We start from the raw sequence: 70874 nt of genomic DNA, 5'->3' as shown, positions 1-70874 counted from the left end.
CAATAAAACAGCCATTAACTGCTGGAAATCTAAGCAGATGCGTTTGTCCTTTTAACGTTGTCTGAGTAAGGACACAATGTTCCTGGTGCTCCATGCAGTCTGCCTTCTTCGATCTTGCTCACTGAACTGTGCAGTATAAATGGCTTTGGTTGAAGATGGACACAGGAAATGACTGTGTGTTGTAAGGACGCATACAAACAGGTAACCATATTTGTATCTATCCAGACCACATAAATGTCACGAAAACTTATCTGACTTCTTAAAGAAATGTGCTTAGTCATGGGTGAATGTATTAGGCATAGTGATATTTAGTCAGACAAAGTGTTTTATTATTGGGTCCTTGGATAAAGTGGATTTACTTGTCATCACAGCAGTTTAATGTCTTTGGTTCAAGGAAATAAGGATCCACTATCCACCTGCAGTCATTGTATAAAACATTTTACTAGCAATATAGCTGCATTAACTATAACTTCTTATTCGTGAGGATGTTGCCGAGTCATGGCAGGATTTTGTATTGATTTTCTTCTCTCTCGTCTGTGTTTGAGACAGACTGTGTGATGACGTGGCCGTAACATAGTCTCTATTGGCCAATAGTGGAACATCACCATAGAGATGCTTTAGACGTGATGGCTAGGCCAAGATTGGGACAGTTTTATTATTCATTTATGGGTTGATGTGTGGATGTGGGGGACGGAGAGAAAGAGAGGCATCAATCACCCAGTAATGTAAAAGCCAAAGTAGTCAGTGTCAGTTACAGACAGTGCATCTTTTGCAAAGAGTTATTTCAGACACTTATTTAAATATTTTATTTAAAAGGAATTATTTGGATTGTGTGGGTATGTTTCTCATTTAAACACAACACTAGTATTTCTTGTTTAGCATGAGAATAACCAGCCATTAAAATATAATCAACACCATCAGTATTGTCCAAGTAATAAAGAAAAGATGTCCCTAAATTATAACATTTTGTTTCTAAAGAGTAAAACATGTTGGAGCATGCAGTTGTAGAAAAATAATTTGCTACAGGGGTATGTGTTGTGGCCTGACACAAAGTGGAGTTTCTGTTACCATCTTGATGTGGATTATCATCCCATAACAGAACCCCCTTGAAGTGTTTTATTCCTTTTATTACAGTTACAGTTATTGATTTTTTTTTTTTTATTTTCTCCCTAATTTGATCATTTGCTAATTGCCACCCACCTGCCAACTCTTCTCTGTCATGTGACAGCTACGAGCCAGGTGGGTGAAGGCTAACACGAGCTTCCTCAGAGACACCTGAAGTCAGACACTAGGGGTGTATATTGCAAGTTTCATGACAATGTGATATAACATCGATTCTTGAAGCCAGCGATTCGATATTTGCCAATACCTCAATGATAGTCACAATGCGATATCGATTTAGGGGCCTGCAATCAATATTACACAATCAGTAACATTTCTATTAATTCACACATGCAACCAAAATATATTTTGAAAAAAAAAATTATTGAGCTTTTTTTTTCACTATGCTACATATTTTGGTGCAAATAAGGACCTGTGATGAACTTAAACTTTGACTTTTGAAATATAAAGCTTTGACATTTTCACACTCAACATGACAAAGCTGAAGAAAAATCTTTCCTGCCCCATGATGTCCAGGCATCTGTTGTGCTTTCGACTCGACCTGCATCCATTAGCTCACGATGAGCATCATCTTTAACTTGACTGTACAGATTTGGGATGCAAGTTTCATTGAAGTAATCTCTCGATAATATAGTGTATTTTGGCTCGAATACATGTATTAGCTCACGAAACCCTTTGTTTTCCACGACACTGTAGGGCCTAAGATCTTTTCAAATAAAATAAGAAATGGCAGGTGTTATATTAATTGCTCTTTTGGAGTTATTGCCTAATTTTAGTGTAAAAAGGTTGGTCAAGGTGGGCGAGGGGGTCTCTTTCACGCTAGCAGTAGAAGTGGTGTCAGTACCATGTCTCCTTTTGAGGTGTTCTGACAAGTTGGTTGTATTCCCGGAGTATTTTATCTCATGCTGGCATTCTTTACAAGTTAGGTGGCTTTTGACTGTCGGTCCGTCTTTTCTGGCGAGTCCAAAATATTTCCACATCCATGATTTGTTTCTAACTAAAGAGAAAATGTTTTTTCTTGATCGTTCATGGTGCCGTGCTGTGGCGCTGGCACTTGCAAAACCTGAAAATGATGCGAGACAAAAATGCGTACATACGTCACGTGCGGGACGTGGCTGGAATTAATATCCTAAATAAATGTTTGACTTAATAATTATACGTTTCGATGTTTACGCATTGCATCGATACATCGGATCGTTCGTTATTTGAGCAATACATGGGTCCATATCAGTGGATTGTTACACACCTACCAGACACTGCATCTTTTCGAACTGTTGCTCCTGCTGCTTCACAGGACCGGAGGCTAGTGTTGATGTGATTGAAGGACGAGGGAGAGTAAGCCATCCCTCCCACCCAGAGAGCACGGGCAGTTTTGCTCTCTATGACCCCTGGCCACAGATGGCTGTGGCATCATTGGTATATAAACTCATGAACTCCTGACGACAGGGTGAATGCTGTTTCTGTAGCCCTTTGCAATTTTTAATTTATTAATGAATGACACGTTGTGCTGTTTAACTATTTATAGTTACGTTTAATGTTTTGGGATGTGTCTGCAAGATTATGTAGATCGTCCATTATTCATTTAATATAAACCTGTGATTTGAGTTACAGCCAGCACTGCTGTATATAAAAACAATGAAGCTTTTCCCTTTAAAAGAAGAACGTTCTGATCCCTTTTTGTTTCTATTCGTTTTTCTATCAAAAGGTCACAAGAGTAATGGTGACTTGCTTTAAGAAATTTTGTGTCTTATGTTCTTGAGCATGATCTGCGTTATTTTAAAGTATTTTAAATCTGATCCAGTCTTTATCCAGTGTGTCTGCCTCTGATGCTCATGCTCATCTCTGACTAATAATACTGTTATAAGCAGTTAGATTGAGAAATGTATGTCGATAAAGCAATTCTCTTTCTCTTAAATTAGTTACATTATTACATATTAAGCAGTGTAAGGCTGTAAATGTACACTGTAAGCTAATGTTAATTACACAGACACTTTGTTGTTAGTCATCATGACTCCCAGCTTTTGTCAAATTTGTAAAATTTAAATAGCAAACACCTATATTTTAATTATAACTCATTTTGAGTGTTTATAATTAAACCAAGAAATGTACCAGTGGTAGTCTGCACATTTTGAAAAGAAATATCTGAAAACAGAATAGCTAATTTATCATGATTGCTCAACATGTATTCTTTGTTATAGCTATAAAGCAGCAAATTTTATGTTAACAATAGATCAGAGGTCACAGATAGTGTTGAATCATGGACTTGACATCGAATAGTATGTCTGTAGGATGAGTAATAGGCTTCTAATTGTTCTTTTTCCCCTCTTCCCAGCGGTCAGGCACGCGGCGACGTTACCATGACGATGGGATCTCTGATGATGAGATCGAGGGGAAAAGGACCTTTGACCTGGAGGAGAAAGTATACAGTGATCGCTTTGGTTCTGACAGAATCAAACGCATGGAAGGAAAAGGTACGTCTCACCTTCACAGCTTTGCATTTGCCTTGAGCTCTGTGTACCTGAGTTATCTGGACTTGCAGGGTAGTGCTGGGCGATTGTCATAGTTAATTCTTTTAATTCAAATTAATGTTTTAACACGATTTTCAAAATGCTCTAATCGAGATTGTGCATGGTATTATGTATGCATATTTAAATTTTTAATTAAAAGATCCGTAAATGCTATTTATAAGTTTTAACCAGTACAAATGAAAAACACAACTTTCTTAACTTGATAAACACCTCCTTACGTCACTCCGTAAATGGGGAAGGAACTCGGACTTGAGAAGAATACCCCAAGTCGACTTCTCAGTTGCGGTGGCATTTCATGTCACAAAAGACGTGGTCCCCATTTACTCTGTCGAGAAAGAAAGTTCTCAAAAATAGTGCAAAAATAGTATAATATTTATATATTTTTTAAAATAATCCTTTCTTTAAATGTTTGATTAATCTTTATTTAAAAGAACCATTGTTTGCACTATTTGCTATAGGTGGTGTCTTTTTTTTTTTTTTTTTTGGCAATATCGCCCAGCGCTATTGCAGGATACCGGTAGAAATAAGACACAAATTTTCAGATACTTCTAATGTTAGAGTATGTGTCACATCTTGAAAAAAAAATAAAAATTTTCTTTACATCACCTAACACCAATAATCTATAGGTTCTCAAATTAGAATAAGATGTTTCTATAGGAAAAGGAAGAGCTAACAGAAACTATTAGTGTATGCATTATACTGATTGTAATAAAAAAATTTTAAATGAATGCATTCCTTTGTTTAATCACATTTTACACATACCAACTGCTGTGTTTGAGCCATGTGGAGTGATTCATTTTTCTTATGTCTGTCTGAAATCTACTAACCACACTGAAATCTACTAACCACAGAGATTTGTATGTGAGAGCTGGTGAAGTAGCCTGTTGGAGTTTACTGCAAAAGAAAAGTAGATCAGGATCTATAATGTAACGTGTAATTTTCCCTTATTAACGTATTATTTTAATGATTCTCACTAAAACTGCTATAAATGTATTTTATGGCAGTGTTCTTGATATGGAAGGATTGACTGTAGTTTGTGCCTTAAATGATTAAATAATACCATTTTGTGTCGTAACCATAACGAGTGCCTCACACTTGCAAGTTTAATTGTACAGATCAGGAAAACAATCATGATTATGAATTTCTGGATACTCCACTACCAGAACAGCACACAATGTTCTTCTGAATTGTTTTTAGATGCGAGTGTAACCTATATCAAGCACAGCACACAGGTGTTGAATTTAACCAGCGTTATATAGCTGAACGCTTTATTGTTCTTTATTTTTGCCACAGCATGGCAGTCCAGATTTTGCCACGTCAGCAGTCATGCACCTTGTGGTTGCAAAAGTGATCTTTTTAAAAAAAATAATAGGATGCCGGGCCGTGAACTTAGAGTTTGACATTGCCATTAGTAATAGCCAGTTCCCAGTGTTGCAGCTCTCTTTTGTATCACTAAGCTGTTTTCCTCTGAGGTTCAGGCACATTTTGAGGAACTGCAGTTATCCAAAAGAGGAACTAATAAGTTGAGAATATTCATGGTCTTTTTTCCCATATTCAGTATGATACAGATGAGATACTGATAAATATACATCACAGTAAACAAGCCTGCTGTCTGCAAGATTCTGTTGCCAAGTTATGCAAAAATAAGAATATTGTCATAAGCGTTAAGACAATTTGTGGCATAAGATAAGACAAAGCTTATCTTGCCAACTTGCTCAAGTCAATAGAAGGTAAGATCAATAGATTTGGCTAAGAAAACTGATAAAAACCTGTATTGGGTAATAAAAATATAAATATTTTTTAACTGTCCAAGACAACTGACTCAACAGTAAGCAGCATTTAGCTTTTTCGAGAACCCCTTCATTTCTGATTACCTTTCTAGTGCTTATTTCTACTGTCAGTCAGTAGATAGATTATGTTTTCTTCTGTTTTGCATGGTTTTGGAAACATAATTACAAAGGGTAAGGATTTTTGTAGCAAATTATGTTTGTTGCCTTTTTGACAGTCTGCAGATTAAGTAGCTTTGCTTCCTTAGTGTATTTACTGTTGTAAACAAATTGCATGTTATGTTTTTCCCCCCCAGATTTCACATTTGAGTTCATCCAGAGAGGCGGGCTGAGGGATCCAATTATCTTTGAACGACCAGATGGACTTGGAATCAAGTAATGCATCTTGTCCCATATTCATAATATATAATACAATTCTTACACCCCATAAGGATACTTCAGTGTTTTTGAAGCTAATCTCTGGCTTCCACATTTGTAGCCTTTGGGGGATTTTGGGGGAAACATTTTCCTGTACTGAGAAAAAGTATAGAAATTGGTGGGGAAGTCAAAAAGATGTAAGCCTATTTTTGTAAACTAAATGTGTTTAACATATGATGAGATTTGGAAGTACCTTTTTAGGCAGAAGCATTTGCCATTATTTGTTACTATTTTCGGTTCTGATTGTACATAGGTACTACATAATTTTAGAGAAAGCTAAATAACTGCTTTGTGAAGACATTCTGTAATATCTTTCATTCTGAAGCCTCTGTTAGTGTAATTTGTCATGAATCTTTAACACTGATCGATGGTTTCTTATTACACCATGCCAAAACATGTTGAAATTATTGTTTTTGATAATCTCCAGCTAAGTGCTACAAATGCAGTGAAAAGATAATAATTTTTGTTCAACCACAATACAAAGATTTATGCCAATTTCTTTTATATTTTGTGCGACACATCTTTGTTCATCTATCCTTTACTACAGTGACAGAGATGCACAACACTGCAAAATTATCACAACAAAAAACAAAATCAGACAATGTAAAAACAAATCCCACAACATTATAACAATACAAAAAACAAAACCTGACGACAACGACAAAATTTAGGAAAACAACAATGGGAATCTTTATAGAAGGTAGCAATCCTCTTTCTACCACTATAGAGGAAAAACTACAAATATGACCGAGGTATTTTTCCTTTTAAAAACAATTTACGTTTGTTCATTAAGCACTTAATTTAGGATATTTTTCGATGCATGAATCACTTGCAGTATTAATTTAAAAATAAATAAATAAATAAATAAAAATAATAAAATTTCCAAACCCCACAGCTGGATGTACTGCAGCAAGACATTTTAAGACATTTACGTTTCTCAAAATTTTGTGTTGTTGAATTTAGTTTTTGTGTTAATGTTATGTTGTCTGCTTTGTTTTGTGTTCCCCACCGTCTTTTTCTATATTCCTATGACAGAAGCTGCAGTATTCTATCATTTATCCAGAATGTTTTTTCTACTGTTTTTCTTTAGAATGCCAGGTTCAGACTTCAGTGTGAATGATGTGAAGATGTTTGTGGGTAAGGAATTTACACATTTATTAAACTCTGTACCTTTTGTCTTACAGTGGTAATACGTTATAAAGTGGTAAAGTTGTGTTTCATAAATACCAATACTGTTACTAATAAATGAAAAATAGTAGGAAGCCAGTTGGTGTTAAATTAATGTTAAGATAATGCTCAACAGCTTTAACTCATTGTGCCAGTATGAGAATGCCAAACCCTCTCTATGGTAGGCAGTCGGCGAATGATTGACGTGATGGATGTGGCGACTCAGAAGGGCACAGAGATGTCTATGGCTCAGTGGAGGCGATACTATGAGACTCCACCTTCCCAGAGAGAGAAGCTGTACAATGTCATCAGCTTGGAGTTTAGCCACACCAAACTGGAGAATTTAGTCAAACGACCTGCAACGGTTAGAGCAAGCAGACACACAGGAAACTCTCGATTCACTTTCAGGTTATTTTCCTTTCTCCCAATTAGTATGTTTTGTCTCTTGTTGTCTCCCAGGTGGACATGATAGATTGGGTGGATAATATGTGGCCACGGCACTTAAAGGAAAGGCAAAGAGACTCCACCAACTCCATCCTTGACATGCAGTACCCGAAAGTGCAGAAGTAAGCTAAAATTATGTCTGGTTTTTGAATTCATGTTATACCATGGCACGGCTGAATTCTTGAATCTGATTGGTCAGGAGGCGTGCATTATTTCTGTATATTCGCACGGCTCAGACAGTAGTTCCGGCTGTTACATTAACTGTAGGTTTATATTAATGCGCTCATTCTACTACCTTATTACCTTATTTATAGTAACAGCTCATACACATACACACATGGTATAAGTGGAATAACACACTCCAGACTGTGCTGGTATATGAAAATAATGCACTCCTGTTCACGTTGTGTCACCACCCCAGCATATAACCACACAGTCTGTCTTGTCTTATTCCTCACTTATTTTATTGCTTATATGTATGTAAGCTTTGCCAATGGCAAGAATTACTGTTTACTCCATGAACTGGAGGATTACTTTTCCCTTACCCCATCCTTTCCTTGTTTATCCTCCCTCAGTTACCCTTTTCCTGTTGGTATTTTCTCTCCTTCTCTTTATTGATCTCATGTTTTCATCATATTCTTGTGTGCAAAGATACTGTCTGATGAGCGTGCAGGGCTGTTACACAGACTTCCACATAGACTTTGGAGGCACGTCTGTGTGGTACCACATACTGCGAGGATGCAAGGTATGCGTGAATGTGTCAAACTCTACAAGTTATTATTAAAGTTTCCCTGAACTAAAAAATATGGAATTTTAGTGATACTTTGCTAATACTTCCATTAAAAACTGGTATGAAGATTTTTACGACTTAACAAACTGAGCCCATATGTAAATATGAGCTCAGTTTGTTAAGTCGTAAAAATCTTCGTGGCTTGAGCGTATCAGTTCCTTAAAATATGTTCACTTGGCAGCCATATTTAAAAAGCATCCTGGCAGTTATTTTCTGTCATACAAGCCTGGCTCTTATCTGCGTGAATGGCGCAAACCTATATTCCAGAAACAGGTCGAGTAGAGACTGGTCAGTCACTGATTTAGGGATCAATTTATAAATTTAAAATTTATATCCGTAATTTATATATTTCTGTAATACTGCTAAAGCTGACAATGTCCACTGTTAAAACCGCTATACAAATAAATGAATTCAATGAATTGAATTGAAAATTGCTTTCCAGAATCAGGCAAAAATTATGTAAGTAATGTGTGGCTGGCTGGCTCGGATATAGCCACCATACTGGGCATTACTTGCTACCTTATTCAATTTCAAGCAGTGGTCTGTTTCTACTCATACAGTCTCTGGCTATACCTGGAGACATTTAGCAACCTGTATACATGAGCTCTCAGTTACCCTAATTGACAGGGGTGAGAATATAAGTGTAAACAAGGTTCAAGGTCATTTTTGGTAGTTTACTGAGCACCAGAAATATGAAGCTATTTATTATTCTGTATAATTTATTTTTGATTGTTGAGTAGTTTAAATCAACCACTCTTTACTTAGTACATTTGATGAAATCAAGATATTAGTAATTGAAAAGCTCCAAAAGGTGTCATTGTTTCTATAAAAGCCATTGTAACTGAGTGAGATGAGCCAGTGGCTGACTTTTTGTGCCACAGGTATTTTGGTTGATTCCTCCGACACCACAGAACCTGGAGCTCTATGAGAACTGGGTGTTGTCTGGAAAACAAGGAGACATCTTCCTTGGAGACAAGGCTACAGAGTGCCAACGGATTGAGCTCAAGCAGGGCTACACATTTATTATCCCCTCAGGTGAGTACCTGAAATTTTTACAGACAGTGATAATTAGTAATTTCACCAAAGTTGTTTAATTTGAAGTTACATCAGTGTCGCATCCTGAAAATGTTTTGTATTAAGATTCGTGTTTATGTGGATATTTGCTTGTGTCCACAGGTTGGATTCATGCTGTGTACACGACAGTGGACACACTTGTATTTGGTGGAAATTTCCTACACAGTTTTAACATCCCCATGCAGCTCAATATCTCCAACATTGAGGACAGGACACGGGTGCGCAACAAATTACATAGTCTGAGTTAAAAATAAGCATGCTCCAGATGTGTAATTAAAGCCTTTTTTTTGTTTGTTTGTTTGTTTTTTTATTTATTTATTTATTTTTTTTGTTTGTGCACTATTAAAAGTTCTTATCTCATTCTCAGTAACATTTCAGTTCTCCTATATTTCCACTATTTTAATTTTTAACTGCTTTTTTTACTTTTCATACAATGTTAACATGTTTCTTATTTCTCTTCCCACTAATCAGGTGCCAGCTAAATTTCGCTACCCATTTTATTATGAGATGTGTTGGTATGTGCTGGAACGGTATGTGTACAGTCTGACCAACACCTCCTACCTCATCCCTGAGTTTCAGAAACACTCTCTAGGCATCGGTTGGTATCTCAGCAAGAACACTTTATCTAAAATTGCTAATTTGGCTATTGGTGAATAAAAAGTACTTTGAATCAGTAGGCATAAAACAAACTGTACACACCATTAACTCAGTCGTTGTTAGCAGAATTAGCTGTTTTGTTTGATCTTGGATTGGTGTCATCGTTTCAGGACTTAAGCGAGAATCCTCCAGTTCTGAAGCCTTGAATGGTCATGTAAAGGACGAAGATGATCCTCCCTCTCCTCCAACTCGGCCAGGGATGAAAGTTCACATGACACCTTTTGAGCTGGAGGGTTTATGGAATTTGCTAGGAAAGCTAGAATCTCTTCCCTCACACAAAAAGTGTGTTCCTGCAGGAATACATAATGCACCTGCCTTGCTCCATGACATGCGGGTAAGCCTAAGGAAATAATGCTGACCAAACCATTAACAAATATATTAAATATAAAGTTGATGGCTTATAATCATTTATTTGCCGTGAATACCTGCGATATGATGAAGAGTGCTTACGAGCAATGTTATGTTCAGCATGTTTAATCAGCCTACATTAGCAGTTTTTGTGAAAGCTATCAAGGATTTCTGGAAAAGAAATTTAGTTTAAAACATTTATCACTCACTTGATTTTCACTTCTGCGCACTGAATAAATCTAGTCATCTCATTAACCAGTGATCAGGAAATACTTCGTAGGTGCTGCAGTAGATTGGTGTTATTTAACAAGATAGAATGCAAATTAATTCTCATGTATTAAAATGTGTGTGTGAAAATGCCAGTTGTCTTAGTTGAAATTGTGTGATACTGTGTTGATTAACTCATTCCTCTTTTCCTCAAGGTTAATAGTCAATGTGTTTTCCCCCCAGGCATTACTTAAAGAACATGCTAATGATAACCCTAAACTTTCATACACTGGAAGACCCATTGTTAAATGGCCAAAGAGGGTAAGATAACTCTAAACTTTAAAATGTAATAACTCAACCAATGCTATTTCTTGGTCTCTCTTTTCTTTTTTTTTTTCTTCTTTTTTCTTTTTTCTTCAAATATACATTTCATGATTTGTAGTGCTTGCAGATTTATAGTCAATTAGTGATTTTACGTTGGTTCTTTAATGTGTAATCATAAATACTTAGTATTTGTCTTTTAATCTTTTATAGGTAACACACTTTGAAGTTCTGAACTTAAAGAAAAAGTGCAATAAAAAACAAAGATTATCGTATTGTTACCTTATTAGCATTTCTATCTGTTTCTCAATCTCTCCTACTTTGTTCCATCCAGCCATCCTGGTACCAGCCTCCCCCACCCCCTGCCCCAGTAGGTCGTCCCAAATTAGCCACCACTCCAATCATCCCTCGTCCAACAAAGCCAGCCTCCTCAATGTCAGCGCTGCGGCGGAGGCGTGTGCGCTGTAAGCGTTGTGAGGCATGTCTGCGGCCAGAATGTGGCGAGTGCAATTTCTGCAGAGATATGAAGAAGTTTGGTGGCCCTGGCAAACTGAAACAGACATGTGTCCTTCGCCAGTGTCTTGCTGTGAGTGTACAGTGGGGTGTGGATGTGTGTGTCTGCATGTTTTGTTGAGCCGTTTGTCTTTGACTACTTTGTAAATCCTATACTACATTACAAATATTATGATTTTATTAGGATTACAAGTTATTACTAGAAATGGTTTGTTTGGATGTAATGTTCATGCTAATTTCTGACATTATACTCCAGATTGACTTTAATTGCAGAAGAGACTGCTGTTTTTACAGTTGTGTATGTGTGTGTGTGTGCATATATATCTATGTGTGTGGTCTTTTTTTTTTTTTTTTTTGCGCTTGTGATTTGTGTAAAAAAGTGAGAGAAGGGAAGTGTGTCTGCATTCATGTCCTAATTGCTAATTATTTCAATAGAAATTTATTTTAGATTCACTGGCAATTTCTGTGTTTGTGCCACATGAGTGTATATTACTGAATACTTAGAATGGGTGATTGGGATGAATAGTGTAATTGATGAAGTCAGTGTAAAATTAAAAATTCACATCCCCACACAAGTTAAAACAGTAGGAGAAAGAAAGACTAAGCAGTAACTCGCAACCAGTAACCTTAAAATGTAAAATTCCATCTACATTTGTTTCTTCTCTCACATGTAGCCTGGCTTGCCTCTCTCTGCGGTGTGTGAAATTTGTGAAGAAGGGAACCAGGATACTGGAGAAGAACTCATGGAATGCTCCAATTGCGCGCAGATTGCCCATCCTGGCTGCCTAAAGGCATGTGCTCATGTTAAGCAGTATTTTCCGTGTTTTGGTACTTAGGTGCATAATACTAAAATATGGAGACCTCTTGAATGCCTCTCATCATAGTTTATCCATGTATGCCAGGGGTCATCAGGTAGATTTGACCTTTGCGCCAAATTATCACAGATCTACTATTTGGGGTAGAGATCATACTACATCTACATGTAGTGCACTATGTAGTGTATGAAAACAAGTCTAATATTGTTGCACTACATATGCATGTGTATAGTGTATGGCATATGATAATTGTGGAAGACTAGTAAATTAATCTCCTTTAAAACTATTCTTACAAGTAGGCTGCAGTTTATTTGTAAAAAACTGCTGCTTGACAGGTTTTGCACAAAACCTAGGACTGAGATGGATCTTATTTTAAAACTGAAGTACTAATTGAGTGCCTTCGCTACCAATTTTTTTAATGCCTTTAGTACCAATTGGTAGTGCCTTCAGTACCAATTTCTCCTAGCTTATATTTTCATTTCTCACTAGTTTTCCTGGACTTGGCCTAACAGCACTCATCTTTGTCAGTCTAATAGCTAGTAATAGCAGTGTTTTTGGCTGTTTATACAGTATTGTGCAAAAGTCTTAGGCAACTAATGTGACTGATGTTTATTTTATACAATACAAAACAAAAGTCAATACAAAAACATTTTAGAATTACAGACATTAATTTTTTAACAAAAAATTGAATGTCACAGAAAAATGTGTGTATGTCAGTAAAGAAAGTAACATTATATAATACACATATTTTTAAGACAAAAAAACTATAAAGTTTTACTTGCACAAACGGAAGCAAATGAGACAGTCAAAGCCTCCAGAAGAACTGTGGCAGATTCTATGGGCTGCTCAGTAAAACCTACCAGCTAATTACTTTATAAAACTTTTTTATAAAGTAATTTTTTTTATAAAGCTTTAAATTATTAAAGCAAAGGGTCGTCACATCAAATACTGACTTTATCACTGATTACTACTCTTTATAGAATTTTTTTAATGTTGAAATGTTTAATGTTCATTATCTTGGAAGGCCTCTTTGCATTACTGCATTTCTTTGCATGTGCCTAAGAGTTTTGAACAAAATGGTATGTGAATGTTTTTTTGTTTTTTGTTTTTTTCTCTTTCTCCGCGGTACTACTCTAATGATGTATTCATGCATCTACAGTGTGAGAGATTCACCTATATGTAGATATTTTGTAGTTATTTCAATAGTTCTTGATAGCAGGACAGTATTCAGTACTTCATCCTTTTTATACATTCTGCATAGTTTTATTGTAACTGTAAAATTTGTTTTCTTTCATTGTGCTTGTATTAAAAAATTCTTTCCTGTAGGTGCCAGGTGAGGGTGTAGTAAACAAAGATCTGCCCAGTTGCTGGGAATGTCCCAAATGTGTCTTGGGCAAAGACACAGACTCTGAGGTAAAAACATTATGAAACGATGCTCTGTGTTTATCCTGTTTTGAATGGGATGATATGAATAGAATTTATACTGTCTTCTCTCATATGGCACATTTAAGGCAGTACCATTGGATGTATACATATAAGTATACAAGCACACAGCTCTGAGTGTTTAACAGTGCTGCTTCTTCCCCTGTGTGTCAGTCGTCGGGCAGCGGTGATGACCTCACGACTCAGGAGGGGTCGGGGGGGCTGAGGGGCGAGGGCGGGGCGTGGCACGGGGTCGGGCGGCCCCCTTCCTCTCTATCACATGGGTCGCTACGGAAACAAGTGGCGGCCCCAGAGCAGCGGCTCAGGAAGAGGGTGAGAGGCTCCGCCTTCCTCACGCCACGGCTGCCGCACATATACCCGAACTCCTGCTATTCCTTTTTCTCTGTATCCCTTTCTTTTGACTCCCTGCTACCATTTTCCTGTCTCTATTTGTCCTTTTCTATCTATCTCGCCCTTCCTGCCCCTTTTCATCATCATCCCGTTGCCCCATCGCTGCTCGGACTGACTGGTGGGGGGAGAGGACCTCAGAATCAGCTCTGTCTGCTGCCTGTTTGATTTTTCATTCACTTTGATCATGACATGAATCCTGTGTGCTTGCATTTGTAAGGGCCTGCATTAAACACCTTTTTTTTTTTTTCCTTAACAGATCAAATTGGAAGGAGCCAAAATGCATGTAAGTAATAAAATAGGGCCTTTTTAAGTACCAGAATTTGTGGCACCAAAAAACTAGAATTGTTTTGGTAGCAAACAAGAAGTAATGGCAGTTGAGTTGAGGCCGTCAACACTGTTGCTTGTTTATGCATGTCATGATACAATGTGAGCCAATATGTACATAGACAGGACAAAACACAAAAACAGATTAGTCTGCTTGTTGGTGCTGTTTGTTTTGTCAGATACAAAACTGGACATTTTATTTTTCAACCTGTGTGATTGTCAAAAACTATATCGACACAATGATTTAATGAAACGTGCAGCACTTTTTTCTTACTTTTTTGGCATCAATAACATACCTGCAGTTCTATTTTCAAAATGACACAATTTAGAAACTCTTCGTCAGTTATCTTTTTGTCAGTTATTTTGTTGAAGTTAACCCTCAAGTTTCACCCTCATAGCTGATGTTTTGTTATTGTAGAAGGGAGAACATAACAATTTTGCCTGAATCCCCTGTATTCTGTCGTTAGAAACGCAAGTCATCCTCGCTAGATCCTCGTGTGGCTAAAATCTACCGCCGACATGGAATGGATTCAGGCAGTGATGACGAGGATGGAGAAGGAAGGAGAAAGATCTCACTTCACTCAAGGGGTGCAATATCTGCTCGCCGTGGATTTGGGTCTGGTAGGCGGGGCCTGTTAAGAGGCTCATCACATCAAGGGGGCAGAGGGAGTGGTGGCATGACCACAAATTCCTCCTCCATGAAAATGAGGCGTGGACTTGGTGTAAGGGGTGAGCGCGGAGGTCGCGTTCGCTTACGAGGTGGGTCCAAAATGCAGCGAAGGCGTTATGAAACAGAGGATGATGACGATGACGACGACGATGATGATGAGGATGATGATGATGAGGAGGAGGAAGAGGATGAAAGTGAAGAAGAAAGGCATATGAGCAGGTCTGAAAAAGTTCACCGTTTACGGCGTCGGCGGCGCAGAGGTGAAGAGGACGACGAAGACGATGATGAGGAGGATGAAAGTGAAGAACAAGACTTTGATGGAGAGGATGAGGAGATGGAGGACCTGGATGATGGAGGGGAGGAAGATGAGGATGATGAAGGTGACAACCATTCAGACTCGGAACCTGACCCTCCTGTTCTGCTTGTCTCAGACTTAAATGACGAACTTTTAAATGGTTCTTACCTGACTGTCACGTTGCAGCGCCCATCAAAGGCTAAACGTGATCCTGGGTCTATTGTACCCAAACTGGAGGCAGCCATGTCTCCTCGCACTCCTGGTAATGCTGATTTACTCCAGCGCAGATCCCTTCACAAGTATCGCCAGAAAAATGGCAGCTCTCTCTCCACTGGAAATGGTCTTTCACAACCCAAAGCCAGTCTAGCATCAGGCCGTCATACACGCCACAGGAGTTTGAACCTTGATGGTAGAGCCTCACCTTCCTCCACTTCCTCTCGCTCTTCCATTTCTCCTCCTCCTCCTCCCCTGACATCCACCACCGGCTCCTCCCCTCCTTCCCTCCTCACTCATCCCTCGTTCCGGGATGTGGGGAACGAACCAGGCTGTGAGAAGGAGGTGTGGGTGTCAGTGTTTCGCTACCTGAGCCGAACAGAACTGGCTGTGTGCATGCGGGTTTGCAAGGCCTGGTACAAATGGTGAGTAGAGGTGCTAATTGTTGTAATATTTTCTTTCTCCATGTAGAAAATGTATTCTCTGAATAGAAAATTTTTTCTCTGAATATTAAGTTGCTTTGTGGTGGTGTTACAAAAAGAGATGACGGAAAAAGACAGAAAAATATATAATAAGTATATCTTATATAAATATGTCAACAACAGAGAATTCACCCACCCCTTCCATAAAGCAGTGTTGATCTGCATGTGCGCATAATTATGATGCAATACAATTGCCAGTATGTGTATACTATACTGTATTCCAATGCAATTTCCCAAGTTTTCAGCCCCGTGGAGTTTCTTAAACACATGTGATGACAATTTGACCAGTTTGTGGACTCTAATTAAATTACCCCCCCACCAAATGTGTGTGTATGTATGTGTGTGTGTGTGTATATATGTGTGTGTGTGTAATATATATATATATATATATATATATATATATATATATATATATATATATATGTGTGTGTGTGTGTGTATATATATATATATATATATATATATATATATATATATATATATATATATATATATATATATATATATACACACACATATATATATCTTGACAGCTCTCAAGTTCCCTTTTCATTGTCAGATCACAAATTCAGGTCCTAATAATGCCACAGACCTCTGTAACCGAGAGTCCAAAAGATTGTCCAAATTGGGTAGCAATTGGGAAGGTTGTCAGTTAGACCAACACTAGCCAATTGTGGGCATCTATTACCTCATGTAGAAGGTAAGGGGGGTATTGAGCGCTTTCTCCCAGTGTGTTCACCTTCCATTTTAAGTACCAAAATTTTCTCTCTTTCTTTAGGTGTTACGATAAACGCTTGTGGACTCGGATAGATCTCAGTAGATGTCGCTCCCTCAGTGCTCAGGCTCTGTCAGCTATTATTAAACGCCAGCCTGTCACACTTGACCTGTCCTGGACACCCGTGTCCAAGAAACAGATCACCTGGCTTACCCATCATCTTCCAGGTATTAACACCAGGCTCATAGCTTCTCCATAAACAACTCATTATTATAATAATAATAATAAATATTTTATCAAAAAAAGATTTAACAGTTTACAAAGTTGAAACATATTTGTATGCATACATCATGAATGTATATTAAGTTGCAGAATCCAATTAGCATTCATGTAGCTAATATATTTTTTGTTTTTGTCAGGACTGAAGGATCTGATCATGTCAGGCTGTTCATCATCATCTTTTTCGGGCTTGAGTTCTCAGAGCATACCTTGTCTCCGCACACTGGACCTGTGCTGGGCCGAGAACATTAAAGACTCTCAGCTCAAAGACCTCATCACTCCATCAGGTCAACTGCATGCACCCCCCTTAGTAGCCCATGTTAAAACCCAAATCTTCTGTAGTCCCATCATTCAAGATGAGCCAGCTTGAAATAAAGGGAATAGGCTGAAAGTAAGATTGTGATGTTTCTTTCTGAATTTTACCTGAAACTAACTACTCTCTTATTCTCTCTGCTTTAAACCATCTAGGTAGTGAAAATCGCAGCAGGCTGAAAGGCTTGTTAACTTTGCGGTTAGCTGGTCTGGATGTGAGTGACTCGACACTGAAGCTGATAATCAAACACATGCCGTTGCTGAGGAGGTTAGACCTGTCACATTGCCCTGTCCTTACAGATCAGTCCATCAGCCTGCTTACAGCCATTGGCTCGAACACACGCAGCACTCTCAGAGAGGTCAACCTTGCAGGTATACATATTTCTTACATGTAACCCTGCCAGTATTGTGCTAAAGTGGGCTTGACTTTATAGTCCTGAATTTTGAGGGCAGGTTTCAGCATTAGTCAGAAAGAGGAAGTTAAATGAATATTGTTTTCAAGTTAAGTCTTCATCTGTAGCATGGTGCATCTGTTGTGTAGTTTACCAATACTTATAATTTGCAGCATTTTTGCATAGAAGTGAGTTTTGAGTAAACATGGATTCTGTTCTTTTATCTCTAGGTTGTAATAAGCTAACAGATGTCTGCCTGAATTATATGAAGCGCCTCTCAGCTCTAACACTACTGGACTTGCGGGGCTGTAAGGGTATCACGCGACATGGCTGTGAAAACTTCATTTCTGACCTTTCCTACTGCACCTTCTTCTGTCTGACTGAGGATAAACTCATCCAGAGGATATCTTAACACAGACACACACATACAGCACACAAGCTCTTACACCGGTGTGCTCTACGGGCTGCATCATAATGCTCCGACAAGATTCTGAGCTCCCTCACAGAGTCTGGATGGGCAGGTGGATGGAGGGATAGAGGCTGCGCCCCTGGGGAGAGGAAGAACGCACAGAATCTGAGGAGAGTTATGTTCTTTTGTGCCAGGCATTTGGGCTCATTCAAAGCGACTTTGTAAAGAAGATACCAAGGCTCATGTGGTCAAATTGGAAATCAAAATATATTGATCCAAACTACCTGGGTGACTGAGAGGAGCCCAATCTTAGGAGTATAGTGAGGAGAGGTTATAAAGAATGTTGGCTACATATGGCAGTGTAAGGTATGGGTCTTACTATGATACTGTAAACCAGCATTACCATGAGTGAGGGGAAAGGAACCAACCATGGTACAACATGTGACATTCTGCCAACAAACAGGAGGCAATGACATGCACTTAAATTTGAGTGCCACGAAATGTAACTGACCTTGACCTGACATCTCACATAGTCGCAATTACAAACGCACATGCAGAATTTGTGTTTCTTTTCTTTTCTGTTCTGTGTGCTCAGATATGTCAAGCTTTGATGTCTGACGTCTGTTTAACCTTTTCTGTCTGGACGGCTTTATCAACATATTCTGCTACACTTAGTAAAATGCATCAAGTTCTACTTAGGCCTCTTTCCTTCCAGTTTTTCTCCCTGAGTTTTCTTTGCTTTTATCTTTGTGATCTTTATCCTCATGTATCTTTACCACTTTACCTGTGTCTGTCAGTTTTCTCCCATATCACCATCTTCCTCTGTACATTTGCTGGGTTGTTTATAGTGTACATGTATTTTTATTTTTCTTCTGAAGCAATGTCTTAAGTGCAGCCAGTAGCAACACAACCTTTTTTTTTTTTCTTCAATTTTTTTCAAGAAAAGGGGAAAAAAAAATAAAAAAGTCACAATTCCTGTGAGATTTGTGGCAATATGTAACTGCTTTGTTCTTATGGTTATTGATTTCCTGTTCCACAGTTAATATGACAGTATTCAGAACTACAAATCACTCATTCCAGCAATGTGAGACCAAATTTTTAGGGAGAAAAACACTTTATTGGCATTTCGAAATGGACCTCATACATTTCCAGAAACTTAAATTTGTATTTTAAAAAAATAATAATGTTTTAATGTATCAGGTTTGTTTGAGTCTAAGGTGAACATGTGTGTGTAAGCCAGAGGTAAGAAACGGTGTTGAAATTGTACTCCATACTGTAAATTGCCCAATGTATAGATTTCAGTGGTCATACTCCAGCAGTTTGAAAAAAGAGGAGTAAGTAGTTAGTTACCAAACAGCATTCCTCTAATTCCTCAGTTCCACATTTCTCACTTTATTTCGCCTTCCCCTAATTTCTCCAGAGCTTCTTATTGAGCATTAAGTTACAATCAGGCACTAGAGGGCGCAGCTCTTCCAGCTGTAAACAGTCATGCTACATTCAGATAAATGCCACTACATTCAGATTTATAGTGCCACAAAGGTATTTCTATACTGCACAAATGTGTGTTTGTACATCCTTACCATGACCTTGCTTTCTCTGTTTGTCAAGTAGGTGAAGTGGTTTCGTCAGTAACTGCACAAATGGCTGATTTCATCAGCACCTACTGCACAGTGAGAGATAGTATTAATGAATGAACGAAGTCTATCCTCCAAGCAATTAGTTCGTGACAGAGATTCTCCAGGACAGATGCTGAACTACAGTAATGACTTGCCATGAATAATTCCACTGCTTTTGTGAAAAAGTGCTGACATTATAATTGAAGGGCATGGATTTATCAGAGATAATCTGCAGTCCATTCACTGTATACTTCTCAAAAAGTATCCCAAGAAAACACTGATGCGCTGGAATTGAAATTCTTGACTGAAACTAGAGTTCCTTCTCCAACTGTCCAATGAGATATTTTGTGGAAACGCTGAGTCAAGTAATCTAGAGAAGAATTTGCTGCTTCAAAATAATATACAATATTGTTGTATTAAATATATTTAAAATTTGAGTTGTATAGATTAGGGGTTCTCAAAATTTTTACAGCCAGGGGACCCCCTTTAATTGTTAAAAAAAAAAAAAAAAAAAAGAATTCCATGTACCCCCTTAGTATAAATTTTGTATTTCACATCATAATCCAACTCTTCAAATATTAGGCTCATTATTTAAATGTGTACAATAATATTTGGATATTTATTGGAGTCATAAAGTGTTTTCCTGAACTTTCCTCGCACAGAACGTCGCTATTACAATTGTCATAAAATTTTAAATTGACAATATTTATAAGCCTAATTGTTTTTGAGTTACTGAGGTTTGAATTAAACTCCTTTAATTCAAATGACCAGTAAAACCATCTAATAAGAACTCAGTAATATGTGTATATATAAATTTGATGATGGTAAGTTGTGGGTTTCCATCATCGTAACCCTCTGACAATGCTTCACAGACCCCACATTTCCCTGGGCATAGATGATGAAATGCTGGTTTTATATATCTATATACATACAGTATATGCATCAAAAAGTATTAATTGTAAGGGTACCAATTATTTTAAAACCATGGTTTTATAGAAAAAAAAAATGCAGTACTTAAAAAAAATCTCAGTTGAATTTGAGATCTCTCTCTTCCAGTAACATCCAGAGATGCCTCCAGCGTAATAAGCAAACTGAAGGCCATCATCACTGCAGACAGGAAGGGAAACATGATGGTGGTGTACACCACTAGACTAAGAGCATACACATGGCTTCAATTATTCTCCACCACCTTCTCAACATTCCACTAAGTGCAGTGGCTTCCAAGGGGGTAATAGAGATGTTTTTTTTAATGTCCACTTTAAGCAGGATTAAGTCACATTTATTTATTGCTATTAATGTCAATACACTTGCAGTCGCATGTTTGATTGGATTCAGTTAAAGTCTTGTGGAAATGAAGATACACAAAGTACTCACATGCTATTCCTAAAATACACATATCTTAAAATATAAATGTCTAGTGATTACCTTTACTGAATTCTAGCATTTTAAAATTCTAAAATTAACTAGAAACTATTAATTTCATACAGTGTTCCTGAGGTTCTACTTGTCAATGATGCTACACTGAAATGGTTTTACAGCAGGATCTTTTGTCATCCATGTTAACATTTTCATTCAGATTCTTTGGGGGAGAGTGCACCCTCATTGTTCTTCTACTGTAGTTAAACACCTACCCAACATCCTTTCACAATTGACAATTAAGAATTTTTGAATAAACGTTGGAACTTGCCAGGTTTCTTCAGTTCCTGCATTCATATCAGTGCATGTAGTGTGCAGTTAGTGCTACAAGTCATTAAAGAGGAAATTGGGAAACTAAAATATGAACCATTATGTATATGTATTAAATATCACTTCAATTATATTAGCAATGCAAAATATCATAAACTGCTCTGAACATTCATGACACTCCAGTCTTTCAGATGGGATTATGTGGTGGTGTGCAAAATTACAAACTACGGCACTGTATTGTTTTACAGATAAAAGAAGCTACTTAAAGGGCTGCATGATGATTAAGTGATTATTTCAGGGTGGAGCACTATATGAATATTTCCCACATGGGGATGTTTAAGGACTGGTCTAATGACATTGCCACTTGAAATGTCTGTGTGTCTGAACAAGTGCGATCTCTGAGGAACTATGTGCGTGTGTGTGCTTGCGTTCATGCGTGTATCCTGGGTTTCCTTTCCCCACCCTATGCATTCACAGCCCACAAAAAGTGGCACGTTAGGCATGTTCTGTAAGAATATAACAATATAACAATAAGAATATATTAGGGCTGTGAATGGACAGTGACATTTCAGTGCAAATGCAATGCAGTGCGGAATTACAATCACTTTTGATGTAAAGGCAGCATTTAATTCTTAAAAAGCAATCTCCTGTTGATTGTTTTTCATTAAAGAGAACAAGTAATGTAAGAGCAAAGCAATGAAGGATTTGTTTTTTCAGTGCAATATTTTTTCTGCATGTTACTAACAAAAAACAATACAGTTTGGTACTTTATTTCACATCATTTGTGTGATTGCATTTGGCTCTGGCACAGAATATAACTGTCCTTTTTCTACCCTCTACCATCCCTGTCTGATCGCAGAGGTATATTAGCTGACGAGTTGAAAAAGGTTTGTTAGAGCAGGGACAAACTGCACTGGCCTCCATTATACTCCATGAGCTAACTGGTCTCCTATGGCTTAGGCTCTTTAGCTCTTCTGAGTGGTTCAAAATTACCCATTTTTCATTTTATCTAAATCAGCAAGAGTATAAATTTATTTTTCCAGAAAGGTCATTTTAGTCACTTCTCTTATTTACACTTTCACACACATATCATCAAGAGGATCACAAGCATGTGAAAAACATTTGTGCCACTGAGATAAACACTGGGTGTTTTAAAATACAATTTACTGTTGTGTTGTAAAACCGAAGGAGATTCACTGAGACAACCATTTCTGCATAGTGAACAGAAAACGACGGTTAAATTCATATCGAAACTGCAATGAAGATGTCATTTCAGGGCCGTATACACTTTTTATACTTCTGCACTTGCCACCTCCAGCTGGGCAGCACAAACACACACACACACACACACACACACCTTGGTTCAAAACTGAGAGATGCAGTGAACACAAAAGAGTAAGTGAGGTTTACCTTACTATCTAAAAATAACATGCCTGCTATAATAAGCAACAGTTTTAGTCTAATTTCTAACAAATATGTAGAGTATGTGTGATTACAACAGACAATCATTTCAATGTTTCCCTGTACTGAGGAAAAAAACTAAGTCTGTTTACTTGAAACTCATGTATAAATGAAGCCTACACTTATATACAAAGGGTTCTTTGTATATTAAGGGTCCTTCAGCTTCTAAATGGTTTCTAGTTTGTAACTCTTTACAGCCCTCATAAAGGGGAACCACAGTTATAGGGTGCTACATAGAACCTTTAAGAGTTCCCCCAAAGGGGCCACCAAAGATCCCTTCCAGATTTTTCCCCCTATGAGTGTAAAGAGCGTTAATCAACTGATCAATATTAATGTAAAAAACATGTACGGTTGTAAAACTGTGTCTTGAATTTCTAACACAAAGTGTGTTTTGTGCTCTAAATCTGTACAGCTTGTCCTTTCAGAGACCAGACTACTTTTCCAGAGGGAAAGACTTGTGGTTATGTGTTAAAGAACATAGACTCGGAAGTGTTCTGGTTTCTGCCTGATTGCTGGTTAATCCCACAATACTTTAGGGCGTGTTTTAAGTAACCGGAATGACTAATAAAACGCTGACATTTTCTTTTAATTCTCTCTTCCTCTCTCTCTCACTCTCTCTCTCTCTCATCTCTATAGACAGTCTCTTGCCCTCTTCCTTGACTGTCAGCAGTTCTCTTGGTTGAGAATCCACAGGCAGAGGGATGGGAGGAGGAGCGACTGATTTCCTGTTTCAAGGATGCTGCCCAGAGAATAAAAGGAAGCAGTAAGAGAAAAGAAAAGGAAAAAAGCACGAGAAGAAGGTGAAAAACACATTTTTATGAGTTCTAATGTATTCCCGTAAGTACTATAAATGGAACCAATACTCTGAAACTTTCTCAGAGGAAACAAACTTCCTGAAGGTTTTATGTCTCTTCACATCTGAGACAGTGTGGCAAAGTGAAGATCAGATGGTTGAACTGAAAATAAAGAAAAAAAGGGAACCAGCAGGGAGAAAGTGTAAAGAGTGTAAATAGTGAGTGCCACAAAATATAATTAAAAATGTGTAAATGTGTATTGATACAACCAGTTGGTGTTATTTAACTCATATTTCTGAATTTGAAAACCCCAGCTCTCCCAGTACACTGACACAATTGTGGGCAGCTTTAGACTAGAGGAAGAGCTGGAGAAGACAATACCTCTATACCTTGCAGTGGCATAGTGATCCCATAGTAATCTGAAATTGTAATCTGAAAGTCCAATTATGCTTCAGTCTAGGGGTAGGCACTATGGCAAAAAAAAAAAAAAATGGCAGCAAAACATTTGAAATACATAAAACAATTAAATATTTGTAAAAATAATAATAATAATAATAATAACTTGTTTCCATCAATAATAATAGTTGGTCAGTTTTGTAGAAGTGCTAAAACCAATACTCTCAGAAAGTCTACTCTTGTCTAACTTATTTCCAGATGTAAACAAGTTGTAAAGAGTGGTTATTTGAGTTACTGTGGGATTCCTGTTATCTTGAACCAGTCTGGCCATTTTCCTCTGATCTAACTCATCAACAAGGCTTTTCCACCCACAGAACTGCTGCTCACTGGACTTTTTTTTTTTTTTTTTTTTGCACCATTCTGTGTAAACTCTAGAGTGTGTAAATCCCAGGACATGAGCAGCACTATTTCTACTCACCAATTCTGTGACCTCAGTACACACTTATCCCTGTGTTGCATAGGCTCCATTCTAAATTGCACAAAGGCTTAACTAGATCTGTATTTTGTTAATCAAAATAGTATGCAATGTCACCAGCTGCAGCTTGTGGGTGGTCATGGCTGTCTCCTTATACACTCTAAATAGTATAAGAATGTGAGTTTCAAAACAATGCAAATAATAATAATAAAAAATGGAAATTCAATGAATACAATTTAGTTAAACTGAACAGTTAAGCCTGTCTGTATTGGTACTTGTCACTGTTGACTGTGTAGGCCTATTGTATAATAAATATTCTGTAATAGTTCTTTGTTGTTGCAGCACAAGTTTGAAATTATAGACTGACCTAGTCCTGGATAAACTAACAACTTTTTTTTGAACATTTAAAGGTAGCTGTGGGTTTTTATTTTATTATTATTATGATTATTATTATGATTATTATTATTATTATTATTATTATTTTAATATCAGATAATTTTTTTAACAATTATTTATTTGATTTCAGCAATAAGCAAAAAGACAAAAAAAAGAAAAAGAAAAGAAAAAACAAGCATAGATATGAACAATAAACAATTACACCCCACTTGCTTCCCCTCAACCCACCCATCCTCAGTAACACATATGTATTCATACAGAACATACGTGTAATATCCTACCCTAGTGTATATTACAGTGCAGTATATAGTGTGCATCTCTTATATGTAGATTTACCATTAGTTTCTTTATCATTACTTTTCATGAATTTTAAAGGCAGTTCTTATCCTTGTGCAATGGAGAGCTCCATCATGACTATATCATGAAAATAAAATAAGCACTTTCTATTACGCAATTCATGTGGGGGAAACCAGCACTGTACTATCATCATTTTTCACTGCTGTTACACCAGCAAGTAGAATCTTAGGTTGTTTCCTATTAAGCTGTGTATGCATCAGAGAATTGTTGATAATTTAATGACTCTGATTGTTTAGCCCACATAATTACGAAATGTTTCTAGCTTATGAAATATTACAGAATAGTTTATTTATATTAAACAATTATGTTTACATATCTATTTTAGGTGACAATTGGGGACAGAAAAGCTTATAAAACTCAAGTACATGCATTGATATGAAGCTTTACAATACAACGCAATAGTGGCATGTTTTCCTTGTTCTTTCTTAGAGCAACTATCAACCTTCATATGAGAGATGTAAGTGAGAGTTGCTCATAAGTTCTCTTATGACCTTAGAATATACGCAATTCAAAAGTAACCGTTTTCATCTTATTACACATGATTCCGTACCATTTACAGAGGCGTGGATAAAAGACGTTCAATGCAGGCAGTTGTCTGAGGCCCCTCGAAGATTTTGGCACATATAGCCTAATTTATTGTTCATGTACATACAGCATGACCGAGCTACTGGATCTCTGTCAAACAAGCAGAATGTAAGAGGTTTTTTTTTTTTGAATGTAAGAGTTTTTTTTTTTTTAATTATTGTTTTAAAGTTATTTGAAGTATTATTTGGGGAAATTATTATTTTCATCTGAAAAAGCATTAGCATTGACTAGAGACAAAACATGAGTATGGTATATTATTGGTATAAATAACTCTGCAAATTCAGTGTGTTCTCCAAAAACAAAAGAAACAAACCAAAAAAAGCTATTAAGACAATAGATTTGTGCAACATATTCACTGTATTCTTGTAAGTGTATCAACTGGTTTCTTTTGTTAGAATTATCCTTTAACCCCTTTAACAGGTTTATCATGCCACTTTCCTGTGTGATGTGTGGCACTAATGTAATGCATCTTAACATTTATTATTATTATTATTATTATTATTATTATTATTATTAGGCTATTATTATCCTTATTACTGTACATGTAAATTGTTATTTATTCATTTTCATATTTATTTATTTAAATGACGGGATATCAGTTACCTCCTTCAATTATTTTTACATCACACTATAAAAATAAATGTACACTCTTACACATGTAGCCTCCTCAAAAATTAACCTCTCATTAGTTCTTAAACCAGATAGAACACTACTATAATACTAAGGTTTTTTTTATGTTAAGGGTTATTTTTTTATTTGTTTATAATATATGGTAAAATAGCCTTTAGGACATGATGGTATAGTGTACATGGTGAATTGACAGCTTTTATCCTCCTTAAGCTCGTACCCTGATTGTAACCGGATACTCTTGCTGGCTGTTAAAGGCATGACATCAGTATCATCACACGTACATTCACAATCACGAAGACAACACACTGCACTAAATTAATACACACAATAATAATTTCAACACAATACACAGGTTGAACACTTACACATGCATACTCAAAAGAGAAGGTTTTGCCTATTGCTTCCAACAGAATTCCCATTTAACAGTTTGGCTAAACGCCTCTAGTGAGTTGTATCGGTTATTCTGAAGTAAACACTGCAGTATTATGAAATTCATATGTGCATCTCACTTCTTTCAGAGCGCCTCCTAGCTGAATTGAATTATTTAGTCACATATCTTCAGAAAAAAAAATGACACCATATCCTGGACTGGGTGTGGCCAGGTAGGTGAGTGTGTGTGCTTGTGGAGTCTGCATGAGCGATGCTATTAAAGACACTGTAGATGGAAGCAGACTGAGGTTAATGTCAAATTTACATTAAATGCATTCACTGTCATCTTTTCATTTTGTGATTTTTTTCCAAAAAAAAAAAATGCAGACATTAATTCTCCGAAAAGCAAGTACTTGTGGAGTAGGAGCTCCCTGAGACCTCACCCATTGGCCAATCCCACGTTTCTGTGTGCTGCAAAAGTTGGCATGCTCTGTCTTGTTTTATCTTTTTAAAATGCCATGCAGTTATCTCGTCTGACAGGTTTTTCAGTGAAAGGAAGTATAATTCTGCACGACAGGGTTCCTCTTGTTTTTCTGATGCTTTATTATTATTAGGACTTAGGATAAAGGTTTAGAAGGTTGGCTTACCCAGGGGCTCTACATTCCCCATTTAAACCTCAGGTGAGTCTAAACTCAAATAAATAATACTACTTTGTAATCTATGTCTCATAAGAGGACCGGCAGTGTGAAGGCAGTGTGAGTTCGGTAGTGAGCTCTCTGTACCGTTCTTTTTTTACCTTATTACCTTATTAGACTGCACAATTCTTAAAGTTGCAGACTGTTTCAATTAAACTTCCCCCGTATGTCTTCATTTCTGCTTCCCAGATATGCAGTAGTTGTTAAAGCTATCTCTTTAAGTGATCATTTAGATGTCCTTGATCTACAGTTCAAATGACACATACAGTTCATGTTTGCAATAGTTTGCATAATGTTACTTCATAATGATGAAACTTATGACCCATTTTCTGGCTATTTATGATTTTGCCATGCCATCGGTCCGTCTGTGTGTCCATCTGTGCGTCTGTCCAAGATTCTTGTTAGTGTGATATCTCAAGAACAAGCGGTTGAATGTTTGTAGGATTTATATGAATTATCACAGTAATCAGTAGATGAACTGATTAGGTCATGTAAAGATCAGATAAGTAGGTTTTCTTCAATAGCTTCCTCCCTGTTTGATGCATATTTTAAGGGTATTTCAGTCATACAAATTAGTAACATGAAGGACAAGACTTGGCGGTGGAGGCATTCCCGACATTGAGCTCTACATGTTTCCTTTGTAACATGATCAAAATGAGTTTCTGCCATAAGGTATTTCTGACCCTCTTTGAAATTTAACAGCTTTAAGCTTCCATAACTTCCCAGCTTAGAGTGCTCTCACTAGACAATGTTAAACAGGCCTATGCCACGACCATTTCCACACATATATCTGTAGCAGTCATTTGCATTGTTCTTGCTAGCATCAACTTGAACATTTTATTCTTTTACCAATAGAAAAATGCAAGGTTTCTGGATCCTGCTCTTGGCTGTTCAAATTACGTGTAAGTTTTTTTTTTTCTTTCATTTTAATTCACTCCTGTGCATTCTCAATAATCATCCAGAACATGCCTCTACAAGGACTGCAATGCCTCTACAAAGATCATTCAGAGTACAATAGTACCACATTCTCCTGTTTTTATACTGAAGCTAAGCAGTGTAAATGGCTGATTTTAGGTCACAGGTTTACATCAACTTCTGGGTATTACAAATAACCAAGTAAATGATTTTATCGTGAAAATACCAATGACTGCGACTGCAAAGAAAACTGTATAATTATGTTATCATAATTGTATTAGCATATGGTGTGGTAGGAGTCATAAAGTAAATTTTGTAGGCCTAGAGCTCTTAATTTTCCTGTCTTTCTCTCCTTAGACTCCTGTGCTACTACGGTATATCATGAAGAACGGATGTATAGCGAACAGCTGAGTATCAGGCTGTCCATGGGAGCTGAGAAATTGCAGTTTACCTCTGTGGATGAAACAGACCACCATGTCCTTTGGTCTAGATTTTCCATAACTAAAAGGGGAACAGTAACAGGAAGAGATGGTAACAGGAAATTTGTTATTCGTTCTCTCACATTTGATGATCAAGGCATCTACACCGTGCTGAACTTATGGAACAGAAAGATGTCCATTCATTTATTGAAGGTTACCAGTAAGTGATATTAGGCTTCTGTTAACATGCCCTGCTAATGCCAGTTTTCTTTTTCAACTCCTAGTTTTATATTTGTCCATTCTTAACTTGTTTTTATATACAATGCTTCCTCTGCACAAACTTCCTATTTAAATGAGAATTTAATACTACCTCTGGTAATTGCTTTTGAAGCTAAAAGGAGTTCCCAGAATTGTGTGGCTGGTGAAACATTTAGAATTCCACTCGGTGGCCTTGCGAAGAATGATGCCACACTACATTTTTCAAACGAAGATTTCAACCTCACTCTGGTGGAGCGTGGCTCACCTGTGGGCAACTTACATCCTGAGTACATGGGACGGATCCAGGTGACTAGCAACAGCATTGAGGTGCTCAATGTCAATGTGTCAGATGTGGGCAACTACACACTCAGAGATCGTCTGAATCGCAAAGTCAAGATCATCTCTATGAGATTGGTTGGTGAGTTTCCACCTGAAATTTTTGAGTATTCCCAGAAATATTTCTATAAAATCTAAAGTTATCCTTCTTAGAATTAATTGGAGGAGCACATCTGGCAAGAACTACTGTATGTTTTCCTGATTAGTAGTTCTGTAGATTATTAATAAAACAAATTGATTAAAGTATGTGAAAAAATTAAGATGACATAAGTGAAATAAAAAAACCTTATGTTACAAAACCATTTCTGCTTTTGATTGTCAGTTTCCTCTATCAGCCCAGTAAATAGTATCACCTACCAGTAAACACACTTACCAGCATGTTTTAGGAGGTGGGAGGAAACCAGAGAACACAGAGGAAACCCACACACACAGGGAGAACATGGAAAAATTCTACAGTTTTCACTTATAATGTCAGTCAAAGGTTTAAAAGGCTTATGGCTGGGATTGGTTTCTAAAGGATTTAATAGCGATGTTTTTGAATCAACATGTAGTTTTAATGAGTAGTTTTTACTTAAATTATATTGTTTTCCCATAACAATTACTTTTCATCAAGAAAGGAGGAGAAGCAGTGAGGAGCTTGGCCTATTTACGAATTTTAAGAAAAGCCTCCTGGGTGAAGCCGCTGCCATTCATCTTCATGTTAAGCTTTGCACCTGAATATAGCTTATCATTGTGCTTCCTTCACGAGTCATGTGCTCTTGATTGCTGCCACAAAATACGCTAAAATGACAGAGTACATTTATATATTATTGGTGCTAATTCCACAATTAACAACACCACTCCTGCACACACATACAGTATATGGCCAAAAGTATGGACACCTGACCGTCACAACCCTATGGGCCTTCCCCAAACTGCAGCCACAACATCTTTGTATGCTGTAACATTAAGATTTCACTGGAACTAAGAGGGCCAAACCTGTTCCAGCATGACAATGGCTCTGTGCACAAAGCTAGATTCTTGAAGACTTGGTTTGCCAAGCCAAGGTTAGAGTGGAAGAACTAGAATTGCATGTGCAGAGCCCTGACCTCAACCCCACTGAACACGTTTGGGATGAATTGGAGCATTGACTCTCTGCCAGGCCTTCTCGGCTGACACCAGTGCCCGAACTCACTAATGCTCTTATGGCTGAATGGGCAAATCCCACAGCCACGATCCAAAATCTAGTGGAAAGCCTTCCCAGAAGAGTGGAGCTTATTATAACAGCAAAGGGGGACTACGTCTGGAATGGGATGTTCAACAAGCACATGGGTATGATGGTCAGGTGTCCACAAACTTTTGGCCACAAAGTGCACTTTTGGCATTATAGTGTAGACAAAGCATTTATTTAGCTCTCTGTTTCTTGGGGGGACTAAGAGTTTTAGAATTACCAGTTACTGACAGTGGGTATGTGAAAAACACTTCACAAGAAAAATGAAAGAAATGGCTTAATTAATAGAGCAGCTAGATGACTCCAAACATAAAATATCTGCCAGGGCCAGTAAGATAGCAAGATGTCTTAAATTATTGTAAAACAGTGTCTTTATTCTAACATTAATAGAAAATTTCATAAGATCTCACTAATATTCATGGTATTAAGAATGGAATTTTTTTAGACAAGTAAATTTAATGGTCTGTATGTAACTGATCATCATCTTCCATATCTAATTCCCCTCTTTAATCTTTTGAGGACTTCCGTGTCTCTGTCTCTGTCTCTCTCACTCACTCTCTCTGTTTCTTTGTAGATCATCATCAAGGGATTACTGCAGGTCCTCTGACAGCTCTGCTGCTGTTGCTCGGGATACCACCCTGTGTTTGCTGCTGCTGTAGAAAGAAGATTTGTAAAAAGAACAGCCAACCCACCACCAACATACCCACTGTGAAGTTCGACAACCAAGTTAATCCACCTGGACCTCCACCAGCCTACATCAATCCGGCAGCTCCTGCAGGCCCCCCACCAGTAACACACCAGCACACAACACAGCACATATTGTACTATGGATAGGTGTTAGTGTTAAATCGGTAACCCTTGACAAGTGTCCTTCGTGCACCCTCATGGCCACAGAGATCATGCCCTATGTTGCCCAGCCAGCCCTGGTTTGAAATGAACCATGGCACGTTTACCCCAACAATGCCATTCGTATGGTCAGTGTGTGAACAAAGCAATCACGTTCACATGTGGAGCAAAACAGCCAGTTCGAGACAGATCTTTGTCCATTCTCTCATACTCTTTAGCCAGTGTGTCATTTTCTTTTTTGATTATTTCAAATTTGGGTTTTTGTATTTCCTTCTGATTTGGAAAAGACAAACAAATCAATAGCATCCTTTGGTCTTGTCTGTTTGACAAAACCTTACTGGACTTTGGATTTTAAGACTGTGCTTTTAAAGCTGCTAGCAGGGTTATGCTTCCTTTTTTGCAAAAATAAAGTAAAAATTAAGTAAAAATAAAAAGAATGTCATATACTAAACCCCTTATCTAATGGTGCTGGATAGGAAAAAATAGAAAATTACTACACATTACCTAAAGAAACAACTAACAACTACTGATTTACAGGTCTATACTCCTGGCTACCCTGCTGTAGGTGAGAGTACTGTTCATCCTCCGCCTAATCCTACATTTCCTCCTCAACCACCCTACAGCGGACATCCTGCCACATCACCTGCTATGCCCCCTAACCCGGTAAGACACACACACATATACACACACACTGTTAGGGTTGTTTGGATGGTGAGCAAAGAAGTTTTGTAACTGGACATTTGATGGCACATTTGTAATTATTATATCATATCCATTTATTTCCTTGCTCACTTATATTTAAATGATGTAAATACGACTGGTGGGAAATTACTTATTAATGGATTTATATATTGTTTCTTTTTTTTTTTTTTTTTTTTTTTTTTTTTTTTTAGGAATTTAACCCTGAATACAGCAACCAGAATCCCCTTTATCCTCCTGCATCCAGCTTTCCTCCGGCTCAGCCTCCTCAGTGGAGTGGTGCTCCCAGCAATCAACCTGCTCCAGCTGTACGATTCTGCTTCATCCACTGATATATTTATTTTATTCTGCCCCCCACTGCATTCTGTCCTTCTGTTCTGCAGTCCTCACTGGTCAGATTAAAAATAAGTACATTATTCTTTTGTGTCTGTGTGTGTTTGCAGGGTTTTGCTCCAGTGATGTACAATGCTCCTGCTGGCCCTGAGCCAGTCAAAAGGGAAATAACTCCCATGACTCCACTACTCACACCTCCAGAGCCTGAGGTACCTCCTCCATTACTTCATTTCCATTTATGTTTCTTTTATTACTCTAACATAATATGACTTAACACTGAACCCTGTGTTGAAGATTGTTTGATCGTTAGCCTGTGGGTTAAGGTTAAAACATGATGTATCCGCCATAAATATGCAGTTTAAATTGGGGAAACTGATTTAATACCAAGTGTAATTGAAATACTATTTAAGCAATCCTCTGCCATAGATTCACTCCCCTATCTTACAGTGCACAAAATATACACTACAGGTCTAAAATATATGGTCTCCTTTTCTAATTGGAGGGGTCTGGCCATCTAACCTGTAATTTCCACATGCAAGCAGTGACAGTAGAATGGGTCGTACTGAATAGCTCAGTGACAAAGCAGGTCACACAAACTCGCAGTACATGACCAGCAAAAGCTGAAGCATGTCAGCAACAGCAACATTTCATAGTTCTGAATTGCCTCTGTTACAGCAGCAAAGGGGGGACCAACTCCGTAGTAATGCCCCTGGGTTTAAAAAAATGATGTTGTGTTCAGGTGTCCGCATGCAGTGTACACAAGGAAAGTGTATTTTTGACACAGCTGTTGTGATAGCAACGGGTATAGAGAGAATACCAGTATTTTTTTTACCAGTAATCCTTTACATCAGACTTATATAGAATTTTAGTTTTGTGCTTCAAAAAACCCTAATTAACCTATATACGTGTCTCTTTTGGGGCATTTTGTACCATATATGAGCATTAAGGATGGTTGAAGATACCCTTCCAGATGGGTAATGAACCACAGACTGTTATGTAGTCTATGTGTTTGACATTGATGATGCACTGGTGATTTCTATGATGGTGATGGAGTAGAAGGTTTAGAAGTATCTGATCCTCTTTCCCTCATCACATTAATATTGTTCATCTCCTCTACTAGGTGGCACAGAATCCTGCCCCGTACTCTGATACTGATGACTCCTCAGACACCGCCGCCCAATTCAAAATCAACAAGGAAAATGACTCAAGCTCCAACATCCTGTAGTTTTTCCTCCCTCTTGACTATTATTTTAAACACAAAAAAGATGCATCGTTCACAAGAGTTAAATGGCGCTGATGCATATGTCTGTACTATGAAAGGAGGTCATTTGCTTTTTATTCAAATAAGTAATCATTTCTGGATACATAGGATGTGTTCATGGTTTAATGAACTGGTTATAACTTACAGTGAAATAGTATTGGGTGATTCAGGTAAAATGAGACTTAAATTCAATCTTAAAATACAATAATTGGAATGAGGAAAAATGAAGGGCTATAACAGATTAATGAACAGATACATGAAACACCTCACAGTATGGTTGAATTATGCATTGATGTATTTTATGTGCATTAAATGGTGTTTTCTAAAGCATTTCCTAAGCAGTGGAATAAGGTGCACTGGGAAATATGGAACTTTACTCAGGCCTAATACTTAGTATGCAGGTGTTTTTTACTTTGTGTACTATATTCATATAATTTTAGAGAGTGATGTGAATTTATTATTATTTAAAAAAAAACTTTATGTTGCTAATGTAAGAATAAAGAAATAAATTATGAAACGTTACTTACCTTTTAGTTGTGTTTTTTTAACCTTGATTTTTACATAATCTGTTCAAATTCAGCTTTAGAAAAGATTGGTTATAAATTTGGGATATTGAAGAATTTTTTAACCCTGATGATGTGACTGTGTGAAGAAATAAATTATACAATGTTACTTAGGCCATCAACTGAATATGTAGTCAGTTGTACTTAGAAATACAGGTTGCATAAAATAATAGCAAATGTATAACACATTGTATTAAAAACAAAGTTCTATTAAAATGTGTAGTCTTTACTATTATTATTATTATTATTATTAGTAGTAGTAGTAGTAGTAGTATTCTACATGTAAAATGTTCTTATTTATTACCCTGAAAGATTTGTGTCTCCTAGTACTCTTACCCTGTTGAAAATGATAAGGTATACTCTATGTGAGCTCCTTTTCTACTTGGAGGGGTCTGGCTATTTTGGTCATACCCATTGCTAACAGGTGGATAAAATCAAACATCCAGCTGTGAAATTTCCGTACACAAACACTGGCACTAGAACGGGCTGTACTGAAGAACTCAGTGAATTTCTACACGGCACTGACATAGGCTACCACCTATTCAATCATTTTCATCAAATGTCTGCTAGAGCTGCCCTGGTTAACTGTAAGTGCTAATATTGTGAGGTGACGATTTCTCAAAGCACGCCAGCTCCACACAGGCTCACAGTGCACGACCACTGAAAGCACCTTGCACATGCCATTGACTGCAACACTTATAAGTTTTGAACTGCCTCTGTTATAACAGCAAAGAGGGAACCAACTCTATAGTAATACCAATGGGTTTAAAAATTCATGTTCAAAAAGCACATTTGAATATGATGTTCAGGTGTCCAGATACTTTTACCCATCTAGTGTACACAGGGAAAATATATTTTGACACAGCCGTTGGGATAGCAAAAGATACAAGAGAATACCAGTATTTTTCCAGTAATCCTTTAAAACAGATGTACACAGAAGAGCTACATATTAATTTTGTGCTTTAAACAAGTGGTTTTCAAAGTGGGGTCCATGAAGTTTGGCCAGGAGGTCCATGATATTATTTTAATAATAATATCGTACACATTTAAATAATGAGCCTAGTATTTAAATAGTTGGATTATGTTTGTGGACTGTACTGAGGGAGTCTGTGAAATTATTTATTTTACAGTTCAAGGAATCCCTGGCTGCAAAAAAATGACTTTGGTAACACAATGGAACAGATGGTGGATTTCCAGTGTGTTAAAGAACCTGCATGACTAGGGGGAGGAAGAGATGGTGCAGTCTTACAGGCACCTGTGGGTCTACCTAAACTGCAGATTGGACTGGACAGACACCACCAATGCACTGATTAGTCTATTTTAGCCAACTTTCTTTTGTATGGTGGAGCACCACTGCAGGAGCCAAACATCTCATTAAATTGATCAAGAAAGCCAATTCCATCACAGATCTGACTCTGGACTCTGAAAGTGTTACTTAGAAGAGGATGGCAACAAAACTGGAGATCATCTTGAACAGTTCTGCCCACCCTCTCCATGGCGCTCTTAGTTCTCGCCTCATTCTACCACAGTGCTCTAGGAAGTACTATTGTGGGTCTTTTCTGCCAGCTGTCATCAAACTCCACAATGCATCCTCCCAATGGCATGTGTCTCCAGCCTCCCAAAATGAATGAATAACAGGACTGAGCTCTGTAACACGGGGACTGAGGCAGAGTAAGGGTCTGTTTGCAGGAAGTTTATTAGCAGGATCAAAACAGTCAGAGGCAGTACCGGAAAAGCTTTTAATTGCAGACAAATTACAAATACAATCCAAAAGTAGTCAGAATACAGGCCAGAGTCAAAATACCAGAAATCAGAGATTGTATCAAAACCAACGAGTCAAGAAAAAGGCAGAGATAAGATTAATCAAGGCATGGTCATACACAGAATAGCAATATACCTGGCTCAGAACTCAAATGACTGACAAACTGTAAAGCTTTGTAATGACTGACCGGTGGATGTGCTTTTTATTGGGACAAACAGTAAATGAGTGGAGATAGCATAGAGATGATTTGAATTCAGGGGAGGGTGCCCTCTGATGGTCTGGAGGGGAAATGTCCAGGCTAGATGTTACAAACTGATTCATATACGTACAATTACATACAAAGGATGCCATACTTACCAAACGAATCTTACCACTTGGTTGTTGGGAATGTCTGTTGTTTTCTGCACCTTTGTCATGTCTCTTGCACTGATTTCTTTTGCTACTCTAGCACTCAGATTTCCAGTCTGGAATCCACAAAGTACATGTATTGATCCGTCTGGCCATTTCCCATTTCCACTATAGTGATGGAGCTCGATAGTTTTAAAATGCCTTTTACTCTATCTCACATGCCTGTTAAACACTAAAAAGAGATACTGTAAGAAAAGAGATAAGACTGTAAGTAGTGCTAATTCACAGGTTCATATTATGAAAGGTCATTTGCTTTTGATTAAAATGAGCAAACGTCAGAATACAAATTCTGTGTTCATGGTTTAATGAGCTAATCATGATTTATAGTGAAGGGTTGTATTGTCTTTTCTAACACATGGATGGTTCAAGTAAATTGGGACAGTCTTAAAATACAGTAAGTGGAGTGATATAAGAGAGTGATATAAGAGATATAATGGATGCATGAAACCACAACTATGGTTAAATGACGCATTAACAGATTTTATGTGTATTAAATGGTGTTTTCATTAAGCATTTTAATAAGCAGTGGAATAAGGTAGACTGGGAAATATAGAACATTACTTAGACTTAGTATGCAAATGTTTTTACTTAGCTCGATGTTACTTGTGTTATGCTGCTACTGCAAAAGTAAATTATACAATGTTACTTACCTTTTAGTGGTGTTTTTACTGTGATTTTTACTTAATCTGTTCATAATGAATTTTAGAAAAGATGGGTTATGAATTTGGAAAAATAGTGAAGCTTTTCTTAACCCAGTTATTGTTATTGCTATAAGAAATTAATTACAGAAAGTTATTTAGACCAACATCTTAATATGTAGTCAATTTTACTTCATCTACTGCATTCATACAATATAAAAGTATGTTGGTGATGAATTGTGATAAATTTCACATATTTAATGAATATTAAATAGTCACCTTGAGGACTTCAGAAATGTATCATATGTTGAGGTATTTGTTTTATTAATGGGAAAAGAGCTTAGAAAATTTGGAAATTATCAATGAACTTATACTGTATCTACCGAGATGTATTTACTGTTAAGAGTAAATATGTAAAAATGTACTCTCCTGGGCAAAAAATGGCAAATATTAAGCTTTTAATGATCTTAACAACTAATCATTAGTCAGAAAATTAGCAAGAATGAACCAAATGCACTCCTGAGACCTCCTGTGCCACTATTTGCCTTTTTACATTTGCTGCAGTGAACTGTAGTTATAAACAGGGAAATTCACTTATATAGTCTTCTTGTATGCAAATCATGATAATGATTCAAATGTTCGAAGTAAAAATCAAACTAACACATGTCTGGGTGTAAAAAATTTTCACAATTTTTTTTTTTTTCTTTTCTTAAAAGATCAGTCATTTTTGGTTATCTACCACACACGGTGTGGGGATTGGGGAGCAGAGGGGGTGGGGATTGGGGAGAAGAGAGGGTGGGGATTGGGGCGCAGAGGGGGTGGGGATTGGGGAGAAGAGAGGGTGGGGATTGGGGCGCAGAGGGGGTAGGGATTGGGGATTGGGAGAAGAGGGGGTGGGGATTGGGGAGCAGAGGGGGTGGGGATTGGGGATTGGAGACCAGAGGGGGTGGGGATTGGGGAGCAGAGGGGGTAGGGATTGGGGATTGGGAGAAGAGGGGGTGGGGATTGGGGAGCAGAGGGGGTGGGGATTGGGGATTGGAGACCAGAGGGGGTGGGGATTGGGGAGCAGAGGGGGTAGGGATTGGGGTGGGTGGAGATTGGGGTGCAATCAGTTTTAGTTCAAAAAGAGAAAGTTTTCCCTATTTCTTTCAACAGAAGTTCCATTAAACGCCTCCAGTAAAAGTGTGTCTTTAATTCCGCAGGAACACTATTATGTATGAAACATTTGAATGTAGATGCACATCTCACTTCTTTCATCACGCCTCCCAGAGGAATGTTTGAAGTTATTTACTCACGTGATTGCCGGAATCCACGTGACGCCATTTTCCCGACTAGGGTAGAGTGCAGAGTTTGCGTGAGAAGAATGAGAGATGTTATTACAAACAGATGGTGTAGATTGAAGCAGACTGACGTTACGTATAATGATTATATATCAAATACACATTACATGCAGTTACTGTCATGTTTTTATTTTCTAATTTTTCAATAACAACAACAACAAAAAGTAAAAGAAAGCCGAATGCAGACATCAGTGTCTCCGAAAAGCAAGTGTCTGTGGAGCAGGAGGTCCTCCAGACCACACCCATTTCCTCTGGCCAATCGCCATCTTATCTGCCTGTGCTGTAAATGATGTTGGCTTTCTCTGTTCCTGGAATGATTTACTGTCTGCACATCGGGCTGTATTTCTGATGCTTTATTATTATTATTATTATTAGGTGATTGCCTCTAGTGTTGCGCGGTTTAGGATAAAGTTGCTTCCCCCTGGTACTGCACATTGATCAAGGAAAGTAAGCTTTTTCCTGCATCTACTCCAGAAAAACAATCTCAGGTGAGTATGAGCTCTATTAAATCGCCCTACTCTGCAGTGTGTGTGTGTGTGTGTGTGTGTGTTTAGCTGTGCGAGATCTCTAGTCAGCTCTCTGTACCAAGTGGTAGGAATCTTTGTGTTTTTTTCCGTTTCTAAGTGCTGTTTCATAGACTGCTTTAAAAACCACCAAACACGAATGCACATGAAAACAAGATTTGCGTGCTGCAGAAAAGCTGCTGTGATTTCCCGGTAGACTGCACATTAAGACTGGAGACTCTTTCACTTCAACTTCTCTGTATGACTGATTTCCAGTGCTGTGTCCCACAAATGCAGTAGTTGTTACATACCTTTGTTACACACTTTTGGCCATGCAGTGTTATATTTGGTCATATAGTGTATGTTATTATGCCTCTCGGCTTTCTAAAAGAATATGAAGCTCTCGAGATCACTATTTTTCTGACGTCATGAATTCATGGCTGCTCACAATTATTCTCCCATCTGAGCTTGATTGCTCTGCATAAATGCGAAAAAACACGCCCTCTCATTGTGGAAAAAAGAAAAGAAAAATGACATTAATTCAGAACACAGTATTAAAATTACATGAAGGAATAAATTCGGAAACAGCAAAAATAAAGAAAAAAGATTTTAAAATAATGACTACAGTATAATATATGCAGTATAATCAGTAAATAAATAAAGAATAGAATAAAAATAGACTTAAAGCTAGAATGAATTATATGTGCATATTTTAGGGCTTTTTTTTTTTTAAATTGTCCATTATCTTAGATTTATTGATTGTTGTATTGTATTGATTGATTTATTCAATCAAATGTATTTGAACTGAGAAATGGTATTTAAGGAATTTTACATTTACCTTTGATCAATGAATTAAATAAAAATACAAGCGAATTCTTCACAATCTGAGATGTTTAAAAAAACAATAGGTCATCTTATTGCTTAGCTAATGTAATAATCATAGAGTGAAGAATTCTCATTTCTCAGCTCACGCTCTAAAGAAATCAGTCAGACCATTTTTTTGGACACTCCTTCCCACCCCTAATATATATATATATATGGAATATATATATATATATATATATATATATATATATATATATATATATATATATTCCTACTTAACTGTGGTTAACATATTTGTGAGATTCCTGTTTTGGACCAGTCTGGACATGATAATCTAGTGTCCACATGACTTCAACTTTAACATCTCGCTCTTTCGTTCACAGAAAGATGCAAGGTTTCTGGATCCTGCTCTTAGCAGTTCATATTATGTGTAAGAAATTTTGTTTCCCTTTTTCACATTCTCATGCATTCCCAAGAATGATTCAGAATATTACTCTACAAAGACTGCATCATTCAGAGTACAATAGTACCACATTCTCTGATTTGTGAATTCTCTGATTTGATGACCACAAAGAAAACTATATCATTTTGTTATTCTTAATTTTATTAGCATTATGGTATGGTAGACGTTATTACGTAAATTTTTAAAGTCTCCCACCCCCTTCTCTCTCTCTCTCTCTCCTTAGACTCCTTTGCTGCTACTACTACGACTAAGACCTATCATGAGAAACTGATGTACGGACAACAGCTTAGTATCAGGCTGCCGACTGGGGCTGAGAATTTGGAGTATGTCTCTGCGGATGAATCACAGAAGAATGTCCTTTGGTCCAGATTTTCCATAACTAAAAGGGGAATAGTAATCGGAAGAGATGATAACAGAAAATTTGAAATTCTTTCTGTCACATTTGAAGATCAGGGAACCTACACTGTGTATAACTTCTGGAACAAAAAGATTTCCATCCATTTATTGAAGGTTATCAGTAAGTGACTTTAGGCTTCAATTCTGTGTTAACACATATGTGTGTCATGATGCAGAAAGGGGTATTATGCATAAGCCTGGCCCACAGACATGCAGAGATGAGCTACCTTACCTCCTAGCCAGACAACTAATCACTTTGTCTATGGTTCTGTGCACTGACCAGTCTTGAAAGCTGATTGATTGGCAGAGAGTTGTGTCCAGTTGCGTACCTGTAAGCATTGTGACATTTGTTCTGCAAGTTTAAAGAAATTCAGAATAATATTGTTTAAAGTAGTATGGTTCCAGCTACATTTCAAGTCTAGACAATGAAATGTTAAATAATAAAATTTCTGACTCAATTAACAAAAATCTAAAGCATCTATAATTCCAAGCTTGATAGAATTGTGGATTCAAAACTGGTTAAATTGAAATGCTTTGATGCAAGAGTCACTTCTTACTGCTGTGTGGAGATGAGTGCAAATGCTTCAGAAGTGCTTTCACTGAGAATTAACTTAGTTTATATTTGGACATGCAAGGTTTCTATTTTCCTCCAGCATATTTTATCTTCTATTTATTATTTTTACTGCAAAATATTGAAGTATTCTTCGTTCTCGCCTTCTGACATTGTCCCTTCCATGGGTGCGAGTCTGGCAGTCATCTCTGTAAATTCTGTAAATTTCAGTGTGGTTCATGTGTCACTGTCCCCTAATGGACATGCTCACATTATGCAAGAGTCTGTGCACGATGCCACGATATGCTTAGAGAAACACACATTTTTCTATATACAACAGGTACAATATCCTTTGTACAAACTTCATATTTAATACTATCTCTGTTGATTGTTTTAAAAGCTAAAACAGGTATCCAGGACTGTGTGGCTGGTGAAACCTTAAGCATTTCACTGAGTGGTGTTTCGAAGAATAATGCCACACTACATTTTTCAAACGATGATTTCAACCTCACTCTGGTGGAGCGTGGCTCACCTGTGGGCAACTTACATCCTGAGTACATGGGACGGATCCAGGTGACTAGCAACAGCATTGAGGTGCTCAATGTCAATGTGTCAGATGTGGGCAACTACACACTCAGAGATCGTCTAAATCGCAAAGTCAAGATCATCTCTATGAGATTGGTTGGTGAGTTTCTACATGGAATTTCTGAATATTCCCAAAAATATTTTATAAAGTCTAAAGGAATGCTGGACCTGTGAGGTAACAAACTTTGCAACGGACCACCTTCTGTAATATTAATTCACAGCTATTACTGATCAACTATCAACAATTATTATTATAATACAGTGATTTAGTTTTCATTACACTACCATTAAAAACTGGACACACCAAGACAATAAAAACATATATCTGATCTAAAGAAATGTTGATAAAGGCGCGTGTTTGAAAGTACATCTCTAAAGGATGTGAATAGTGAAGTTAATGTCCATGTATAAATTTATTTCTGGATTAAAATGATTTTTAATGAGCAGTTTTTACTTTAGGTAAATTGTTTTCCCCAAACAATGAGTTTTCATTGTTGGAGAAGCAGTGAGGAGCTTGGCCTATTTGGGAACTTCCTGCGGCGTGAAGCTCCTTTATGAAGCTGCTTGAGAAAATGCCAAGAATCATTAAGAATTCTGTTAAGAATTTAAAATAGTTTTGATTTGTTTAACAGTTTTTTTTGCTATGGCATTATTCCAGTTGTATTATTTCATAGTGTTAATGTCTTTATCATTAGTCAGAAGTAGTAGAAAATAGTACCCTTGAAGAAAACTTGTCCATGAACAGGTGGGTTCACACATTTGACAGTAGTGTATATTCTGTCAAGTATAAATCTTAGAATAAACATAATTACTGGTCTTTAGTTACGTTAATTAAGTAGATCACTGAAAACCTAAATATCAAACAAATTAGGGCCAAGTAAATACATAAGCTTATACACCAGCACAATATGCAACCAAATACTGGTAAAGCATATCATTGAAGAACTACACCAATAAAAAGCAATATGTAAAATGAACCAATTAGCTAACCTCACCAATACTAACCTCACCAATACTGAAGCTTACAAAAGTCAAAACTGTAATCATAAAGTATATCTGAATCAAGGAGAGCAAATCAGGGCCATTGTCCTCACAGACCATTATAGTCAGATAGTAAATGTATAATTCTATGCTTTGGCCTTGGATAAACTAATGTAACTGGAAAATTCTCCCAGAAATATTATTATCTTTAACCGCTGGCTAGATGACATTTTTTATTAGACATTTCAGTGTTTTCCAAAACTACTGCTGCCATTCATCTTCATGTTAGGCTTTGCACATTATAGTCATTTAAACTGCTTCCTTCATCAGTCACGTTCTCTTGCTGTCCTGAGTTGAAATCACACAATACATCACTGTTGGTGATGAACATCTGTTCAGGTCATGTAGCTTCCATAGTTAACACCCCTGCACACACATAGGCAGACCCTTTATTTAGCTCTCCATCTCCTGGGGGTGGGTTGGGGACGACTCTAACAGGTTTAGAATTGCCAGTGATTGACAGAGGGAGTGTGTAAAACACTGCACGGGTAAAACGGGCTTATTAATAGAGCAGCTACGTGACTCCCATACACTAAGCTAAAAAAAAAATAATAAACTGCCAGACTCAGTACAATAGCAGGATATTTTAAATGACTGTAAAATGGTGTCATTAAGTCTTAAATCTACCATTATTATAAAATGACATATGATCCAACTGATATTCATAATGTTAAAATTAAACAAGCCTGGTCTGTAGGGAACTGACGCTGTTCATCATTTTCCATGTTCCGTTCTCCTCTTTAATCTTTTGAGGAAATTACCTGCTACTTCTTTTCTGGTTTATTAACTCTTTTGCCCACTCTACTCTCTCTCTCTCCCTCTCTCTCTCTCTCTCTCTCTCTCTCTCTAGATCATCATGAGGGAGTGAATGCAGGTCCTTTAATGGGTCTGCTGATGTTGCTTGGTATACCACCCTGTATCTACTGTTGCTGCAGAAAGAAGATCTGTAATAAGAGAAGCCAACACACCACCACCACCACCACCACCACTGTGATGTTAGACAACCAAATTAATCCACCTGGACCTCCAGTAGACTACGCCAACTCCACAGCTATTGCGGGCCCCACACCGGTAACACATCAGCAAGAGCAATGCAAGAGCAACATGAATTTTTACCCCACATCTCAATTATATCAGAGATTTTGTGTGCTTTGGTGTGCAGGTTAGCTAGAAAACTGGAGATTGCACTAATTTTGGTTATTTGGGACATTCCAGGAAGGACTGGGTGATGAATTTAAGGCATTTACACATGCAGTATTTAGACTCTCTGCAAACCTACCCCCTACCTCCCCCAATCCCAAACAGGATGTGAAAAAAACACACACTTCTGTCTTAGTTTTATCTAATCCTTGGCACAGCCTCATGGCCACAGATCCCAGTCACCCATGCCTGCCCTCTGTGTCTTTTTGAAGCTTAGTGCATGCATCACCTTTTGACTGGAAATAGTACTTGATCCCAGCTACACCACACCACCCAATACATCTCTGTCAGCCCTGGTTTTACAGAATGCACATATTTTCACTACATCATGCCAGATTTGTACATGTTGCTGTACAAATAAGTCCTGCTTGTGCATCCGGTCTGAAACAGGGCTACAGTTTCAGTGCTCCCTTCTGTGGAAGGCATGAAGCAGGGCAGCAGTGGCACATTTGACTGGACACTCAGGTGTTTGTTCCATGTAATTTAATGCACATTTGAAGGGCATGTAAATGTTTGCCCCACTTCTCTAGATGGTGCCCCTAGGCAGGGGCCTGTATTGCCCAGCTGGCCCTGGTTTGAATCGTGAAATGATGTGTTTAGCCCTACGGTGAAGTTCTTTTTGTCATGACGTAAACATGGCAGTTGCGTATGAATACAGAGAAAACAGCAGTCAGAGACTGCCTTTTTATTTTTTATTGATTTAAATGTGTGCTTTGTATTTCATTCTGATTTGGACTAGACATACAAAGGAATAGCACCCTTAAGCTTCTGGGGTCTCATTTATCAAGTGTGCATATGCATAGTTCTTTGCTTAAACTGTGCATATGCACCTTTCTATGCACAGAATGTGATTTATCAAGTTTTGTTTGTGCATGAGGATGTGCCTGCTGTATTTCCACATATGTAGAAGCCCCTAATGGTAAAAAAAAAAAAAAAAGTGTAATTGCAGGTACACTTATTTATGAGGTGCTTCCATCTCACTTACTGTCCATCATATCAGCATAATTGAGAGGGTAATTATGGTAACACAATAATTAAGATTTCAATGCTCACAGCAAGGTCCACTGGAAACTCTATACTGAGAGTGAGGAGTGGATCATCAGTCAATTTTGTTGCCCAGTGCAATTTTACTTGTGCTCTTTTCTTATCTACTGGCACATTTCTAAGAGAAATTAGAGAGAGCTCTGGCATTTCCTAACCAACTGTGAGTCAAATAATATGTCTTTCTTTCATTCACATCCCTCACACCACGATCCATTGCATTTTCAAAACAGGCAGCAAAAAAAGACAGAAAAAATGATGAATTTTCATGTCATTGCAGAGTTTCTGAATGTAACTGGGACAGTAGAATGTCCACATGTTCTCATAATTTCTTTTAAAAATCATATTTAATTATTAGACAAACCACTCATAAAAATGCCAAATAAACAATTTTTGTTTTACTGTACTTCATGCAACAGTAGCTCTACTTTGTCTACTCTACATTGTCGATGAAGTTCATCATCTTTGACAATTTGTCATGCTCTATACTGTCCGTAACAAGCATTGCCACAAGCTGACTGCTTGGCTTTTTAAAGGGAAGTTGTGTACGATATATGGCAGTTTGGGGGCATTCATTATGCAAATGAGTGTGGCCATGTGCGATCACATGAATTTCAAGTTTCATGTTTGGGATTTATGAACATCCATTGCGTACAGCTGTGTGTATGCACATGTGATAAATGTGATAAATGCCATCACCTGCTATACTGGTGGCTCTTGAGCACAAATTTAGAACTTGTTCTATGCACGCTTTGATAAATGAGACCCCTGGTCTTTTCTGTCGGGCGAAGTCTTTAATTACAATATTTTCAGACTGCCCTTTTAATGCTGTTGGCAGGACTATGATTAATTTTGCTTATGATTTTGCATAATTGATGTGGTTACTGACTGCATTTTTCATTCTGTCGCATTTGAAAGTTATTATAAAAGTGAATGCTGTATACTAAACACATTCTATCTAATGGCAGTGGATGAAACATTTAAAGAAAAATTTAAATTCCTAAGGAAACAGCTGAATCTGTTAACCAAGTGCTGATGCTTGTATAGCCTTACAGTATTTGTGTGATTTACAGGTCTATACTCCTGGTTACCCTGCTGTAGGTACTGTTCATCCTCCTCCTAATCCTACATTTCCTCCTCAACCACCCTACAGTGGATATCCTGCCACATCACCTGCTATGCCCCCTAACCCGGTAACATACACATTTGATGGCACATTTTTAATTATAATATCACATACTAGTGACATATGTATTTGCTTGCTCATATTATGTAAAATCTGATTTTTGTCACTGATGATCACTCATGATCTGTTTATAATAGATTATTACTTCCAAATGAATGTCCTATACATGCAGCCCATCTCTTTTGATTTCAGGGATCCATATTTTCCTTAATTGGAACAAGTAGCAATATAAACATCTCAATTACTACAAATATAATGACAGAGCTGTAGTGAACACACACACAATATACAAATATAAGACTGCTGTTAAATGAATTTTTCGTGGATTTATCTACTGTTGCTTGTATTTCAGCCCTTTAACCCCGGATACGCTCCTGCATCTGGGTTTCCTCCAGCTCAGCCTCCTCAATGGAGTGGTGCTCCCTACAACCAATCTGCTCCAGCTGTACGATTCTGCTTCACTCTTTTGCATATTTACCTTCTGTTGCCTTCTGCAGTTCTGTTGCCATGTTTACATTCACATATGTACATTATGAATTGTTCCTCTTTTGTACCTGTGTGTGTTTGCAGGGTTTTGCTCCAGTAATGTACAATGCTCCTGCTGGGCCTGAGCCAGTCACAGGGGAAATAACTCCTATGACTCCACTACTCACACCTCCACAGCCTGAGGTACCTCCTCCATTACTTCATTTAGATTTATGTTTATTATATTACTATTACATAATATGACTTATCACTGAACTCTGTGCTAAAGAGTGTTTGAAGATTTGCACTGTGTCTCATACTAGTCTATGGGTTGCGGTTAAAACATGATATATTTAGGTGTAGTAAAAATGGTTGAAAATACCTTTAAATTGGTATAGAACCATATAGTATTGTATTTATGTATTTATTATATTAAAAGTGTCATAACTTTGACGTGTACAATGGTTTATTAGGGCACACAATATACTGGTGATTTCCATGATGGTGATGAAGTAGAAGGTGTAGAAGTCATATAAATTTCAGGTTTAAAATGATTCCTCCTCCCTCTCACTATGTATCTGATTCTCTTTCCTTCATCACTTCATTATTGTTCATCTTCCTTGCTAGGTGGCACAGCCTCCAGCCCCATACGCTGGGGCTAATGTCATTAACTCCTCGGACTCTGCTGCCCAATTCAACATCAACATGGGAAAGGACTCAAGCTCCAACTTCCTGTAGATTCTCCAGCCTCCTTCAGCCTCCTTTACAACCTCACATGCCTGCTAATTTAACCAAAACAGAGAAACCTTATATAACCATGTATACTGTGTGTGTGTGTGTGTGTGTGTATATATATATATATATATATATATATATATATATATATATATATACATGTGTGTGTATATCTATCTATCTATCTATCTGTCTATCTATCTATTTGTCTTCTGTCTGTCTATACACTGATCAACCATAACATTAAAAGCAGATCCTTTAAGTCCTGTAAGTTGTGAGGTGGGGCCTCCATGGATCGGACTTGTTTGTCCAGCACATCCCACAGACGCTCGATCGGATTGAGATTTGGGGAGTTTGGAGGCCAATCAACACCTTGAACTCTGTCATGTCCATCAAACCAGTCCTGAACAATTTTTGCAGTGTGGCAGGGCGTATTATCCTGCTGAAAGAGGCCACTGCCATTAGAGAATACTAATAAGGGGTATACTTGGTCTGCAACAATGTTTAGGTACAGTAGGTGGTATGTGTCAAAGTAACATCCACATGAATGCCAGGACCCAAGGTTTCCCAGCAGAACATTGCCCAGAGCCTCACACTGCTCACGCCGGCTTGCCTTCTTCCAATTTTAATGTAGAAGATCTTTTACTTTAGATATTTACTAAAAATGTATACTGTAGCTCTAACAATGTAGATAAGTCTAATCTGTCTGTAATGTGTTCAGTCAAAATAGCAGATGCAAGACAATTTTATACAAAACTTGCCTGGTTGAACTGCTATTTAATGTTAGTTCTATGGAATGCCTTTTTTTTTGTTTTACACCTTTATCTTTTTGTGCACTCTGTAAAAACATGCACATATCTTAGCCAAAGAAATAAAAACATGAAAAATACATTTTCTGCTGTAGTGCTATAGGACGTTGTGTTGGGCAGAATATGACGGCTTATCTGACCAAATCTGCATCAGTTGTCCTCTGCTTCATTTATATTTCTAGACCTATATTCATGATGTGCTTCAGGACAAGGGTAGTTTTCTCTGAATTGCTTTAAGTTTGGATTTTGTTGACATAGTGTGTGGGGGGGTTTGAGTGAAAGAGTATAAAAGGAACCAGTACCTCAACTGATAAAGTATGTGACATAAAAAAAAAACCCAATTTCTCTCCATGTTCAAAAAATTTGACAGTAGTAATTTCAATTGCTTGAAGCAGTTGACCATGGAGAGTAGGACATCCAGTAAATTGGTTAGACGTTAACTTACCTGTGGACAGCTCCAGGGTCCCTGGTTTTATTCCAATCTCTAGTTACTGTTTGTATGGACTTTCTCCTCATGTTTGTGTGGGTTTTCTTCAGGTTCTTCAGTTTGCTCCCACTGTCCAGAAACATACAGGTAGGCAGATTGGCTACACTAAATTCACCCTAGGGGTGTGTGAGTGTGTGCACACACATCAGTGGCAACTGGTGGTTTTTAAATATGAGAAGCACAGCTGTCTGTACATCCATACTCAAGAGTATCAAAAGAATTTTCCAAAATCAGGGCAACAACATTAGCAGTGTTTGACATTTGCCAGCTAAGATGCTAACTAGCTAGCTCAATTTCACTGGAGGTTACATAAATATCCAAAAAAAAAAAAAACCATAAATAAATTGTAAGTAAAATAAATTTACAGCATTTACCCATTATAATGAGAAATGTAAGGAATGAGAAGCTGCTGAAGGATCGAGCACTACACAGCACCACACCCTGGTGAAATGATAGCAATAAATAGTAATTATTATGAGCAGCTATATTCATTTGTGGTCTTTGACTGACATGTAGTGGTCAATTCTTGTAAAAGCTGTGAAATATTTCACCTTTGTGAAAAGCATTAATTTCTTCAGACACGACTGAGAAAGTACTAATGAGCATGAAACACCTTTAGGCTTGTGTTGAGTGCATGCTGTTCATTAATATAGATAACTGATTGAAATGTTTGTAGTAAACACTGAGATTATGCATGAATATAGAGATTTTCTTGTTACTTTAACTGTGTGGCTGGTCTTATATATGATTAATATTTTTATCCCTACAGGTTTCATCAGACTTTAAATTAGGAAAAATACATGCAATTATTTAAAAAAAAAATAATAATAATTCATGTTTCACCCTTCCCTTTACAAGCACCAAAGGCTTGTATGCTGGCCTGGCAGGCCCCAACATTGTTTTTTTTTTTTTTTTTTAATTTTTTTTTTTTTTTATAAAGCTTATCCTGGGTCTACAAGCATGTAGGATATACTGTTGGGTTCGTTCTGATGAGCAGATGTCATGTCTTACATGATTTTGTGAAATCAGATGTGCGTTTTGAAAATATGATCTCACATCCTGTTTTGAACTTTCACTGTCAAATTAGTTTACATGCTGTGGGGAAACATTTTCGAATATAAAAAGTCTGTCTGATAACTTTTATGTAATAATTAGAGTTCACCAGATCTGCCAACCTTTACTCATTTTGCATAGGAGCTCTGCAATGTAAGATCTGAGTATGCTGGTACAAGTTATTATTAAAAAATCTTGAGTCTAGTAATAGTCATAATTGATGTTTGTGACTGACTGTGTTTTTCATTCTATCATATTATAACATTACTGTAAAAGAAATGAATGTTGTATACTAAACCCCTTCTAGCTAATGGCAGTGGATGAAAAAAGTTTGAAATTTCTATCCTTAACCTAAAGGAACAGCAAAATCCATTAAAAAAGCATTTCTTATATAGACTAACAGTATCTGTACTACTCGTTTACAGGTCTATACTCCTGGCTACCCTGCTGTAGGTGAAAGTACTGTTCATCCTCCTCCTAATCCTACATTTCCTCCTCAACCCTTCTGCAGTTTATATCCTGCCCTGTCACCTGCTATGCCCCCTAACCCCGTAAGACTCTCTCTCTCTCTCTCTCTCTCTCTCTCTCACACACACACACACACACACACACACACACACACACACACACACACACACACACACTGTAAGGGTTGTTTGGAAATGAAAAAAAAGACCATCTGATAGATTTTTAATCATAAGTGACATATTTATTTGCTTGCTCACATATATACAGTACTGTGCAAAAGTCTTAGGCACCCTATTTTTTTTAGTACAAACTTTGTTATAGATTTTAATTTTAGGACTTCTACATTATCGAGTCAGTACAAAAACATTTTAGATTTCCAAACGTTAGTTTTCCAGCACAAAATTAAATGTTACGGAAAAATGTTTGTAGGTCAGTAAAGAAAGCAGCATATTACGTAAGAGACCACTTTACAGACAAAAAACATAATGAAGGCTGGAGACAGTCTCCAGAAGAACTCTGACTGGTTCTGCAAGATGCTCAGTAAGACCTGCCAGCTAATTTCCCTAAAAAACTGCACAAAATGTACCTGAGACTAGTAATTTTTTTAAAGCAAAATGTCGACACACAAAATATTGTCTTTGTTTCATTTATTACTGTTTACTGCTCTTTATAGTATTTTTAAAATGTAGAAACATTTAATTGCATTATTTTTGAAGGCATCTTTGCTCTGCAGCATTTCTTTGCATGTGCCTACGTCTATTACACAGTACTGTATATAAATTCACATTTTTGTCACTGATTCTCCATTATGAACTGTTCATTATAGATCATTACTTTTAAGTCAATGTCCTCTACATGCAGTCCATTTATTTGGAATAATTCTTCTTTAAGTTGCAAAAAATAGCAACAGAAACATCTCAACTGCTAGAAATATAATGGCAGAGCCATAGTAAACGCTTGCAATATATAAATATAAGGCTGGTGGAAAATGATTTTGTCATGGATTTACCTGTTGTTTGGTTTTTAGGCCTTTAACCCCACATACCCTCCGTAAACCCAACCTGCTCTGGCTGTATGATTCTGCTTCATCCGTTCACATGTTTATCTTACTCTGTCCCCCCACTGCATTCTGTCCTTCTATTCCACAATTTCCAGACATGGGACGAAACTGCAAAACAGTAACCAGAGCTCAGGATCCAGAACCCTGGAGCTGTAAGGCAGCAATGCTCCCTTACCTTACGATTTAAAAAAAATATACACTGCATGTACAAAAATATTTGGACAGCCCTTATAATTAGATGTTGTTTCAGCTGTATTAGCTATGCCTATTTTTAACAGATGCATATAATTATACACCTATGCAGTGTCCATAGACAAACACAGTAGAATGTTTCATACCGAAGAGCTCAGTGACTTTTGGCATGGCACTGATGTAGGATGCCACCTTTTCACCAACTTGCTATCCAATTTCTGTCCTGCTGGAGTTACTCAGCTCAACTGGAAGGGCTAATACTGTGAGGTGACAACTTCTAAAAACAAAAACAGATGATGCACCGCAGACTATTATTGAGTTTATGTATTTAAGATAGTAATGGTGCCATAGTATTGACATTAATGATGTGCTGATTTCCATGATGATGATGATGACGATGATGAGGATGGAGTAGAAGGTTTATAAGTAATTTGAATATCAGGGATAAAATAATTCTTCCTCTTTCTATTCATAGACTTCCTTATTTCTCTGGTTATGTATCTAATCCTCTTACACTCATCACATTAATATTGTTCATCTCCCCTGCTAGGTGGCACAGCTATGCACTGGCAGTAATGTCCTTAACTCCCAAGACTCCACTATCCAATTCAACGTCAATCAGGAAAAGGACCCAATCTCCAACTTCCTGTAGTTTTCACTGCCTCCTTTGCTATCTCACGTGGCTAAAAAAAAAAAATAGATAAAAAAGACTAGAGACAATCTTTCATAAAGGTGTATGGAGGTGAATATTTTAATAATATATATAAAAAAGTGAAAGTTAAATGATGTGTGGCCAAGTATGGTGACCCATTCTTGGAATTTGTGCTCTGCATTTAACCCATCCAAATGCACACACACCTCTTTTTTTTTTTTTTTTTTTTTGGGTGCCTTGCTCAAGGGTCTCACCTCAGTCACGCTATTGAGGGTGGAGGAGAGCACTGGTCATTCACTCCCCCACCTACAATCCCTGCCGGGCCTGACACTTGAACCCACGACCTTCGGGTTACTGGTCCAACTCTCTAACCATTAGGCCACGACCATAAAATTAATTGCTTTGTAAAAGGGCGCAGTCTGTACCATTGCCTCCTCTCAGTTTCAGGGTCCCCAGTTTGATCCGAATCTCAGGTTACTATCTGTGTGGAGTTTCCTCTGGGTTCTCAGACGTTCCATCCAGGGGCCTCACACCAAGTGTTTCTGGGATAGACTGTTCTACAGTGACCCTGACCAGGATAAGGCGGTTACTGAAAGTGAGTGATCAAGTGCTTCGTTAAAATGAACAAATAAAATAAAATAAAATAAATAAATGCAGGAGACTTGCTAGAAATTTTAACACATCTTTCTAAACTGTGTAAATAACATAATTTGATACATTGATTTAGTATTTTGTGATCATGTGCCTTCACCTGGGCTTTTTCAAAAATAAATGTGAGTGAGAAATAACAGAAAAATACACCCATCTTATTGTTGCTGGTGATAATTGTGTCTTTAAAGTATTATCTGATAGTCTGGATAACATACTGCATATGCTTTCCAAGGTGTTGACTTCTCAACATTTAGTGTAGTATTCTACATTCTTCTTTGCTTTGTTTGATACAGGTTTAAAATCCTGTTTTTTACATGCTACTAAATGAGATGTTCTCAAAATATAAAATGATTTTTATTCATCTTGTAATCTTCTACAGTATGTTATCTAGACCCATGGTTCTTAAAGTGGGGTCCAGGGACCTCCAGGGGTCTGTGATTTATATCCAGGTGGTCACTAAATGTATTCTTTGCAATAGTTTAAAAAAAAAAAAAAAAGATGATGCACAGTATTTCAAATCTACATTTGAATGAGTGGAAAGTTCACAAATTGTTTGCCATATTGTTCTTAAAATTAAATCTGTCCTACAAACATAAGGGGGTGTTTGAATTTTTTTTTTTAGCACAGTAGATTAGGTAGATTATGTCCCAAGGAGCATTTTTTATGATCTGAATTAATGTTCTGACATGTATATTTTGTGACTCTCCCATCCAGTGAATGAGTGTTTTGTTGACTGTTTCGCAACAATCTAGACACACTAGTGAATAAAGGCAAATAAACAGATCAACAAGATAAGTGATAAGTCACTGCAAGAATGCAAGAAACATAAGGGTATAAGTAGAGTTTAATTAAAATCCTTAGTGTGCATTTAAAGACAGCAAGCATTCATTCCAACACCTAAACACCAGTACAGAGCAGAATCATGTTGCTTGTCTACGTTGTGTCTTGGAAAATCTGAACTGTGCTTGAGGCTCTGAGGGCTGAAAGCATGGGGCCATCAGACAAGGGTGGCAGATTTTTTTGCTTTGTAGGCAGGCATCAGGATTGGGTTAGCTACAGGAAGTCAGTGCAAGAAAAACAAGGGTTTCCACTGTGTCTAAAGCCATCACAGAAATGCAAGGAACATTCAATGTTCATTGTGGTATGTATTCTGCAGGTCATAAATGAAAAGCAATACTATTTGTGTATCACTGGAGTGACTGGTTTTCTCTCTGGCACAGAATCTTCTCCATAGTTTTGTTGGTTTGCATAATGTGTGATGGGCTTTAAAGAGAACCCTAAGAATAAAGGTGTAAAGATATAAGAAGTGGCATGTTATAGAACTGATTATATAAAATCCTCAAATTTCCTTGGCGATCAATAAAGTACATCCATCCATTCATCCATCCATCCATCCATTCATCCATCCTAGCAATTCGGCTATTTTTGCATGATATCCTTAAACTTGAAGTTTAGACACATTACAAACTGTACAGAGTTAACTCTATTGCTAGACTGACAGTTCATCCAGCTGTTGCCATTTGCAAATTTCACAATCCAAAAAAAAAAAAAAAAAAAACCTCCTGGCAATGTTGAGCAATTTAGTCAATCTCATTGACTAAACCCGCAAATTAAACTACACTCATAAAACTAACCTCTGGATCAACACTGCAGAGTGACTGTGTCTACCTATCCCTGTTTTCCCCCTGAAGGCCATGTAAGATAGCATAGAAGGCTGCAGAAAGAAAATGGAGTTGGACTTCTATCCCATGTTAATGTTAAATTGGACAGTGAAATCCAAAGAGGTCCAGACATCAGTCAGTGCTTGGGGCTGGAGACTGCACCTTTAAGGGAGATGAACAATAGTAAAGTATTTAGGGAGAGAGAATCAGAGAGATAGAGAAAGATGTACATGATGAGAGAATTGGGAAGCATTAAAACAGAGTTGAATCCATTCATATTTCAGGTTTTCATGCTCGTGGAGAATGTAATATAAATATCAAAAATCATATAATTATCAAGGACACAGAAAGCTGGAGTGCTGAGGATGCAGCACCCCTAACTTTCAGGATTCCTTTAAAATGGAGTAAATGTAGTATTTGAGTAGTTTTTGATGTACTTTTATTCAATGTTTTTCAAATCGACATTAACCTATTGGCACACTGACGCTGGCATTTGTGATTGATGTGAAGTCACGCGATGTTGACGTCGAATAGGTACTAGCAAACTGCCTAAGCAATAAGAATTTCAGATTTTTTCAAGAGCCCATTTGAACTGAAATCGCATGACATGTATGCTGCTTAACATTCAAGCAGCCCGAAGGTAAAACACTTCCTGTGTCCCTGCGTAGTACTGATTATTTCTGCAGCTATTTATAGGACTGAGTATCAGTTGTGATATTCATATGCCTTTAGTAAGAAGCAGATTAATCTGTATTTCTTAAGTATTGTAAGGGTTGTGCCTTAAAAAAAAGAAAAATTAGGCATTTAATAGGAACTACACATCCTTAGATTTCCTAGCTGTACTGTGGTAAAACGTTGCTAAAAATGAAATGGGCTTTTCTTACACCTAAATAAGAGAGTTATTATGTGGATGGGTTTTGGGATTTGCTAGATAAATCCTACAGTTCTTTTGGTACAAGTCTTAAAATATTATGATTCAACAAGCACAGTATGATCTTGTCAGTTACAGGTGGGTAACTGACAAGATCACACCTGTAGCTTACATACGCCCTTTTCCCCAAGTCATTCCTCAAGATACATCAGTTTTCTCATCTAACACACAGTGACAGCACATTATACACCCACTTCATTAAGCACATGCACTCACACCCATGCAAAAAATAATGAATTAAATTATATTATACCACAGCGCTGTTGAATTCTCAAATCTGATTGGTCAGAAGGTGTTGATTAATTTTCTACAACACCAGCTTTGACAGTAGTGCCAGCTGCAAGGCAAATGATAGGTTTATATTAATGCTCTTATTCAAATTTGTTATTGTTCAGCTAATTCAGAGGGACTTGCATACTCCACGTAATCTTGGCCTAATAATAAACAGATTCAAAAACCTTATTTTATTAAAGAAATATGTATAATCATTGATATGGTGAAGATTTCTGTAATGAAATGTTTATTTAGCATATATGGACGTCTTGGGTGTCAGTGCTTTATAAGATTCAGTAGTTTTTCTGATACGACAGAATCTTTAGGACATAGGACTTTGATCTGTTTCCTCGGTAGTGAAAGAGTTTTTTTTTTTTTTTTAAGAAAAGCAAATAGAGGCTTGTTAGAGAATGACTTTTTATAACTCACAGACATTCCACAATGGTAAATATAACTATAAAAGGTTAAAAAGCCTGACATTGTTTATTAATACATTGAAAAGTCTTATCTGTGGCAAAGCTGTTATTGGAAAATAGTCAACTTTGGGGTGGTAAGAGTAACTTTATCTTGGCTCAGGCCACATCACACCAATGTTGTTGATCATGCTCCTAAAACAGTATGTCCCCAAGTGTTTTATTCCTCACATATTGCCAAATCTAAGTCCACTGTAGGAGTAGACAGATTTGCACAAAAGAAACAAGCAGGAATCTAAGCACAGTAGAGCATCAAAAAAAGTAAAAGATACACTAAAGTGCAATTTAGATATTTTATTCGTTATTCTTTCAATTTAGATATTTTATATTTAAGTCTTTTTTTTTTTAAACTCATATGCTATGTTGTGTGCTAGTGCGTTACCAGTGTGCTGTCTGCAGGAGCTTCAGTGCTCATGTGGCCTGGTGAAGATGCAAGAAGTGGACTTTGGTTTTCAAACTTCACTGCGCTCACAGTGGTGGTGGTGGTGGTGGTGATGGTGGTGGTGGTCTTTTGGGTGCATTTTTTATAGATCATATTCCCATAGCAGCAGCAAACACAGGGTGGTATACAAAGCAACAGCAACAGAGCTAGCAGAGGATTTGGTTGAGCTACAGAGAGAGACAGAGAAGGGTGGGTAAGCATGTTTATCTAAGTAGTGAGACAGCAGCATGTCTAAAGACAAATGGACAGAAAAGTATGCTTTTTATGTGTGAACAAAGTGTTGGATGGCAAATATTCATGATGTTCTCAAAATTCTAGCATGGCCAAGCATTTTCTCCTATTAAAAATATCCCAACATGATTATTTCCCTTTCTTATACAAAGTATTATTCATGAGTTTTATGCAGAACTCAAATAGGTTAACTGCTACAGTGGATATAAAAAGTCTACACACCCCTGTTAAAATGTCAGGTTTCTGTAAAGTAAAACAATGAAACCAAGATAAATCATGTCAGAACTTTTTTAACCCTCAATGTGATATTACAATGTAAAAAATTAAGTGAAAAACCATAAATATCTTAGGGAAAAATAAAAGAAATTACAAGAACTTGGTTGTATAAGTGTGCACACCCTTTTATAAGCGGGGATGTGACTGTGTTCATAATGAACCAATCACATTCATTCTCATTCATCTGACTGCTGATGCCATGGTCCACAAACAGCTTACAAAGCATGTACAGGATCTCACTTGTCGAAAGATATTGATTAGAACAGGGGTGTAAAAAAATTTCCAAAACATTATACATACCATGGAACACCGTGAAGGCCATCATCAACAAGTGGAGAAAATGGGGCACCACTGTGGCATTACCAAGAACAGGACATCCTTCCAAAATTGATGAAAGGACAAGAAAAAATTTAACAGCGAGGCTCCCAAGAGACTACCGGCAACATTAAAGGAGGTGCAGAAATATCTGACAAGTACTGATTACTCTCTGCATGTGACAACAATCTCTTGTATTCTTCACATGTCTGGGCTATGGGGTAGGGTGGCTAGACGGAAGCCCAACTAAATCACCCCAAATGACGTGGCAAAATGTGTTATGGTCTGATGAGAACAATTCCAAAAGGTATAATAATTTCATAATTCCAAAAGGTGTGTTTGGCACCAAAAATTGCACATCACCAAAAGAACACCATACCCATGGTGAAACATGGTGGTGGCAGCATCTGCCTGCTTTTCTTCAGCCAGAACTGGGGCTTTTATCAAGGTGGAGGGAATCATGAATAGCTACAAATACCAGTCGATTTTAGTGTAAACATTCAGGCATCTGCTAGTAAGCTGAAGCTGAAAAGGAATTTCACCTTTCAGCACAACAATGACCCAAAGCATACATCCAAATCAGCAAAGGAATGACTTAACCAAAAAAAGATCAATGTTTTGGAATGGTCCAGCCAGAGCCCAGACCTGAATCCAACTAAAAATCTGTGGTGTGACCTGAAGCGGGCTGTGCACAGGAGATGCCCTCACAATCTGATGGATCTAGAATGCAAGAAAGAGTAGGAAAATATTGCCAAGTCAAGATGTGCCATGCTGACTGAAGTATTAGTTCAGGGGTGTGCACGTGTATGCAGTTAGGTTATTCTAAGTTTTTTTTTTTAATCTTTTTTCTCTGAAATGTGTCAGTTTGGTTTTCAATGGCATTGTACAGATTGTAAGTTTTACATTAAAGGTGGAAATGTTCTGATATGATTTATCGTTGTTTCACTTTTTACATCACAAAAACCTGCTCTTTTAACAGGGATGTGTAGACTTTTTATATCCATTGTATATCCACGGTCCAAGCATACTCCATACAGTATCTACTCCAATCAGTGCTGCCTACTAGATTACAACAGTACACTATACCTACATTGGTGGAAAGATTTTAGATGTGGGAACTCACAGACAAAGTTCGGGGTAATGACCTTGACCTTGCGATCTTCACGATCAGTGAGTGTGTAGCTGCCCATATGAGATGTTTCAATGTTGAGCACCAGGATTTCGCTGCTAGTCACCTTGATCCTGTCTGAGAAGTGTTTATGTAAGTTGCCCACAGGGGTACCATGCTCCGCCAGAGTGACGTTGAATTCGTGGTTGGTGAAACGCAGCGTGACATCGTCTTTTGAAAGGCCATCCAGTGAAATGCTGAGATTCTTACCAGCTACACAATCCTGGACATGGTCTGCATCTTTTAAGGTATTTAGGATAAGTAGTATTAGAGTTTACACAAAGAAACCATTGCACAAAAAAAGTGAAATAAAAAAATGTAGAGAACAGGCCAAAGAAGAAACAAAAGGTGTAAGAAGGGCGTAGGAAGTCACTTACAGACAACCTCCAGTTTACAAATAGATGACGCTTTGTTCCTGTAGTTCCACTGTGTGTAGGTTCCTTGATCATTAAATGTTACAGGACTAATTATAAATTGCCTTTGAAAACCTGATCCTTTAACATATTTCCTTGTGTTCTGAGCACAGCTGGGCCAGATAACAGATTGTACTTCATTCACTGAGCTAAACTCCAGCTTCTTAAACCAAATCGGCAGCTTGATACTAAACTCTTCGCCGTGCATCAGTTTCAGTTGAGTGGTCTTAAGTTCACAGCCTAAGGAGAGGAGAAACATATATTTTAGTTATATATTTCAATTTTAGAATTAAAGACATGTAGTCTTAGTTTTCTTTACATTTACTTATAAGAACAATTACTACATCAGCTAGTTCTATGGTTTAATTTTAGTGTTAGACAGCCTGTCTGTTCTAAGCAGATACCCAATTTATAGAGCATTTTCCTTTTCACACACATCCACTCTCAATCAGATCATTTTAAACCTGTTTCACAGCATCCTAAGTAGCTTAGAGCAAAATGAATGGCTGTTTACTTCTAGAAAATAACATACAAAATGGTGCCTGTGTGTTTGTTGACAAGCCACCATCTCCTGTCTCTAATGAGTTGTCTCTCTCTGTTTGTTTATCTATTGGTAAAGAATGACTTTTCACTTATTGTCTATGATAGCCAGTCAATGAACATCTGCTGTAGATCCTTACATTCTGAGTTTTCATCCCCTTCCCCAATACCTGCCTCCCCTGTCTTGCTGAGCTGTTTAGTATGGGAAGTGCTACAGAAAGTAAGTAAACAATATGTCTTGGTGAAGATCTGGACACATTTGACTGCTTCTTCTGTGATGTCCCTATCTGCAGTGTTCCCTGTCAACCCATGGCAAAAATCACATCCAATATTTTCTCAACATACTACCCTGTCAAATCCCTATCACCAGAATTCCTGGATGTCACCACTAGTCTATGAATTTTCTTAGTTTTAGCCTTTTTTACTTTATCCTTGTTAGCAAGATTCAATATACAGTATTAATAAAGTAATGGAACACGCTTCAAGATAAATAAATGAGTAATAGGCTGAGAGTTTGGGGGACACATAATCCTCTAGCAGGTTTGACTGTGGCTCAGTTGAGTGCAGAGGAACTAGTCACCCCTTTTTTTTTTTTTTTATTACTGCTGTTCTACCACCTGTTCAACCTCAGTTGCTCTTTTTAAAACTAGGAAAAACAAGGTTTAGTCCCAGTCCAAGGGAATGACAATATTGGGCAAGACAGCAGACCAGAAGCATAAAAAGCCAGGTTGCCAGTATTATATGTAAAGAATAAAATATGATGTGGGTAGTGTTATGTGGCCCGATGCAAAGCAGTTACTATTACCACCCTGAAGTAGTTATAATTCTTGTTGTTGTTGTTGTTGTTACTATTATTATTATTAGTAGTAGTAGTAGTAGTAGTAGTAGTATTATTATTACTAGATTATTTTCCAGTTTTGAAAATTACAGTCGTGGCTTAATGGTTAGAGTCTCGGACTTGTAACCTGAAGGTGAACCTGAAGGTTGTGGGTTTCTAGTCTCAGGTCCGGCAGGGATTGTAGGTGGGGGGAGTGAATGACCAGCGCTCTCTCCCACCCTCAATACCACGACTGAGGTGAGACCCTTGAGCAAGGCACCGAACCCCCAATTGCTCCCCGGGCGCTGCAGCAAAAAAAAAAAAAAAGGCTGCCCACTGCTCCGGGTGTGTGTTCACGGTGTGTGTGTGTTCACTACTGTGTGTGTGCACTTGGATGGGTTAAATGCAGAGCACAAATTCCAAGTATGGGTCACCCTACTTGGCTACACGTCACTTCACTTCACTAATGACTGTAATAACTGTGTTTTGTTCCTCTTACCCACAACAATTTGCCAGCTCTACCATTTTAACCATTTATAGTTAGGTTTAATGTTGTGGAATGTCCATGAAACAAAGGTTACAAATTGAAAGTGTAATTCAGTACAATTAACTCAACAGTTTCCATTACCTTGGTGCATCAGTTTAAACTTGTGAGCATTTTTTGTGTTTTTTTATAGCCCAAGATCGAGAAAATCTGTTTGAATAGCTCACATTCTGCATATGACCTCTCATCTGATATGATATTAATCAGTTTGAGTCTGTGTCGTTCTCTCTTTTTTTAAAACTCAAAGCTCAATAACCCTTCTTATGATGTTAGATGTGACCATTCGCTGCAGATTTCACTGAGTAATTTGGGGTCCACGTCAGATCTCACCTTGTGGTAACCATAGCAACAACCTCAAATCAGCTAAATGCCATTTTAACTGAACAGTTGTCTATAACCTGTGTATATTCTTTATTCTAAAAGAATTTTCCTTTATAGTTAGTTGAGATTGCAGCTGATAGTTTGCTCACCAGGCATTATGTTAAAGGTCCAACTATACTGTACATGTACTATAATTCTGCCTATCAGTTTCTAAGACAATATTAAGATGCCTACCAAATTCTTAACTGTTGTCGTAACACTTAATAATGCTGTAAGAATTTCAGCAACTTACCAGCCATGTTCAGAGTGACGATCATGACTGTATTATTTTCACGGTCAGTGAGTGTATACTTCCCCACATCAGAACCATCAACAATAAGAACTTGGATATTTTTGGTAGTTACTTGAATTCGTCCCCAATATCCAGAATGATTGTTGCCCACAGGCAAGCCACGCTCCACCAGAGTGAGGTTGAAATCTTTGCTGGAGAACTGTAGTTTAACGTCATCCTTTGAAAGGCCATCCAGGGAAATGCTAAGATTTTTACCAGGCATACAACCCTGGATACGCCTTTTAGCTTTTAAAGCAAGTAAGAGATTAATTGTTAGACTGTCTTATCAAAAAGCAAGTTCTAATCAAGTGCCTGAGAAGGGCACAGAAGAAAAATGTGATAAATGTATACAAGAGAAAAACTTACAGAGAACCTTCACTACATGGACTGAAGCCACTTTATCCCAGAAGTTCCACTCTGTGTAGTTTCCCTGGTCATCAAATGTGACAGAATTAATTATGAAGCGTCTTTCTTCCCCTGATACTATCACTTGTCCCTTTTTGGGCTGGATACGTCTGGACCAGATAATATACGACCGCAGTTTATTCATAGATGTAAACTCTATTTTCTGAGTCGCACTTGTTATCGTGATACTTAGCTGCTGGCCATATGTCACCTCTAGATGATTGATATTAAGGTTCCAGGACTCTAAGGAGAGAGAAAATAATTATTAATAGACCTTTAAAATGTATATAGACATAATGATGCTAACACCTTAAAGGAAAAATCCACCCTGAACGACTTGCCTATTAATCTTTATAAATAACCTTTATACTTAATCTTTATTATTAATCTTCACTGCCATCAAAGATTAATTTTGTGAAGTAATTCCATGTTGACTTTTTCAAACGTCTTTTTCCAACATGTTGGTCTATTTTGGTTAACAGTTTCCTACATGACCCACAATGCCGTTTGACTACCTGCTGATAGTGGTGCCAGTGGGATTTAGCTCTTGCTTCATCTCTACCTAAAGCGACTGATGCAGCAGTGCTTTAGTCCTTTAGTCTGTCCAGCTCTCTCACCTCTTCAGCTGTACTCTCTGCTCAAACAGACCAGGTTCCAAACCTTCAACTTTCATACTAATACCTACATCAAGCCGAACAAGGTCTCTGCTATAATTCAGTGCAACTTTGTTGTATAGCTGCATTGCATTCTGGAACCTTAAGTCCAACAACTGATGTCTCCAATAATTCTACTCGGGATTTCTCATCAACATGATATTTAACGACAATGAAAAATGGTGAGAAAAGAAACTCTTGCTCTTTTGTTTTTAGGAGTTAACAGTGAAACTTGATTCCTTTATGTTTGAGATCTTTGATATTTTTCTTCAATTAAATGTCAGTATAACTGTGCTAGCAATGTCAGAGACATCAGAGTGGCAGACAACCGTTAACTTCTTTTGGCAATAACGAAATGTTAATGTGTTTCATGATGGGCTTTTCCATTAAATCAAAACCTGGGACCTGTCTGTGTACACAGTTTCCTTTGCATTCACTAAGCAATGACAAAAACAAGTACTACTTTTTGTTATTTGTAAAACCCAGGTTAAGATGTAAAACTGTTGAGCTGTTTACAAACCCTGTACTTGTACTACAATTGATGATGCAGTTGTTTTAGAGGCATTCTTGTAAAAGTTTAGGACTGAAAAGAAAAAAAAAATCTTACCGGCTATAAAATTACCAGCTAAGAGCAGAAGCCAAAACTCCCACATGTTCAGTGTTAAACCTATGACACCACAAGGAAGAATATGATAATAAGAGGGTTAGCTTTTCATGCCCGAACCTGAAAGACAAAAGACAGCCATAAGCATTTTCCACTCACTGGTATAGAATAATGATAATCATATTGGCATGTAAAATTTCCTTATCACAATGCACCTCTATTGTGATTATACCTTTACACCCCTAATTAATAAAGCCAGCAAAATTAGCCAGTTTTACTGTAGTAGTGAAGTAAAAAGGTAAAAAGCTGTTACATTTCCGAGACACTGCATACTAATGATGACATGTAGGGAAAAAAAATTACATGATCTGGAGTTCAACTGACAACAGTCTCCAACACATGCAATAAGCAAATGAAGAGAGTAATGGAATGATTTTTCTGAGTGAGCACAAACATTGTTGGTAGCTGTAGCGTACAGTTTTGTGATTTTTAAAGCAAATGGAAACCTCCAACAGTGCAGCTTTTGCACCACTACTAACAAGACATACAGTATAATTTATACATGAGCTCTGTTGAATGTTATACTTACTTGGGATTTCGTTTTTCTGGCGTAGAAGCGGGAAATGTGTGACTTTACTTACTGAGACAACTCTAATGCGTAAATTGCTGGCTCTCAACAATAAAGCATTGCGAATAATGCAGGTACGGAATGAACACTATCATGCACAGACCTGTCTACTGTCCCTGGAAAACTCATCAAACCGGCTAATTACGTCACTTCAGGACTTAACTTGCCAATGTCAACATGCATGCAAGGCAGAGATACACTCTAGATGGAATGCCTGTCCATTACAGAACATACATACACACAGTATGTGGTTGAATTGTGCCAACAACACCTGATGCCATGTATAAACCAAGCTGGTGGAGAGTTTTTCTGATCTAGGTGTTGCAACTAATGTATTGCCATTGCCTGCTGTATGCAATGCAATATTCTAATAGCTTGAAACTGCACCACAGAGTATGGATGCAGGCTTTGGTCAATGAGATAGATGAGTGAGTGTAAATACATAACTGGAACCCATCTTTGGATTCTAAGGGATCTAGACACTGGCTGCATTAATAATAAATTAATATTGCCATTCTAATAGGGAAAAGGTGCTCCCATTCGCCACGGTTCCCTAGGAGGACTATGTTGGAGTGCCCCCTTGTGCAAGTGTTCTGTATGAACCCACCTAAAGAGTCTATGTGTGATGCTTATTTGAAATGGGTGTCTCTGAAAATTTGCTAACAATCAGTTTGGGATTTCTGTCCATGGCCATATCACCCAACTTTGTTATTCAGCTGACTGACACTGCAGCCTTCAGTGAGGGTGAGCTTGCTTGGACATGCCACTGGGACATTCCATAATACACAATACATAATACTTTGCACTTCTTCCAGATGCTATAAAGTTAACATTGTCCCTCTCAAGCAATCATCTCTGAGCACCTTTCAGATTAATGATGATGAGTCCTATACCTCATGAGACCAGATTGTGTCCAGGTTACTCCCTATAACTGCCAGGGTTCCGTGCCACTCGGAACCTGTGTTGGCTCGATGAGAAGCAGATGAGAAGGATGCACTTCTGGTCTGCAGTCACTTGACACAGTAAATGGCATTCTTTTTCAATGCCTACACATTCCACAAAAATATGAATTTAAAAACATACACTATGGCCAAAACTGTGTGGACACCTGACCATCACACCATCTTGTCGAACATCCCATTCCAGAGCCATCAGCGTTAACCTGGAGCCTAAATTCTTCTGAGAAGCATTTCCACTATAGTTTGGAATGTGGCTATAGGGATTTGTTCACATTCATCCAAAAGAGCATTAGTGAGGTCGGGCACTGATGCTGAGTGAGAAGGCCTGCAATTCAATTTGTCCCAAAAGTGTTCAGTGGGGTTGAGGTCAGGGCTCTCTGCAGGCCACTCGAGTTCTTCCATTCCAACATCAGCAAACCATGTCTTTATGATCTTGCTTTGTGCACAGGAGCATTGTCATGCAGGAACATATTTGAGCCCCTTAGTTCCGATGAACTAAAATTGTAATGGATTCCAACTTTGTGGCAACAATTTGGGGAAGGCCCACATATGGGTGTGATGGCCAGGTGTCCACATACTTTTGGCCATGTAGCGTAATTTATAGCAGTTAAGGGTTCTACTTGATCAAAACTGAGATGAGACAGTGTTCGATGTGGGTCAGGTCTTTGCATGTGTATTATATTTTGCCTAGTCCAGCGTCATAGTGTTCACCATTTTGTTCCTCTGATAGACCTGATTAAGATAAAAGGCTAACTAAAGCTAAAAGTGAGCTAAACATTGTAATAATAAGCCATTGCACATGTCTTATAAAGTCACTTTTTAATTGTATTAAAGTCCAAGTAACATGCTTTTCCTGACACAAGCCCTTAATATCCAACAGTAAGTTAGATTTGTTGGTGAAATAGTTAACTAGTTGTATATTTCATTTTGAGGCCTGAAACTAAACCCAAAGCAACTGCTGAAGTGTGGATTATCTTTAAAGCATTCAAACCTAACACTACAATATTACAATTCACTGTGCATGATATATTTAGTTTCTGATCTTCCAAGGCAGCCTAAAACTCCAAACGTGCTTATATCTCAGCAATATAACAATTTACTAACTCTTGCTCACATTATTTTTTACAGAAATTTTCACTAAAAGATCTTCACTAACAGATGGGTGACAAATGAGTAAGATTAGTTTAGATTAGATAAAGAAGATAAGATAAATTAGACTTAGACAAACCACTAGAACAGTATGAGTGTGCCTTGGCACAGATTCGACGTGTCTTTGACATGTTTCATCATAGCATATAGGTGATCAGTCAGAAGAACTCTGTATTGATTTGCAGTGATGCTTCCCTTTAAGGGGCCAAGTGCACCCAAACCACATCAGCAACAAGCAGAACGTGACAACAACTGTGTTGACAGAGATGCCTCTGCTGCCAACAAGTCTAATCCTTCTTGTTACTAATTTGCATGCCAGAATTACCCTTCAAATAGAAAGGAAGTTATTGAAAAAAAAAATATATATACACAATTTCAGACATTTGACCTTGCTGTGACGTTGACCCTGTTTGGATCAATTCCAAAATTTAATCAGTTCATCTGCTGGTTACAATGGTAATTCCATAAAAATCCTACCAACAATCAACCGCTCATTCTTAAGATATTGCGCTAACAAGAACCTCAGGCAGACAGGTGTATGGGTACATGGACAACGGGAAACAATAATGCCTCCACCACCTAGTGCATAAAAATAAATGCTCCAGCATAACAGAGCCATTGAGTTGTTTTGTGTTGTAGTGCTAAATTTGATTGAAATCCTTTTTAGACAGAACATAAAATTAACATAATAGGTTCTCCACCAAGGGCCAGTGTAGCAGCAAATTTTCCTTCCACACCTAAGTCCTCTTGCTTATCTTGGTCTTCAAATGACTGGACAGTGAGCCCTTTGTGTACAAGACCGATGACCCCTGAAGACTTTCTAAACACATCTTACCTAACATCAATTGTCTGATTTAATTATATTTATGGATCCATATTGTTAATGCACTTCAGAAAGAGAAATTTGTTTATAATTGATGTTAAGTTTAGATTAAAAAAAAACACAGGTGAATCAGCAATTATATGATTTCTTAAATCAATCCTAGGACTGAGTTAAGACTACGTTAAGGTCTTCATTTAATCAGTAAACCAATATGTATTTATACTTCTAAAAGAATTGAAGTGAACTCCACAATCTCCCATTTAATTATGCAGTGTTTTGGAAAAACAAATGTCCATTTTAAAGAAAGAACAAGTACACGATGAATAAGACATAAATAGATCTATTCAAACCACAATGCGCTCCAAGTACTCCATTTGTCAGAATGTACAGGAAACTGGATAAATATTTACCTAATAATAAAAAAAATGAGTCCAACTTCCATCCTTAAATCAGTGTTTTACAACATAATTAGAGAGTAACTTTAGAGGTTTTGTGTTTTTTTTGCTCCAACATGTCAGTCACTCCATGCATGGAGAAAAACTTCACTCAGAAAGACTAACACACGACTGAGTCAATGACATGCTCACATTCATTCAGCCAACACAGATTTAAAATCCCTGTTCCTTAGGGCTAGCAGGCCCAGGTTAACTCTAGCGCCATCCTTTATTGAAGTTTATTGGCTCTCATTCTTCTTTTCTCTTCCTCTCCATCTCTCTCAGCCGTCTCTCCAGCACATGGACTTTTTGCTCCAGGTGGGCATTGGCATCTCCCCTGAAGAACGAAGGTCCGATGCCCAGCAGGACACAAGCGAACACCAGTCCAGCTAGTCTCATCGCTGTGGTTTCTGCACTGGCTCCACTATCACTCACAATCAGCCCGAAGGTGGCAATGGCAAAGGCGACTTTTAGCAGAAACAAAGTTCGTCTAACAACACTTGCAAGCAGACAAACTGCCAAAGACAGCAGCCAGTATCCAAGCACAGCCAGCAAGGCCCACTGTGCCACGAAGACCACACCTTCAGGGGTGAAGCGCTTCACAGGCAGTTTGGCTGGACAAAAAGAAATGTATAATTTATTAGCCAAAAGCTTTTAATATTTAACTCATGTAAAATATTACAAAGAAATCTATGGCTTGTCTTTTACGGTTCCTAGTTATCCATGTGACTTTAAAATACTACTAATAGCAAATGAATGCACCTTCACCTAAATATTAATATAATTAAAAACACAAAAAATAAATAATATATAAACTATACAATTAATTTAATATTACTTTCCCTTTTACTATTCATCCAAAAACATAACAGGACATAATTTCCTCTGTTAATGGGCACTTTATGCTTGTGTGGAATTTATTATTGATACGTATAGTAATACCAATAATTATAATATTATAATAACTCACCATCAATTCCGGCACCACCCAGAAAATCTGTGATGTACGCTGCTGCTACATTCAGAGCATGAGCTGCGGTCTGTGATGTCAATTTTATGGCATCCTCTATAGTCTGTTTAAAGCAATGAAGACAATATTACCTGGCTCTCATTATATGCCCTAGCATTTGTATGCTTAGCACTAGGTACAACAGGAAACCAATTTTCACCACTGAGTCAAACCACTTACATGCAGATTCTGTTACCTGCAAATCTGGGAATAAGATATTCTATAGATATGCTATAATGTTATGCAATTTAATGTATTGGCCAGATCATTTATTAGACTTAAAAATACAATTCCACTGAACTCTATTTTCTAAAAAACAAACAAACAAACAAAAAAAACTAAAGAGGTAAAGGTGACCCTAGGTGCCAAAACATTCATACATGTCTATTACACCATAGCTTAATTTGTCTGAAATGGCCTGCCATGAAACTATGTACATACCACTTTATTAGGTACATCCATCTAATCCATATACACTCACTGTGCACTTTATTGGGAGTAACTATACATTCATGCAATTTTCTAATCAGTCAATCATGTGTCAGCAGCGCAATGCATAAAATCATGCAGATACAGCTCTTGAGTTTCAGTCAATGTTCACATCAAACATCAGAATGGTGGGAAAAATGTGAAAAATGGGCTGCTTTGAGTATTTCAGAAACTCCTGACCTTCTTTTCATGCACAACAGTCTTTGGAGTTTCCACAGGGGGAAAAGGAAGAAAAAAAAAGCATCGAGCAGTAGTTCTGTGAGAAAACAGCCAGAATGGCTCGAACTGACAGGAACACTATGATAACTCAAATTATCACTGTTTACAAACGTGGTGAGAAGAAAAGCATCTCAGAACAGACAACACGCTGAACCTTGAGGCAGATGGGCTACGACAGCAGAAGACCAAATCAGGTTCTACTCCTGCCAGCCAGAAACAAGCGTCTGAGGCTACAGTCAGCACAGACTCACTTAAACTGGGCAGCTGAAGATTGGAAAAAGACCAGGTCATGTTGATCCAATCTTCAACTGTCCAGGTTCGGTGAGCCTGTGCCTGCTATATTATATCATATAATTCTAGATATATCTAGTTTTCTGTATGATTCTCAGCACAGTCATGACACTACTATGAGTATCAGATGTATCAGTGTTGCTGGGATTTAAAAAAAAATAAAAAATAAAATAAAAATAAACACATCTTAGTGAGTGACACAAATTGTGTATGGAAATGATGAGCTGGAGTTCTTAGTTTTAGAACTTCAAGATGGACCAACAAGTTAGTGGGAATTAAAAATGCAGTGTTTAAAATGCCCAGTGTTTCTGTGTCTGTTACACCAAACACCCAGCACCATGCCAGTGTCGCTGCCTCACTAATTCTCCAGCACCCTAAAAATATCTGCACTGCAATGTTTTACCCGGATTGCTTCTAACAAGAGATGGGTTACAATCACTAAGTATGCACCTGCAACGTGTCCTTCAGAATATCATGAGTGCACATAATAAAGGGGAAAGTTATAATAAATCTAAACTCGTGGGAGCTCGTGTAACACGTGGGAAGATGTTCTTGCGAGAGCTGGTTAGACTGGGCAGATTTTTCAACCCCTATTTAAAGACAGACATTATGCCTACTTACCTTTAGCAGTGTGTCGACTGTCTGTTTCCCGAGGAGAGAAACCAGATAGGAGTGAGCATCATCCCCCAGGCTCTTAACAGCGGAGTGTGCACTCTGCCACACGCTCGACACCGTCTCTGACACAGCACACACTCTCTCAAGAGTCAGTGTAGATAAAATAAACACCACCATGACCAAAAACCTCGCCATTTTACAGCCTAAACTACTAAAACAACTAGCGTTTTCTCTTCCGTAATTATTAACCTCAGTTTATTCCCCGTCACGTGTAATAACTATGAACACTGTTGAGGACAGAAGCGGAAGTCATGCAGATGGCACTCGAGGAAACCGGAACTCCACAAGGCTTGGATAAGTGAAGTTGCTCAGTGTGTGATGTTTGCTCAGCGGCAATTTGACCAGACCTCAGTCCTCCAAGTAAAACCAAAACACTTAAAACTTTAAAGAAACAAAGCGCAAGTAAAACAACAACAACAACAACAAAACCTAACTTCCAACGTAGCAGGCAGTCCGCGGCTGAATCCCAAACTGCTCCCTACCGCCCTAAATAAATGCACTACATCCGGAATGGTGACTTTTACACTCACCAGTCCACTTTATCTACAGTATGGAGCCATTTGGGATCTAGCCTGTGTTTTTTTCCGGGGATTGAAAAAAAAAAAGCCGGTGCAGTACTGCCATCTACTGATAAATGCAGGATCTAGGATTTAGAAAATATTTAGTATCGTCTATAAGCAGCAAATAATAACCATAACGGAGTTTACATACATAGAGGATTTTGAAAAAGCGCGAAGAATTAAAATTTCCAAAAGACAGGCTATGTACTGCATCTTAGTTAAACAGCCTTCTAAGAAATTTATTTGACTTCTTCACCATTAAAAAGAAATCCAGCCGCTGTGTCAAAGCTCACTGCTGAATACTGTGCTACATAAC

The 70874-nt window shown here is 37.6% G+C and overlaps 5 protein-coding genes across 13 annotated transcripts in view; 3 read left to right on the top strand and 2 right to left on the bottom strand.

The window, feature by feature from the left end:
• kdm2aa (lysine (K)-specific demethylase 2Aa) overlaps nucleotides 1-20073 on the top strand; it is a 23250-nt gene extending 3177 nt beyond the window's left edge. For 2 of the 6 annotated variants that reach the window (XM_026934742.3, XM_026934750.3), the window contains 21 exons: nucleotides 3455-3593; nucleotides 5734-5812; nucleotides 6945-6991; nucleotides 7207-7385; nucleotides 7481-7587; nucleotides 8117-8210; nucleotides 9137-9290; nucleotides 9432-9547; nucleotides 9801-9927; nucleotides 10097-10320; nucleotides 10785-10862; nucleotides 11197-11448; nucleotides 12050-12166; nucleotides 13517-13603; nucleotides 13787-13945; nucleotides 14280-14306; nucleotides 14815-15950; nucleotides 16786-16949; nucleotides 17142-17288; nucleotides 17470-17685; nucleotides 17936-20072. In XM_026934742.3, the coding sequence (XP_026790543.1) occupies nucleotides 3455-3593; nucleotides 5734-5812; nucleotides 6945-6991; nucleotides 7207-7385; nucleotides 7481-7587; nucleotides 8117-8210; nucleotides 9137-9290; nucleotides 9432-9547; nucleotides 9801-9927; nucleotides 10097-10320; nucleotides 10785-10862; nucleotides 11197-11448; nucleotides 12050-12166; nucleotides 13517-13603; nucleotides 13787-13945; nucleotides 14280-14306; nucleotides 14815-15950; nucleotides 16786-16949; nucleotides 17142-17288; nucleotides 17470-17685; nucleotides 17936-18117 (3831 nt within the window). In that variant the 3' untranslated portion in view covers nucleotides 18118-20072. Of the gene's footprint in view, nucleotides 1-3454; nucleotides 3594-5733; nucleotides 5813-6944; nucleotides 6992-7206; nucleotides 7386-7480; nucleotides 7588-8116; nucleotides 8211-9136; nucleotides 9291-9431; nucleotides 9548-9800; nucleotides 9928-10096; nucleotides 10321-10784; nucleotides 10863-11196; nucleotides 11449-12049; nucleotides 12167-13516; nucleotides 13604-13786; nucleotides 13946-14279; nucleotides 14307-14814; nucleotides 15951-16785; nucleotides 16950-17141; nucleotides 17289-17469; nucleotides 17686-17935 lie in introns of all 6 variants that reach the window. The other 4 variants (XM_053232496.1, XM_026934765.3, XM_026934724.3 and 1 more) reach the window with 3 other exon arrangements.
• A 6696-nt stretch (nucleotides 20074-26769) lies between these two features.
• LOC113539349 (uncharacterized) lies at nucleotides 26770-34630 on the top strand. Its single transcript, XM_026935066.3, has 9 exons — nucleotides 26770-27559; nucleotides 28430-28476; nucleotides 28847-29128; nucleotides 29300-29584; nucleotides 31287-31501; nucleotides 32096-32221; nucleotides 32452-32565; nucleotides 32701-32799; nucleotides 33711-34630. Exons 2-9 carry the CDS (start codon nucleotides 28434-28436, stop codon nucleotides 33813-33815), a joined length of 1269 nt encoding a protein of 422 aa, XP_026790867.3. The 5' UTR covers nucleotides 26770-27559; nucleotides 28430-28433; the 3' UTR covers nucleotides 33816-34630.
• A 3780-nt stretch (nucleotides 34631-38410) lies between these two features.
• LOC113539365 (uncharacterized) lies at nucleotides 38411-48441 on the top strand. 2 transcript variants are annotated; one of them, XM_034303159.2, is made up of 10 exons: nucleotides 38411-38844; nucleotides 38938-39050; nucleotides 40274-40320; nucleotides 40577-40870; nucleotides 41700-41984; nucleotides 43776-43996; nucleotides 46240-46359; nucleotides 46705-46797; nucleotides 46923-47021; nucleotides 47445-48441. In XM_034303159.2, the coding sequence occupies exons 3-10, from the start codon at nucleotides 40278-40280 to the stop codon at nucleotides 47553-47555; spliced, it is 1266 nt and encodes a 421-aa protein (XP_034159050.1). In that variant the 5' UTR covers nucleotides 38411-38844; nucleotides 38938-39050; nucleotides 40274-40277; the 3' UTR covers nucleotides 47556-48441. The 2 variants fall into 2 exon arrangements, with proteins under 2 accessions (XP_034159050.1, XP_026790886.1); XM_026935085.3 differs by having other exon boundaries at nucleotides 38411-39050.
• Nucleotides 48442-53750: 5309 nt separating this feature from the next.
• LOC113539337 (uncharacterized) lies at nucleotides 53751-66980 on the bottom strand. Of its 3 annotated transcripts, XR_008301415.1 has the most exons (9): nucleotides 63912-66980; nucleotides 63326-63442; nucleotides 62027-62308; nucleotides 61622-61906; nucleotides 59072-59347; nucleotides 58650-58934; nucleotides 56645-56871; nucleotides 55770-55853; nucleotides 53751-54747 (listed from the first exon to the last, which is right to left on the bottom strand). XR_008301415.1 is itself a non-coding variant. In XM_026935055.3 (8 exons), exons 2-8 carry the CDS (start codon nucleotides 63369-63371, stop codon nucleotides 54718-54720), a joined length of 1431 nt encoding a protein of 476 aa, XP_026790856.3. In that variant the 5' UTR covers nucleotides 63372-63442; nucleotides 63912-66980; the 3' UTR covers nucleotides 53751-54717. The 3 variants fall into 3 exon arrangements, 2 of the variants coding, with proteins under 2 accessions (XP_026790856.3, XP_026790846.3); XM_026935055.3 differs by lacking the exon at nucleotides 55770-55853; XM_026935045.3 differs by lacking the exon at nucleotides 55770-55853 and having other exon boundaries at nucleotides 63326-63385.
• Nucleotides 66981-67205: 225 nt separating this feature from the next.
• Nucleotides 67206-70668, bottom strand: tmem109 (transmembrane protein 109). Its single transcript, XM_026935228.3, has 3 exons — nucleotides 69945-70668; nucleotides 68286-68388; nucleotides 67206-67929 (listed from the first exon to the last, which is right to left on the bottom strand). Exons 1-3 carry the CDS (start codon nucleotides 70131-70133, stop codon nucleotides 67565-67567), a joined length of 657 nt encoding a protein of 218 aa, XP_026791029.1. The 5' UTR covers nucleotides 70134-70668; the 3' UTR covers nucleotides 67206-67564.
• Between the last annotated feature and the right edge of the window lie 206 nt (nucleotides 70669-70874).

The sequence above is a fragment of the Pangasianodon hypophthalmus genome, chromosome 3 (genome assembly GCF_027358585.1).
Source record: "Pangasianodon hypophthalmus isolate fPanHyp1 chromosome 3, fPanHyp1.pri, whole genome shotgun sequence".
Classification (NCBI taxonomy): domain Eukaryota; kingdom Metazoa; phylum Chordata; class Actinopteri; order Siluriformes; family Pangasiidae; genus Pangasianodon; species Pangasianodon hypophthalmus.
The sequence above is the reverse complement of the archived record's forward strand: the minus strand, read 5'-3'. Positions and strand labels throughout refer to the sequence as shown.

Coding starts and splice junctions, on each gene's coding strand:
- LOC113539349 (XM_026935066.3), top strand. CDS start 28,434: ATGCAAGGTTTCTGGATCCTGCTCTTGGCTGTTCAAATTACGT. Junction 29,585..31,286: donor CATCTCTATGAGATTGGTTG/GTGAGTTTCCAC, acceptor GTTTCTTTGTAG/ATCATCATCAAGGGATTACT. Junction 32,566..32,700: donor GCAATCAACCTGCTCCAGCT/GTACGATTCTGC, acceptor GTGTGTTTGCAG/GGTTTTGCTCCAGTGATGTA.
- LOC113539365 (XM_034303159.2), top strand. CDS start 40,278: ATGCAAGGTTTCTGGATCCTGCTCTTAGCAGTTCATATTATGT. Junction 46,360..46,704: donor CTGCTATGCCCCCTAACCCG/GTAACATACACA, acceptor CTTGTATTTCAG/CCCTTTAACCCCGGATACGC. Junction 46,798..46,922: donor ACAACCAATCTGCTCCAGCT/GTACGATTCTGC, acceptor GTGTGTTTGCAG/GGTTTTGCTCCAGTAATGTA.
- LOC113539337 (XM_026935055.3), bottom strand. CDS start 63,371: ATGTGGGAGTTTTGGCTTCTGCTCTTAGCTGGTAATTTTATAGCCG. Junction 62,309..63,325: donor AGCTGGTAATTTTATAGCCG/GTAAGATTTTTT, acceptor CTCTCTCCTTAG/AGTCCTGGAACCTTAATATC. Junction 61,907..62,026: donor CCATGTAGTGAAGGTTCTCT/GTAAGTTTTTCT, acceptor TTGCTTTAAAAG/CTAAAAGGCGTATCCAGGGT.
- tmem109 (XM_026935228.3), bottom strand. CDS start 70,133: ATGGCGAGGTTTTTGGTCATGGTGGTGTTTATTTTATCTACACTGACT. Junction 68,389..69,944: donor CAGTCGACACACTGCTAAAG/GTAAGTAGGCAT, acceptor TGCTTTAAACAG/ACTATAGAGGATGCCATAAA. Junction 67,930..68,285: donor GGGTGGTGCCGGAATTGATG/GTGAGTTATTAT, acceptor CTTTTTGTCCAG/CCAAACTGCCTGTGAAGCGC.